Source organism: Coregonus lavaretus (assembly GCF_964263955.1).
Source record: "Coregonus lavaretus genome assembly, chromosome: 6".
Lineage (NCBI taxonomy): Eukaryota > Metazoa > Chordata > Actinopteri > Salmoniformes > Salmonidae > Coregonus > Coregonus lavaretus.
The window spans coordinates 1,819,568-1,875,632 of NC_139993.1; the positions used below are offsets into that span (position 1 = coordinate 1,819,568).

Here is a 56,065-nt window from a genome sequence, read left to right on the forward strand (position 1 = left end):
AAAACGCAGGCGACCAAATAACCACCTCATCGGACGGGGGATTGCGCGATAAACCTCCGGGTAGACGCTGTAACTCCCAGGAGTCATGTATATCCCCTGTCGCAGGCTGAAACGGAGGCGATGGAGACATACGTCTCAGTGTCCCTGAGCCAGGGGTTCATACGTCCCTCCACTTCGCCCGCCTCCTCTAGTTTATTTTTTGTGAAGAAGAAAGACGGAGGTCTGCGCCCTTGCATTGATTACCGAGCATTGAACAAGAGGACAATACGTTATAGTTATCCTCTACCCCTCATTCCATCTGTAATCGAGTCAATGCAGGGGGAGCACTTCTTCACAAAATTTGATCTCCGGAGTGCGTACAACCTGGTGCGTGTCCGAGAGGGGGACGAGTGGAAGACAGCATTCAGCACAACCACGGGGCATTACGAATACCTGGTGATGCCGTACGGTTTGATGAATGCTCCATCCGTCTTCCAGTCCTTCCAGTTGAGCTGCTTGTATTTTGTATCGCCGGGATATTTCCCTGTGTGCCTAGTTGTTTCCCAGTGCACCTGATTTACGCACTGGAGTGTTTGACGCATTGCTGCGTACCACTGTGTTTTCAGACTAAACCCTTTTATTCTATGATTTACCCTCCTGCGCCTGACTCCTTCAAATCACTCCCCACAGATACAGACGATGGAAGATCATTGCATGGGGGATGAGCCTGATGGGGAGAGGGGACACTGGGTATAGAACCCAACTAGAAGTGCAGACAGGACTGGAGCCCTAATGATGGAGAGAGAAGACAGAGCGGAATAGAACATTTGAGGGAGGGGGTAGGGGGAGGGGGAGCGAGAGAGAGAGAGGGAGCGAGAGAGAGAAACAAAGGAGTGAAAGAGAAACAAACATAGACTGGGAGATAAAACACACAACAACACCATCAATCTCATCCTGGCGACATCCCCAACCTATCCTTGAACATTGTCCACTCGCTCGTTGTCTGTCCATGCTTCAAGTGTTTCTCGGGTTGAAAAGCTGAAACTGTGATGCAACAGGGCTTTATTTTGGCTCTATGGTAGGGCCCCTGAGGGCCCGGCCTACATGATGGAGCAGGTGAAGCCACAGCACTCCTTCAGCAGGGACAGGCCGGTCTTGGTGAAGGGGGACGAGGTCTGCTGGGCCCTGGACGTTAGCCGTCTGGCTGGAACCTGACCTGGGGAAGAGGAGGTGGAGTCAGTCAGAGGATATGGGGATATACCAGGTGGAGCACTGGTGATGCTGTAGTAGATCAGAAATAATGACACACACATTCAGACTCCCCCAGACACAAGGGTACGCACACACATGCATGCACACACACGCCTTCAGATGATCTGATATGAGCAGAATACAAGCTGATGAAAATAAATTTTGCTCAGTGGGGAGCCAGTGCAAAGTTGCATACATTTTTGGGGGTGAAATCCATAATTTCAAATATAAATGCTTCAGTAGGGAAGAAAGAATTTAACAAGAAAGAGGCGCCAAACTATCCAAAGAAATCGTCATCAAATCAAGGTCACTGACTATTATCAAAGCGAATACTTAAACGTTGAGACATACGATTGAGCATTTGAATGGAAAATAATAACACTCACTATGACGCACTATGACTACACGCACCTTTCTTCTTCTTCAAGTTTTTGGGGAACTTGGACTGGAGGAAATCAGCCATTTCTTTGTCTTCCTCCCTTTCCCTGTAGAGGAGGAGAGAAAGTGGGATGAGTGGAACTTTAAACGCTACATTTCTGTCTGTTCCTGCAAGCGATGACTCAGACTCCATATCCTCAGGCCCTGTCTTCTCCCTGGGTGTCTTCACATGCCTCAAAAACAATCAATTATTCCCTCGTCACTTCCTGCTTCTCAACACCCAGAATGCCTTTAGGCACTTGTATGGCACCCCCCCCCCCCCCCCCCAAACATGTCTACCCTAACAAAACAAACTCGTTTACCCTAACAAACTTGTTCAGTGGGATGCAGGGTTTCGCAGCACATTGTCCCCTACACTAAAAATACACAGAAAACAGATGTTTTATTCCAACAGTAAGAACATCTGAGAATGTAGATGTTCCCTGTGGTTTGTATTTAACTGAGTCGAAGGCTTGTATTTCTGACAGGATGTCATTGGTGACCAAACCAATAAGGGGGGGGTCAAGACAGATGGAACAGAGTTGTGTAACAGAGGTGGTTCAGAACCACGTTGCCATGATGAGTAACCTGGTCTGAGACCTGATGACTTACTGTACGTTGGCACCCCAAGGTAATGCCTAGACTTTAGCTCAGAGGGCTAACAGTGTTCTGGTGAGCATGAGACCTGGTTTCGAACCTCAGTCGATCACACTTGCCTTAGCCTCTCAAACTCCACGTCGTCAACAAGGAAATCTCTGGTCTCTACCAGCTTGTGGATCTGCTGGAGAAGCTCTTCCTCTTTCTGTCTGTCCTCGTTGGACTTGTCATTGTCTGTAACAGAAAATATGTTATGACGATCAGGGGTTAAAGTGAGATTTTGTCGGTGGTGGATTTCAAACTGCTGCCACATTCAGGGTCTTTTTCATGATGATTTGACCAACAAAATCGGGCATTTATTAGATCTCTAGACCCCTAACTTTAACCCCTAACCCATCTTATGGTGATAGGAGTTTGTTCTCCCACCAATTTAACCAACCACTGTTGACAATGGATATATACATATATACACAGATATATATAGAGTTGAAGTCGGAAGTTTACATAAACTTAGGTTGGAGTCATTAAAACTTCTTTTTCAAACACTCCACAAATGTCTTGTTAACAAATGATAGTTTTGGCAAGTCGGTTAGGACATCTACTTTGTGCATGACACAAGTAATTTCTCCAACAACTGTTTACAGACAGATTCATTCAATTATAATTCACTGTATCACAATTCCAGTGGGTCAGAAGTTTACATACACTAAGTTGACTGTGCCTTTAAACAGCTTGGAAAATTCCAGAAAATGATGTCATGGCTTTAGAAGATTCTGATAGGCTAATTGACATGATTTGAGTCAATTGGAGGTGTACCTGTGGATGTATTTCAAGGCCTACCTTCAAACTCAGTGCCTCTTTGCTTGACATCATGCGAAAATCAAAAGAAATCAGCCAAGACCTCAGAAAAAATGTGTAGACCTCCACAAGTCTGGTTCATTCTTGGGAGCAATTTCCAAACGCCTGAAGGTACCACGTTCATCTGTACAAACAATAGTACGCAAGTATAAACACCATGGGATCATGCAGCCGGCATACCGCTCAGGAAGGAGACGCATTCTGACTCCTAGAGATGAATGTACTTTGGTGCGAAAAGTGCAAATCAATCCCAGAACAACAGCAAAGGACCTTGTGAAGATGCTGGAGGAACCCGGTACAAAAGTATCTATATCCACAGTAAAACGAGTCCTATATTGACATAACCTGAAAGGCGGCTCAGCAAGGAAGAAGCTACTGCTCCAAAACTGCCATAAAAAAGCCAGACTACGGTTTGCAACTGTACATGGGGAAAAATATTGTACTTTTTGGAGAAATGTCCTCTGGTCTGATAAAACAAAAATAGAACTGTTTGGCCATAATGACCATCGTTATGTTTGGAGGAAAAAGGGTAGGCTTGCAAGCCAAATAACACCATCCCAACCGTGAAGCACGGGGGTGGCAGCATCATGCTTTAGGGGTGCTTTGCTGCAGGAGGGACTGGTGCACTTCACAAAATAGATGGCATCATGAGGAAGGATAATTATGTGGATATATTGATGTAACATCTCAAGACATCAGTCAGGAAGTTAAAGCTTGGTCGCAAATGGGTCCTCCAAATAAACAATGACCCCAAGCATACTTCCAAAGTTGTGGCAAAATGGCTTAAGGACAACAAAGTCAAGGTATTGGAGTGGCCATCACAAAGCCCTGACCTCAATCCTATAGTTAAATAATTTAAAGGCAATGCTACCAAATACTAATTGAGTGTATGTAAACATCTGACCCACTGGGAATGTGATGAAAGAAATAAAAGCTGAAATAAATCATTCTTTCTACTATTATTCTGACATGTCACATTCTTAAAATAAAGTGGTGATCCTAACTGACCTAAGACAGGGAATTTTTACTAGGATTAAATGTCAGGAATTGTGAAAACTGAGTTTAAATGTATTTGGCTAAGGTGTATGTAAACTTCCGACTTCAACTGTATATATAGAGTGAGGGAAAAAAGTATTTGATCCCCTGCTGATTTTGTACGTTTGCCCACTGACAAATAAATTATCAGAGCTCGATTTTGGTCTCATCTGACCACAACACTTTCACCCAGTTCTCCTCTGAATCATTCAGATGATCATTGGCAAACTTCAGACGGCCCTGTATATGTGATTTCTTGAGCAGGGGGACCTTGCGGGCGCTGCAGGATTTCAGTCCTTCACGGCGTAGTGTGTTACCAATTGTTTTCTTGGTGACTATGGTCCCAGCTGCCTTGAGATCATTGACAAGATCCTCCCGTGTAGTTCTGGGCTGATTCCTCACCGTTCTCATGATCATTGCAACTCCATGAGGTGAGATCTTGCATGGAGCCCCAGGCCGAGGGAGATTGACAGTTTTTTTGTGTTTCTTCCATTTGTGAATAATCGCACCAACTGTTGTCACCTTCTCACCAAGCTGCTTGGCGATGGTCTTGTAGCCCATTCCAGCCTTGTGTAGGTCTACAATCTTGTCCCTGACATCCTTGGAGAGCTCTTTGGTCTTGGCCATGGTGGTGAGTTTGGAATCTGATTGATTGATTGCTTCTGTGGACAGGTGTCTTTTATACAGGTAACAAACTGAGATTAGGAGCACTCCCTTTAAGAGTGTGCTCCTAATCTCAGCTCGTTACCTGTATAAAAGACACCTGGGAGCCAGAAATCTTTCTGATTGAGAGGGGGTCAAATAATACTTATTTCCCTCATTAAAATGCAAATCAATTTATTACATTTTTGACATGCGTTTTTCTGGATTTTGTTGTTGTTATTCTGTCTCTCACTGTTCAAATAAACCTACCATTAAAATGATAGACTGATAATTTCTTTGTCAGTGGGCAAACGTACAAAATGAGCAGGGGATCAAATACTTTTTTCCTTCACTGTATATGCCATATCTTTCTAACTGTGCGCTTTCACAAAAGCTCTCAACCTATAACCTATATACTTATTATGGACACAGTATGCTTTACATTAGTTATCTTGTTGTTATTAGTTGTTGTTAGTTGTTATTAGTCCCATCCTTCAGCTCCATTCAACACCTCCCATCTATCTCTTAACACCATCCATATTGGATTTCTATTTGCCATATATTTTTCAACTGTCCTGTGATGTTTCACAAAAGTTCTGAACCCTTCTATTCTCATTGTTTCTACAGATTGTAAATTGAAAATACTTTTTTTTGCTAAAAGTATTATTATATTATTGATCGATTGACTATGACTTTTCAGATCACCCAGTAGTGCTATCTGCAGGGTTAGCTCCAGGTAAATATTGCAATCCTTCAGCCATTCCTGGATCTGTGACCAAAAACAAGCTACAACTGGACAGTACCAAAATAAATGATCTAATGATTCTGTCTCTTCGCAGCAAAATCTGCATAGCTGGGAAGACTTTAGCCCCCATATAAATAACATTCTATTGGTAGCAAGAATTTTGTATAATAATTTAAATAAAACATTTAAAGTTTTGAATCCGGCGTCGTTTTGCGCATCAGTTCATAAGCACTATGACATGGAATCGGTACGTCAAAAATCTCTTCCCAACTATTTTTTCAATCTATATGGGACGGCTGTCAATCCTTTGGTCCTTAAATGAAACTGGTATACTTTTTTATTTATCACAATTTTCTTTAACCAATTATCTAGTTAGCTAACGCGTAACAACATTAGCCAACATAGCTAACGACGTTAAGGTTAGCCAAGTTCTTCTTTGCAAATTGACGAGCTAACACTAGTTATTTAACACTTCTAGAATATTGTAATGTATTGTTAATTACTAGCTAGCTAGATAGTTTTCTTGCAGTATTTAAATGTCCATCTGACTAGCTAGCTAACTAGATACCCATTAAAAATATATATACAGTGCATTTGGAAAGTATTCAGACCACTTGACTTTTTTCACATTTTGTTACGTTACAGCCTTATTCTAAAATTGATTAGTTTCCCCCCCTCATCAATCTACACACAATACCCCATAATGACAAAAACAAAAACAGGTTTTTAGATATTTTTGCAAATTAATTATTTTTTTAACCCAGGAAATATCACATCACATTAGTTTTCAGATCCTTTACTCAGTACTTTGTTAAAGCACCTTTCGCAGCAATTACAGTCTCGAGTCTTCTTGTGTATTACACTACAAGCTTGGCACACCTGTATTTGGGGAGACTCTCCCATTCTTCTCTGCAGATCCTCTCAAGCTCTGTCAGGTTGGATGGGGAACGTCTCTGCACAGCAATTTTCAGGTCTCTCTAGAGATGTTCGGTTGGGTTCAAGTCTGGGCTCTGGCTGGGCCACTCAAGGACATTCAGAGACTTGTCCTGAAGCCACTCCTGCGTTGTCTTGGCTGTGTGCTTAGGGTTGTTGTCCTGTTGGAAGGTAAACTTTCACCCCAGTCTGAGGGCCTGAGAGCTCTGGAGCAGGTTTTCAGCAAGGATCTCTCTGTACTTTGCTCCGTTCATCTTTCCCTCAATCCTGACTAGTCTCCCAGTCCCTGCCGCTGAAAAACATCCCCACAGCATGATGCTGCCACCACCATGCTTCACCGTAGGGATGGTGCCAGCTTTCCTCCAGACGTGACAGTTGGCATTCAGGCCAAAGAGTTCAATCTTGGTTTCATCAGACCAGAGAATCTTGTTTCTCATGGTCTGAGAGTCCTTTAGGTGCCTTTTGGCAAACTCCAAGCCGGCTGTCATGTTCCTTTTACTGAGGAGTTGCTTCCATCTGGCCACTCTACCATAAAAGCCTGATTGGTGAAGTGCTGCAGAGATGTTTGTCCTTCTGGAAGGTTATCCCATCTCCACAGAGGAACTCAGCAGCTCTGTCAGAGTGACCATCGGGTTCTTGGTCACCTCCCTGACCAAGGTCCTTCTCCCCCGATTGCTCAGTTTGGCCGGGCGGCCAGCTCTAGGAAGAGTCTTGGGTGGTTCCAAACTTCTTCCATTTAAGAATGATGGAGGCCACTGTGTTCTTGGGGACCGTCAATGCTGCAGAAATGTTTTGGTACCCTTCCCCAGATCTGTGCCTCAACACAATCCTGTCTCGGAGCTCTACAGACAATTCCTTCGACCTCATGGCTTGGTTTTTGCTCTGACATGCACTGTCAACTGTGGGACCTTATATAGACAGACCTTACCAAATCATGTCCAATCAATTGAATTTACCACAGGTGGACTCCAATCAAGTTGTAGAAACATCTCAAGGGTGATCAATGGAAAGGATGTACCTGAGCTCAATTTCGAGTCTCATAGCAAAGGTTTTGAATACTTATGTAAATAAGTATTGGGGATTTATTATTCTCCTAAATTGATGGGATGACTAACTTAGAAAGAATGCATTCTTGACTGGGCTAATGTAGGTTGTGACACCTGGCAAGCTGTGATTGATGTGAAGAGCTGTTTTAGGGGGTAAAGTGAGATAGGGATTTGTGTCTCCAAATGCTAGACTATACTGGTTCTTTGTGATCTGTGAACCTTCCTTGGACGTAGGAATGGTGTCTAAGGGAGCTGGCTCTTCTCACTATGACAGGTTGTTATGATATGGACATATGGCTGGCAACAGGGGTGCATCAACGGATAGGCTGAGTAAGTCTAAACCACGCTCAAGTCTTTACTCTAATTGGCCAGCAGAGAGGTGGGAAACTCTCTCTGTCAGAGTATTTGAGCAAGAACCCAGAACAATGGATTAGTTCTCTGGGGTGCCCTGCAAAGTATTTCAGAGAGCCCGTATATACGAAACATCATATTTACCATTGAAGGTTTTTGCATTAATTAAAATAACTAGTATATCTTAGAAGTCGTGTTGACCTCTTTTGTTCCTAATACCAGATTTGAATTGACGCAACTTTGACAATTGGTGACCCCGACGTGATCTGGTAGAAGGGACTTCGCTGCGCTGGGTAATGTCTGGCCCATTTGGTCACCTCTTTCATTGGACAGTGTGTTTCACAAAAAGTCCGGACCACTTAAAGAAGGTAAGCAGATACCTATTGTTAAATAACTAAAGATCTGCACATTGGCTTTATTCAAATTAATTTTGTGAAACAACTGCTTGATGTAAGTGAACTAAATTATGAAACTATTATGAGTAGATAAACACAATATTGTGATATGCAAACCTGTGATAAATGTGATGTTAAACCATGGTACCACAGAGAGTATTGGTTCTACCGGCAAGGTCCGTAACTATGGATACGGCTAGGTTCAGGAGACAATACTGACATCTACCGGCAAGGTCCGTAACTACGAGGATACGGCTAAGGTTCGGAGATACAGGGAATTATTGGCTAAGGGCGTTGGCTACTGACACATATCCATCGAGATATGGCTAGGATCAGAGGAGCGCCAAAATTTTATTTGAGTATTGTTTCTCTGACACATATCCAGAGAGATATGGCTAGGTTCTGAGAAAATACTGAAGTCTCCATGCTAGGATCACCAGGGGTGAGAACTGGAGACACAGGGAATTATTGGCTAAGGGCGTTGGCTACTGACACATATCCATCGAGATATGGCTAGGATCAGAGGAGCGCCAAAATTTTAGTTGAGTATTGTTCCTTTGACACATATTCAGAGAGATATGGCTAGGATCAAGGGACATACTGAAGTCTCTGGACCACAAATGGTGGAACTGTGAGATACAGGGATTAATTGATCAAAGTGTAACGTTGTGGCACATATCCACTGAGATATGGCTAGGATCATAACGGGCACTTAGATTTTAGATAGTGTTACGCTACTGACACGTATCAGAGGGCTAGATACGGCTAGAATCAGGGGGACACTGGGTGTTGTTGTATGCATGAGTGCGCGAATGATCACAGACGAAATAAAATAGTGAATAGGGGTTATTAAAAATAATAAACCTGTATATTAAGACGTCTGTGGCTGGCCAAACTGTATAATTTGTGAATAACTGTTGGGTTTGTGGTTGCTTAAACCGTATAACCCGTTAATAACAATTGGGAATATGAAGGTAAAATAATAAATAACTAGTATGACTAAACTGAAACGTTTGAACTGATATAATTGAACTGTGCCGTTTGGTGTTAGACATAGCATAATTCTGGTTATAGGTGCTTGGGTTGAGGCTTTTTTGTTGATTATTTGATGTAATGTTTGACGTTTGACCCTGCAAAATACTGGTTAAACAATTAGATTGAAATAATTCGGTTTATCGTTTAAACATAAACGTGCACCAACTTTAACTAATTAGGTGGGAATTATTTTATTTAAATAAATAGACTAAAGTACTTTGAATAACGGAAGAATATTGGAAACGCGCTAAAACGAGAAACAGCTCCTCACAGCTCCTCAAAAAGCCTGTTCCCCCTGAACGGGAAAGAAGTAGAGTTGCGAGGGGAGGGGCTGGAGAGAGCGAAAGTGTGGCTTTTGGAGCCATGAAAGACTGGAAGTTGGCTGGGAACACCACGGGGTGATTATTTGAGAGGTGCAAGTGGGTTTCTGACGAGAGATGTTCTAAACTTGCTCACCCGAACGCAGACGTGCGTCATAGGTGAGAAAGTAGAGAATGTTTACATTTGCATTTTTGGTAATTTGGCAGACGCTCTTGTCTAGAGCGATTTATGGGAGCAATTGGGGTTGAGTGCCTTGCTCGAGGGCACATCGGCAGATTTTTCGCCTGGTCGGCTCGGGGATTGGAACCGGCGACCTCTCGGTTGTTGGCGCGGCGCTATTGATCACTAAGCTGCCTGCCGCCCCATATGAGTTTAAGATTGTGGCGTTGTTGGATCATGTGATGGTGGAATAAACTGACCATAAGTAATGTTGTTTTAGACGTAATGTATAATATAGTACAAAGCAAATAGAGGGTTAAATTGAACTAATTATCATGGTAGAGCTAACGTAGTACAGTGAGGGAACTTCATTTTGTGTCAGAGGGTAAAATGAGAAATCATTGTAATATACTATTAGTGGAAATATATTTATCATTTCAAGGCATGGAGTAACAATCTGCATTTATGAGTGTAAATTCCACTGCTGATGTGTTGATTGAATGGGTACGATAGAGTATTTGGTTTGGTAATGTTGAATGGACTATTTGTAGCGTGTTTTGGGGTTAAATAGAAAAAACTCACTTATTCAATAGGGAATGGGTGGAGAGAGAGAGAGTTTTTACGTGTATTAAAAGTTGCATAAGATAGCTTTAGTAGTATTCTAGATAGATCTATGAAAATATGTTACAAGTACGAATGACATTATTTCCTAAGAAGGAAGATTGTAGGGAAGTTTCCCGCGCCTCCCCCATAATGCAGGAAGGAGCAGGAGAGGGGGAGGAGAGGTAAGAGACAGGACATAGTTCAGATGGTAGGAATGTCATTAAGCGTATGCTGATAAACGATAGCAAGTATTTGTTTTATTAATTAGGGCCTAATCAGAGAGAACAGTTAAAGAAATTGAATAGCGAACTGAAATGGGTTAGCGGGAAAATACAAAATAGTTGGACAATTTTAGAACGATAATTTATTTTGGTTAGGATGCAAGTATGCATTGGCTGTTGTGCTGGGGAAATAGCGCCAGCCTGTGGTGGGTTCTGGATTGGTGAAACAGTGGGGACAGGAACAATAGAATAGGAGACAGATTTTCCTAGGGGGTTGAACAAATAATTGATAATGGATCATTTGAGATGAGATCACATGTAGCAGAGATAGGGTATACTCGAGGAATTTTGAGTGGTTTTATGGATTAGTTATGAGGAATTAGATTGATACAAACAATTATTGATGGGTTAAGACTGGGGATATCTGTATCATGTTTTGTGTGTACTACCATCTTTAGATTATAACCAGGAGAAAGAGATTAGCTCATCTCTGTTAGGCAGTATTTAGGTCATAAGAGGGAGCTACCAAATTAAGTTGAGCCTAACTATCTCTGATTGTTATTTTTCAATTGGGTTTTTCAAATAAAATAAAACACACCCAGCATGATGTTTATAAAGGGTTGTTATGTTGAATTTAGGGGATTTTCAACAGATCATGGGTGGTGTTTACTATGCTGTAGGATGGAACGGTTTGTTGGGGGATATTTGAACCTAAATTAATGGAATAAGCTGCAGTAATCAGAGGAAAGGTTATCACTAGGTAAATGGATAAAACAGGGGAAAAACATTACTGACTGGCAGAATACACCAAATGGGGATCAGTATGGCCACTCCACTGGGAGATATAGAAGAAAGTTAAATTGGAGAGCAAAAACCCTGCCCGGGGTCCACTTGGAGATAAGTTTTAACGGATGACAGGAAGAGATTTTCTTAACTCAGGAACAGGAGGCTGAGTTAGCAGCAATTCCGTTCAAATTATGGTTACAAGGACCAGCCGATGTAGGACTAATTAAGGGGGTAGCTCCAGTACAAGTGATTCCTCGATCCGATAATAGACCATAACAAAAGCAATATCCTATGAAACCAGAAGCAATAAAAGGGATAACACCTACATTTCAGCATTTACTTAAGGGAGGGGTGATAATTCCTGGAGATGAGGCACAATGCAACTCTCCAGTATTTCCTGTTAAAAAGGCGGCACCTAGCGCCGACTGGAGGATGGTCATGGACTTGCAGGGGGTTAATAGAAATATAATTCCCAGAGCTCCATGTGTACCAGATCCACATACATTGCTGAACCAATTGAAACCAGATAACTCCTATTTTACAGTGATAGATTTAGCTAATGCTTTCTTTAGTATCCCAGTTCATCCGGATAGTCAGGGGTGGTTTGGCTTTACTTTTCAGGGAAGGAAATGGACTTACGCTAGGATGCCTCAAGGCTACTCGGAAAGTCTTACAATTTTTGTCCAGGCTATAACTAAGAATTTGGGAAAGTTTGAACCTAGGGAAGGAAGCCAAATGTTAGTTTATGTAGATGATATTCTATTGGCTAATCCCACTCAGGAGGGATGTAAGAGGGATACAATCCAATTGTTAACCTTCCTGGCAGAACAGGGACACAAAGTGAGTAAAAATAAACTTCAACATTGGCAGAGCGAGGTCATTTACCTAGGACACACTATAACTCATGAGGGGCGAATGTTAAACTCATCCAGGAAAACTGCTATACTTGAAGCGCCAAAACCGTTAAAACAAAAAACAAATGATGAGCTTTTTGGTAATGATAGACTGCTGTAAAGCTTGGGTACTCCAGTATGTACTGCATACGGGTAAATTAAGTGATCTTATCTATGGGAAGGCAATGGTAGCCCATGGTAAAGTAATTTGGAACTCTAAGGAGGCATATATACATCAGGGATGTTATCCAAATGGTAGAGAGTAAAGAGGGATATGACATTGGTCGTGATTTAAAGATGATGAGGTTTTTTGGTGGGCTATTAGATATAACTGGGTTAATCATGAACATAGAGGTTTTTATTCTTTGTTGCTAGACAGAAGACTTAGGTGACCTAAATATAGACTTGTCATGTCCAACAATTAGTCTTCAGGTCAAGCCCGGGAGAGCCTGGGTAGAACAGAGTTTGAACTAAACATAAGTGTTTTTACAAGATAAGAGATTGAAGATTGGATTACTAATTGATTCTGAACTGGATGAAAGTCGAATTTAGCTGCCATAAAAGACAAAGGAAGTGGGAGGAGCAATAAAGAAGCAAAAGACAATCTCAAAAATGAAAGGCATGGCAATTGGATGATAAATTACCTAAGGGATGGTTTAGAAAGGTGGTAATATTGACACATGGGCAAATCATGTGTCGAAAAGGGGGAGTGATAGGATTAAATAATAAATATATACGAAGGAGAGGACAAAATATATTAAAAAAAAAAACAAGATTAGAAATAGAGAGCTGAACATGTATGTGTGAAGATAGTTTATTAACCACACCCGTATGTCAGAGGTTTTGTGCCCCACAGGTGAACTAAAGGAGAAGGTGACCCACTCTATCTAACCAGGAGACTGGGTGTGGATCCAGTCCCTAAAAGAAGAAAAACTGGAAGCAGGCCTGTTGGGAAGGGCCCTATCAAGTCCTATTAGATCCACATGGGTGCATGTCACACACTGTAAAAAGGTAAACCCAGTTACACCTGATGAACAAACACAGATTTAGGAGAAAGAACCGATCACCATTAGGGCTCGGGGGTTGGCTCCTTAACGAAGATTCCCTTACCCTGTCTGATCATCCCTGTGTGAGTTCGGTAGAAGGTGAAGCAATGGGTTGGCGTCTGACATGTTCTCAGGGCGAGGGTGGGGATTCACAGGTCTCCTGATGGTAGGTAGCTGTCTGATTGTGGGGGCCATATTCCTAGCACACTCAGACCCTCCTGATCACCCAGAAGTAGTAGTTAACCTAAAACAAGTTGATAAAATAATACCTGAGCACAGTCTACGAAGGCATAGGAGACAGCTAGACGTAGGGAAAGGGGAAGTACTAGGGACTTTAGGGGAGGACATCACCATATGTATGTCACCATGTACATCCTGGGATTATGTAGTTGCTCATACCGAGCGGGGGGGATATGTAGATCTCCATACACAGTTTAGGGACAGGTGTAGTATTGTGAAAGTAGGGAATTACCAGAAATGGCAGTGCGACCCATAGAAGGGTAGGTACTGTCTGAAAGTCTGGAGTACGCAAAAACAGGTTTATCCTCCATGCAAGCCACCTGGGAATGTGGTGAAAGAGTCTTGTAGTAACCTGAACTATCTGTATCCCCCGATAACAAAGTCATTCCGACCTAGGATGCCTACGTTTGAAGTCTCAGGGGATTATAATTGTTTTTCTAGGACTAGTAAGATAGGATACAGAGTAGGGCATCTTAGCTCCTGCTCCTACACAGAGAATATCACAACTAAAAGAGACCATGACTAATCTCTCCTCTTTGTTGCAGCCAGAGGTTTTTAGGAACCAAAACCAGGCCCGTGCTGACATCTGATGGATGTGTGGTGATAACTGATTGTGAACTCACCTACATACGCAAATAATCAAACGTGTCAGAGACTGGTGAGTTGTCACATAGAAAGTAGGACCTCCTCCCGGGATCCTTTGATGAAAGGATCCTTTGATGGGATAGGAGTACCTCGAGGGGTTCCAGAAGAATTCAAAGCTAGGAATCAGATCGCAGCTGAGTTTGAATCAAGTCTTTTCTGGTGGTCAACAATTAATAAAAACGTAGATTGGATTAATTATATTTACTATAACCAGCAAAGATTTATAAACCACACTCGTGATGCATTAAAGGGATTAGCTGAGCAGACAGCGGCAACTAGCTTAATGACATGGCAGAATAGAATAGCTTTAGATATGCTTTTGGCTGAGCGGGGCGGAGTTTGTGTTCTGTTTGGATATATGTGCTGTATTTTCATCCTCAAACAATATAGCACCGAACGGGTCTGTGACAAAAGAGCTTCAGGGGAGTAACTACGCTGACGAACGAACTGGCTGAGAACTCTGGTATTGATAGCTCCATAAACGGTTGGTTTGATAACATATTTGGTAAATGGAAAACTATTGTTGTAACTATTCTGGGTGAAGTTATAGCTTCTATGGGTATACTTGTTCTTTGTGGATGTTGTCTTATTTCCTGTGTCTGAGGTTTGGTGAGAAAAGGAGATGGGGAAGGTGGTTTCCCAACAGATGGTGAGATAAGGCCCAATCCTGGACTCCGACCTAAGGAATTAAGGATATGACCTACCAGGCTTGGTGGAGTGACACTAGAGGGTGTCTAAAGGGGGCCAAAATATACTTCTCTGTTTGTGTTTTATGTTTTAATAGTCTTATGTTTTGTGTTCTATTAATCCTGTGTTTTATGGTTTGAAGTTCTTTGATGACTGGTAACAATTTGCAAGTTGGGTGTAGATGGACTGAGGGTTTTAATTTTTTAGTATCATTATGGCCTATTAATAAAAGTGTGATTATTTTTGTTGGTATTGTATTATAATGAATGACACCCTGTGTTTTCTTATTTTTTGAATCACACCTTAGTAGGTGTGAAAAGGGGGATTATTGGGGATTTATTATTCTCCTAAATTGATGGGATGACTAACTTAGAAAGAATGCATTCTTGACTGGGCTAATGTAGGTTGTGACACCTGGCAAGCTGTGATTGATGTGAAGAGCTGTTTTAGGGAGTAAAGTGAGATAGGGATTTGTGTCTCCAAATGCTAGACTATACTGGTTCTTTGTGATCTGTGAACCTTCCTTGGACGTAGGAATGGTGTCTAAGGGAGCTGGCTCTTCTCACTATGACAGGTTGTTATGATATGGACATATGGCTGGCAACAGGGGTGCATCAACGGATAGGCTGAGTAAGTCTAAACCACGCTCAAGTCTTTACTCTAATTGGCCAGCAGAGAGGTGGGAAACTCTCTCTGTCAGAGTATTTGAGCAAGAACCCAGAACAATGGATTAGTTCTCTGGGGTGCCCTGCGAGGTATTTCAGAGAGCCCGTATATACGAAACATCATATTTACCATTGAAGGTTTTTGCATTAATTAAAATAACTAGTATATCTTAGAAGTCGTGTTGACCTCTTTTGTTCCTAATACCAGATTTGAATTGACGCAACTTTGACATAAGGTATTTCTAAAAACCTGTTTTCGCTTTGTCGTTATGGGGTATTGTGTGTAGATTGATGAGGAAAAAATGTAGTTTAATCCATTTTAGAATAAGGCTGTAACGTAACAAAATGTGGAAAAGGGGAAGGGGTCTGAATACTTTCTGAATGCACTATATATAGCTGCTGTCTGTGTTACTGTAGCCTGCACATCTTACTTTTTTCACATCTGTCCCAAATCCTGTTGTGCCTGTGTGGCTCAGTTGGTAGAGCATGGTGCTTGCAATGGCAGGGTTGTGGGTTCAATTCCCATGGGGGACCAGGGCCCAGATTCACAAAACACTTCTTACTCCAAAACTTAAGAAGCCTCTTAAGAAAAAAAATAAGAAGCTCATCCAATAGTTCGTAAGTGCAATTCTTCAACAATATCTTAAGATTGAATGATTTTCTTAAGAACTTCTCAAATATCTTCTTACTAATTTCATAACTATCTTCTTAAGATGTTTGTTGCTAGTCAACCGATTTAGCTAGCTATCTAGCTAACAATGGTAATCACCTTAGCATATTTCATCTGAGATTACTGTTCTAAAACATATTCTTGGTTTTAAAATAATAAATTCTGAAACTTTCAGATTAAGTTTGTGAGTGAATTAAACATGTTCAATTGCTTTCATGAGCGTATTCTCTCACTGCCCTGAGTTTAAGACAAGGGTTTAGCTACCTTGGTGTTGTCACGAATTCCGGCGAGACTGCTCCTCCTCCTTGTTCGGGCAGGCTTCGGCGTTCGTCGTCTCCGGAGTACTAGCTGCTACCGTTTGATGTTCTCTATGTTTGTTTGGTTTTGTCTGATTAGTGCACCTGTTCCATATCACGTATTGATTATGTCACCTATACGTTTCCTTTGGTTTTGTTTGTAGTTGTGTGTTGTTGTCCGCCTGTCCGTTGGTGATTTGTATTTGCTCTCGTGCATTTAGTGTATTGACGCACAGTATGCGTAATCGCTCGCCTCTGTTGTGTTGAGGCCCGTTATTTTGTATTGTCGTGTTTTGACTAGTAAAGTCTGTTGGACTAAGCCTCTGTGTCCTGCGCCTGACTCCAACACCACATCCACATCAGCTCGTGACAGAACAACACACCATACAATGGAGTCAGCAGGAGCAGCGGCGGCGACCGAGTCGCTGGAGGATCGGGTCAGCTGCCAGGACGCCATGATCCAGCAACTCGGCTCCGCCATGCAGGAGGTAATGAACACCCTGCGCCGATGGGAAAGGGGAGGCGTGCCCACACCTCCTCCTACATTACCACCACCATCGGCCAGCCCCACCAGACCAGCTCCGGAATCCAGTGGGATTCGGCTCTTGCTCCCGAGGGCGTATGATGGCACCGCAGCCGGGTGTCAGGGGTTCCTCCTTCAGGTGGAACTCTACCTGGCCACCATACACCTGGCGCCCTCGGGATACGAGAGCGTTTCCGCCCTCATCTCCTGTCTCTCCGGCAAGGCGTTGGAGTGGGCCAACGCCGAATGGAGGGGAATAGACGCCGCCACCATCAGCTACGCGGAGTTCTCCCGCCGCTTCAGGGCAGTTTTTGATCACCCTCCTGAGGGTAAAGCGGCGGGGGAGCGTCTGTTCCACGTCCGACAGGGGAAGAGGAGCGCACAGGAGTTCGCCCTGGATTTCCGGACACTAGCGGCGGATGCGGGGTGGAATGAGAGGGCCCTCATCGACCACTATAGGTGTAGCCTGCGTGAGGACGTTCGTCGTGAGCTGGCCTGCAGGGACACTAATCTGTCCTTCGACCAGCTAGTGGACATGTCCATTCGTCTGGATACCCTGCTGGCCACCCGCGGACGTCCCGAGATGGGGCCGTCCATTCCATCCCCCAGCACCTCCGAGCCGAGCCCAATGGAGCTCGGGGGTGCTGGTGCTAGAGAGAGAAGGAGAGAGAACCCGAGGGGGGCCGTCCCCTGCACCAGCTGTGGCCGTGGAGGACACACTGCGGCTAGGTGCTGGGGAGGGTCTCCAAGGAATCGAGGCAACAGGTTGCGCACTGGGGAGTCATTTCAGGTGGGTAGGCACCCCACTCACCCAGAGCTCTCTGTTGTTCACTTGTGTATACCTGTGGTATTTCCTCAGGTAGCATCTCATTCCCAGCATAAGGCGCTAGTCGATTCAGGCGCAGCTGGGAATTTTATTGATCGGAAATTTTGTTCTAAGTTAGGGATTCCCCTCCTGCCCGTTGATGCACCCTTTCCTGTCCATGCCCTAGATAGCTGCCCGTTGGGATCTGGGTTGATTAGGGAGGTCACAGCGCCACTAAAGATGAAGACGCAGGGGGGTCATGAGGAGATTATTCAGTTGTACCTAATTGACTCTCCTGCGTATCCCGTGGTGCTGGGGCTTCCTTGGTTAATCACCCATGACCCCACCATTTCGTGGCAACAGAGGGCTCTCAAGGAATGGTCTGGCCAGTGTGTTGGGCGATGTTTAGGTGTTTCCGTTGGGGCGACCACGGTGGAGAGTCCGAACCAAGTGCCCGCAATGCACATTCCCCCTGAGTATGAGGATTTGGCACTCGTGTTCAGCAAGACGAGGGCGACGCGATTGCCACCTCATAGACAGGGAGATTGTGCGATAAACCTCCAGACAGGTGCGGCACTTCCGCGGAGCCATGTGTATCCTCTGTCTCAAGAGGAGACGGCGGCTATGGAAACATACATAGCTGAGTCCCTGAGACAGGGATACATACGGCCCTCCACTCCCCCTGCGTCCTCGAGTTTCTTTTTTGTGAAGAAAAAGGATGGAGGTTTGCGCCCGTGTATTGATTATCGTAGTCTCAATCAGATCACTGTGAAATACAGTTACCCTCTACCTCTGATTGCGAGTATGACTGAATCGTTACGCGGAGCGCGTTTCTTCACAAAACTGGATCTCAGGAGCGCTTATAACTTGGTGCGCATTAGGGAGGGAGATGAATGGAAGACGGCATTTAGTACCACCTCAGGTCATTATGAGTATCTTGTCATGCCATACGGGTTAATGAATGCTCCTTCAGTCTTCCAATCATTTGTGGACGAGATCTTCCGGGACCTGCATGGGCAGGGAGTGGTAGTGTACATTGACGACATCCTAGTGTACTCTGCTACCCGAGCCGAGCATGTAGCCCTGGTGCGCCGAGTGTTGGGTAGGCTGTTGGAGCATGACCTGTATGTCAAGGCAGAGAAATGTCTGTTTTTCCAGGAGTCCATCTCCTTCTTGGGTCATCGGTTGTCCGCGTCAGGGTTGAAGATGGAGGTTGACCGGGTGTCAGCCGTGCGTAACTGGCAAACCCCAACCACTGTTAAAGAGGTGCAGCAGTTTTTGGGTTTTGCCAATTACTACCGGAGGTTTATCCGGGGTTTTGGACAAGTAGCAGCTCCCATTACTTCCCTGCTGAAGGGGGGCCCGGTGCGTTTGCAGTGGTCGGCTGAAGCGGACAGGGCGTTTTGTAAACTGAAGGACCTGTTCACTTCGGCTCCGGTGCTGGCGCACCCGGACCCCACTTTAGCATTCCAGGTAGAGGTGGACGCGTCAGAGGCCGGGATTGGGGCAGTACTGTCGCAACGCTCCGGCACGCCTCCTAAGCTCCGTCCCTGCGCTTTTTATTCTAAAAAGCTCAGCCTGGCGGAGCGTAATTATGACGTAGGGGACAGGGAGCTGTTAGCCGTGGTTCAAGTCCTAAAGGTGTGGAGGCATTGGCTTGAGGGGGCTCAACACCCTTTTCTCATTCTGACTGACCATCGGAACCTGGAGTACATCGGGGCAGCTAGGAGATTGAACCCTCGTCAGGCTAGGTGGAACATGTTCCTGACCCGGTTCGTTTTTATGATCACTTACATCCCAGGGTCCCAGAATGGTAAGGCAGACGCCCTGTCCCGGCGGTATGACACAGAGGAGAGGTCCATTGAGCCCACTCCCATACTGCCGGAGTCTTGTCTGGTGGCACCGGTGGTATGGGAGGTCGATGCGGAAATTGAGCGGGCGTTACGCACCGACCCTACTCCCCCAGAGTGTCCAGTGGGTCGGACGTACGTGCCGCTCGAGGTCCGTGATCGTCTCATCTATTGGGCTCATACGTCACCCTCCTCTGGACATCCAGGTATTGGCCGGACAGTGCACTGCCTTAGTGTTAAGTACTGGTGGCCAACATTGACTAGGGACGTGAGGGTTTATGTCTCCTCCTGCTCGGTGTGCGCTCAGTGTAAGGCGCCTAGATACCTGCCCAGGGGGAAGTTAAAACCCCTGCCCGTTCCACAACGGCCGTGGTCTCACCTCTCGGTGGACTTTGTTACGGACCTTCCCCCCTCTCAGGGGAATACCACTATTCTGGTCGTTGTGGATCGGTTCTCTAAGGCCTGTCGTCTCATTCCTATGCCGGGTCTCCCTACTGCCCTACAGACCGCTGAGGCTTTATTCACCCACGTCTTCCGGCACTACGGGGTTCCCGAGGATATAGTGTCTGATCGGGGTCCCCAATTCACCTCTAGAGTCTGGAGGGCATTCATGGAACGCTTGGGGGTCTCGGTTAGCCTTACCTCGGGTTACCACCCTGAGAGTAATGGGCAGGTGGAGAGAGTAAACCAGGATGTGGGTAGGTTTCTGAGATCCTATTGACAGGGCCGGCCGGAGGAGTGGTCGGGGTATATCCCCTAGGCAGAGATGGCTCAGAACTCTCTTCGCCACTCCTCTACTAACCTGACCCCTTTTCAGTGTGTGTTAGGTTATCAGCCGGTTCTGGCACCATGGCATCAGAGCCAGATCGAGGCTCCTGCGGTGGATGAGTGGTTTCGGCGCTCGGAAGAAACGTGGAACGCTGCACACGTACATCTGCAGCGGGCCATCCGCAGGCAGAAGGCGAGCGCCGATCTCCACCGCAGTGAGGGTCCAGTCTACGCCCCTGGAGATCGAGTCTGGCTCTCGACTCGAAACCTGCCCCTTCGCCTGCCCTGCCGGAAGCTTGGCCGGCGGTTTGTGGGGCCATTTAAAGTCCTGAGGAGATTGAACGAGGTGTGTTACAAGTTGCAACTGCCTAATGACTATCACATTAACCCCTCGTTCCATGTGTCTCTCCTCAGGCCGGTGGTAGCTGGTCCACTCCAGGAGAGTGAGATAAGAGAGACCCCTCCGCCCCCACTGGACATCGAGGGGGCTCCGGCGTACTCAGTCCGGTCCATCGTGGATTCGAGACGTCGGATGGGGGGTCTACAATATCTCGTGGAGTGGGAGGGGTACGGTCCGGAGGAACGGTGCTGGGTGCCTAGGAGGGACATTTTAGATCCATCCCTCCTGACTGAGTTCCACCGTAGTCATCCTACGCGCCCTGCTCCACGTCCTCCTGGCCGTCCCAGAGGCAAGAGTCGGGGGGGTACTGTCACGAATTCCGCCGAGACTGCTCCTACTCCTTGTTCGGGCAGGCTTCAGCGTTCATTGTCTCCGGAGTACTAGCTGCTACCGTTTGATGTTCTCTATGTTTGTTTGGTTTTGTCTGATTAGTGCACCTGTTCCATATCACGTATTGATTATGTCACCTATAAGTTTCCTTTGGTTTTGTTTGTAGTTGTGTGTTGTTGTCCGCCTGTCCGTTGGTGATTTGTATTTGCTCTCGTGTATTTAGTGTATTGACGCACTGTTTGCATAATCACTTGTACTTTGGGTTTTGACGCACAGTATGCGTAATCGCTCGCCTCCGTTGTGTTGAGGCCCGTTATTTTGTATTGTCGTGTTTTGACTAGTAAAGTCTGTTGGACTAAGCTTCTGTGTCCTGCGCCTGACTCCAACACCACATCCACATCAGCTCGTGACAGGTATTAAGAACATTTCCAAGAACAAATCCAATAACTTTATTTTCAATAATCAAATTTCTTCTTAACCTTTTGCTTAAGGAGAAACATAAGAAATAATGCAATAACATTTCCAATAACTTTTTTCAGGAATAGCAACTTTGCTTAACTCTCTTCATAAGTCTATAGATAAAGAAGAAATGGCAGTTAAGAAGACATTTCTTCTTATGAAAGTTTTGTGAATCTGGGCCCAGTATGGAGAACAAAATGTATGAAATGAATGCACTTCCTACTGTAAGAGCGCCTGCTAAATTACATAAATGTAGAAATGTACCCCAGCAACATTCATTTTGTTGTAAAATTCTATTTGCTTCCATTTCGTTTCAACATGTGTTTTCTTGGCAAGTTATTTACATTATGTGTCATTTATTTATTTTAAAAAATCCTAAGTACATCTGTGCTCCCATTTGCCCATGTTTCTTGGAGATCCTTTGAATGGTAACGTTTTGTGATACGCTAAACTCATCATGTGGTATAAGCACATTCATAACATTCATAACTTTTATAACACCTCAAATGAATGTCACTTTACTAAGGTGTCTGTGCACACTCTATATTCAGGCATATGGTTATGACAACCATCATTCTATTCAATGTAATAATGTTACACAGAGATTAGTAAATGACATTACACCCTGTTATAACATCTGGTATGTATTCTCTTATGTAGCATGTAATAACATATGACATACGTTGTCATGCAGACTGTATAATAATAGTTGTTTTTAACCGTTGACAGAGCATATGACAACAGTCATAACCAGTTTTATAACATCTCATGCCGTGACTCATAACTAATTACAATTACTTTTGACAGCTTATGACAAATGTTATAAAGGCTTTGTGAATGCATGTGTAAGGACACCTACAGTAAAAAACTTTTTTTATTTTTTTATTATTTTTTCGGGGGGAATGGATCAGCTTAATATTGCAGATAGATTGTATCTTCTATCAATGTAATTGTCTGCATCACTTCCAATCCCCCATGTAATACAGTACCTACAGTAAAGTGTTACCAAATAATTATTAAGTGAGGTCAGTAGTCCCTTCACCATGCACAAAATGTAATAGCTGTATAATTTGTACACAATTATACATATTATGCTTCAGCAGAGCAGAGTCCTGTGAAGAGATACTGTATACATTATCATAACAGAAGAGATCAAACCACCCTTTAAACAATTGTTCCCTATTAAAATGGAATACTCTACTGAAATATATCCACTATCAACAGGGCTTAAATCGGTGGTAGAACAAACTCAATATATGACAACAGGATGATCAGTCATTTTTAAAACCAATTAATGCTGATAATGGACCTCTGTACGCCTATGTAGATATTCCATAAAAAATCAGCCGTTTCCAGCTACAATAGCCATTTACAACATTAACAATGTCTACACTGTATTTCTGATCAATTTGATGTTATTTTAATGGACAAAAAAATTGCCTTTCTTTTGAAAACAAGGATATTTCTAAGTGACCCCAAACTTTTGAACGGTAGTGTACACCTGTTCTGAAAGGCCCGAGAGTCTGCAACACCATTAAGCAAGGGGCACCACCAAGCAAGCGGCACCATGAAGACCAAGGAGGTCTCCAAACAGGTCAGGGACAAAGTTGTGGAGAAGTACAGATCAGGGTTGGGTTATTTAAAAAAATCAGAAACTTTGAACATCCCACGGAGCACCATTAAATCCATTATAAAAAAAATTGAAAGAATATGGCACCACAACAAACCTGCCAAGAGAGGGCCGCCCACCAAATCTCACGGCCCAGGCAAGGAGGGCATTAATCAGAGGCAACAAAGAGACAAAAGATAAATCTGAAGGAGCTGCAAAGCTCCACAGCGGAGATTGGAGTATCTGTCCATAGGACTCTACAAAGTATTGACTTTGGGGGGGTGAATAGTTATGCTCGCTCAAGTTCTCTGTTTTTTTGGTCTTATTTCTTGTTTGTTTCACAATAAAAAATATTTTGCATCTTCAAAGTGGTAGGCATGTTGTGTAAATCAAATGATACAAACACCCAAAAATCAATTTTAATTCCAGGTTGTAAGGCAACAAAATAGGAAAAATGCCAAGGGGGGTGAATACTTTTGCAAGCCACTGTATACCACACCCCCTCTGGCCTTAATACAGCTGTTATAAGGCTTTATAAATGCATGGATAAGGACATCTTCAGTAAAATGTTACCAATTATTTTACAGCACTTACAACCCATGAAAAATCTGAAATCAGAAAATCCACAACAATTTACACATATCACAGGATACAAAGACAATGTCTGTTTTATTAAGCACAAATTAATTTACCCTGCATGAGAAAGGCCCCACATGGCCCCAGCAGCAGAGTATGAAAGATAGGTATCGTTTCTCGAAAAGTGTTTATGCTTATGACATAACGCCACTTCCTGGTTCTGTGTGTACTCTGAACCTGTAGAGGGTGTAGTGTTGGACAGAGGTCAGGAAGAGATTGTCTGTCCAATCAGAGGCAATGTTTATTGCCATTGATGGCAAGTTTTACAGTATGTCTGGAATGTAACCCTCTACAATCCATTGTACCTTAGTCTGCAGTTCAAGACCTCTCAGTAGTTGACCTCTCCATCCAAAACACTATTCTCATACTCATTAACCTAACTAAAGCGAAGAAAACAATATAAAAAAATATAAAAATAATAATATATAAATAATAGTTGGGCACACAACATAAACATGGATTATACCTGGTACGGACACCAGTTTCTGGAGCTCCTTCTTGAGTCGAGTGATTTCCTTACACAGCTGAATGTCATCCATCCTAAAGACATAAACATTTAATTATTTAAAAACCCTGCATTATTCAGAATGATTCAGCAAATGGTCCAATCTAAGTTTACATGTAATTTGTAAAAATGTTTAGTCATTTAGCAGACACTCTAATCCAGAGCGATTTACAGTAGTGAGTGTATACATTTTTGATACCGGTAACCCAGTATCACAGCATCACAGTTGGGTAGCTGAGCCTACAGACATCCATCACTGTCAGCTAACTGAGAGCCTTACCTCTCTACCTCCTCTACCTCTCTACCTGTCATTGTACTCTACCAATAGCATTACTGCCTCAGAGCAGCCAGCCTCACATCTCTCACACACCCTATCTGATGTTAATGGTAGAAAGTCCCTAGTTATTAGCTACAGATGTAGAATAACATGATGATGTTTTAGAAAGGCTCTCTGTGTCCAACCCGGTCTCCTGTCCCCCTCCCCATCTGACCAACATGCACATCGATCCTCTCTCAATTAAATTCAACTAATCTCTCTCTCTCTCTCTCTCTCTCTCTCTCTCTCTCTCTCTCTCTCTCTCTCTCTCTCTCTCTCTCTCTCTCTCTCTCTCTCTCTCTCTCTCTCTCTCTCTCTCTCTCTCTCTCTCTCTCTCTCTCTCTCTCTCTCTCTCTCTCTCTCTCTCTCTCTCTCTCTCTCTCTCTCTCTCTCTCTCTCTCTCTCTCTCTCTCTCTCTCTCTCTCTCTCTCTCTCTCTCAGATTATACCTTTTACATTTACATTTTAGTCATTTAACAAACGCTCTTATCCAGAGTGACTTACAGTTAGTGAGTGCATACATTTTCATACTGGCCCCCCTTCTATTCTATTATAATGAAATTGTTGAAGCAGCTTTGCTTATTATCTTTGTTATCATTGTTATGAGTGGTGTGTTGAATGGGTTTTCAATAAACTTGATTTGATCATGGATATATGCTACTCATATTCCTGAATTGGCAACATACAGGGATCATTATACTAACTACTTGCATTTTATATGCTCAGTCATACTCATTAAGGCCTAGTCTGATTAGATTACTGTATATCAAAGTCTTGGCTCTAAATGAATCACAGCTCATTCCCTGTCTTTGTGTCACAAGGGAGGGAGGCGATTCCATTGGGTTATGATGATGGTGTAGCACTAGCAAAAATGCAGTATAATCATGCCTGAGTATAGACATTCCTGGATTACTTTCCTTCCATTCCTCTCTATTGGATCACTCTGTCTCTTCTAACAGTGTACGTAACTGTGAGCACACAGTTAGGATGAGAGAGTTAAGCCTATGGGTTCGTAGCTTCAACCCCGCAGCACACACACACTTACTCACACACCAACTGATTAATGGACTGCTGAATGTTTTTTTTGTTGTTCTCTTGCTTGGTTTGTTCTTTTACATATTATGTCTATCTCTGAAAAGCTACCCAGGAAAGGGCTGAAAATAGCCCATATTAATATAGGTAGCTGTCACGGTTTCGGCCGAGGCTGCCTCTCTCCCTTGTTCGGGCAGGTTTCGGCGTTCGTCGTCTCCGGAATTCTAGCTGCCACCGCTATATGTTTCATGTTCGTTTGCTTTTGTCTGTTTGTTTCCACACCTGTTTCTGTTTTGGCGTAATTAGTGTCCTATAAGTTTCTCGTTGTGTTTGTCTAGTGTTGTGTGTAATTATTTCCGTCAGTATTGTGTTTTGCTCGGTTGAGCTTATTCTCCACTGTGCTGGAGCATTTTCGCACCTGTGTGTGCACAGTTACATTTTGTCGCACCTGTTTGTGCGCAATTACCGTTCGCCTTCGTGCGTGTATTTTCGCTTTCGGGCTTAGTTGTCCTGTTGCCTTAGTTTGGCCAGTAATACAGCCTTTGGAACATTCAGTCTGAGTCCTGCGTTTGATTCCTACATTACACCTACAACACGCCCTGACAGAATTACACACCATCAATGGAATCAGCAGGAACCGAAGCAGCCCAGACGAGACTGGAGGCCCAGGTTCGGGACCAACAAGAGCAGCTCCTGCAGATGGGGACCGCCCTGCAGGAGGTGATTTCCACCCTCCGAGGCTGGGGTACGCCTCCACCGCCTCCCGCCCTGCCAGCACCATCGGCCAGCCCGCCCATTCCAGCGCCGGAACCTCGAGGAGTCCGACTATCTCTCCCGAGGGCCTACGACGGAACCGCGGCTGGGTGTCAGGGATTCCTACTCCAGGTGGAGCTATACCTGGCCACAGTGCACCCGGCACCTTCCGGGCATGAGAGCGTGTCCGCCCTGATCTCCTGCCTGGCCGGAAAAGCGTTGGAGTGGGCCAACGCGGAGTGGAGGAAGATCGACGCCACGACGATTACTTACAACGAGTTCTCCCGCCGCTTCAGGGCGGTGTTTGACCATCCCCCGGAGGGGAAAGCGGCGGGGGAGCGTCTGGTCTTCCTCCGGCAGGGGAGGAGAAGTGCCCAGGAATTCGCGCTCGAATTCTGTACTCTAGCGGCAGATGCAGGGTGGAATGATCGGGCCCTCATCGATCTATACAGATGTAGCCTACGAGAGGACGTCCGTCGGGAGCTGGCTTGTAGGGACACCAGCCTCTCTTTCGACCAGCTGGTTGACATGTCCATCAGGCTGGATAACCTACTGGCTACCCGCGGACGTCCTGCGGAGGGTCCGTCCATTTCACCCTCCAGCGCCTCCGAGCCGTGTCCTATGGAGCTCGGGGGCGCTGGCGCTAGAGAGAGGAGGAGTCGGCAGGCTAGGGGGTCCATCCACTGCACCAACTGTGGTCGGGGAGGACACACCGCGGCTAGGTGCTGGGGATGGCCTCCTAGGGGAGATGACGACAGGTTCCGCACTGGGGATTCCCTCCAGGTGAGTAGGCGCCCCACTCACCCAGAGCTCACTGTTGCCCATTTTTGTATGCCTGTACGTTTTCCACAGGTAGCACCTCATTCCCAGCATAAGGCGCTGGTAGATTCAGGCGCGGCTGGGAATTTTATTGATAAAAAGTTTTGTTTAGCGTTAGGGATTCCCCTCATTCCTGTTGATGTTCCTTTTCCCGTTCACGCCCTAGATAGTCGTCCGTTGGGTACGGGCTTAATCAGGGAGGTCACGGCGCCACTTAGGATGTGTGCGCAGGGGGATCATCAGGAGATGATTCAGCTGTTCCTGATTGACTCTCCTGCGTATCCGGTGGTGCTGGGCATGCCCTGGTTGAGTACCCATAACCCAGCGATTTCGTGGCAGGAGAGGGCTCTGATGGAGTGGTCTGCTCAGTGTGTGGGTAGATGTTTGGGCGTTTCCGTAGGGGCTACCTCGGTGGAGAGTCCAAACCAGGTGCCCGCATTGCACGTTCCACCTGAGTATGGGGATTTGGCTATTGCGTTTAGTAAGGCGAGGGCGACGCGGTTGCCACCCCATAGGCAGGGGGATTGTGCGATAGACCTCCAGGCAGGAGCTGCGCTCCCACGGAGCCATGTGTATCCTCTGTCTCAGGAGGAGAAGAAAGCTATGGAGATTTACATAGACGAATCGCTGAGACAAGGATACATACGGCCTTCCACTTCCCCCGCGTCCTCGAGTTTCTTTTTCGTGAAGAAAAAGGATGGTGGTTTGCGCCCGTGCATCGATTACCGTGGTCTCAATCAGATTACGGTGAAGTATAGTTATCCACTCCCGCTGATTGCGACCATGACTGAGTCGTTGCATGGGGCGCGTTTCTTCACGAAATTAGATCTCAGGAGCGCGTACAACTTGGTGCGCATCAGGGAGGGTGATGAATGGAAAACAGCCTTTAGTACCACCTCGGGCCATTACGAGTATCTGGTCATGCCATACGGGTTGATGAACGCTCCGTCAGTTTTCCAATCATTTGTGGATGAGATCTTCAGGGACATGCAGGGGCAGGGGGTGGTGGTGTACATTGATGACATTCTCGTGTACTCACCTACCCGTGTCGAGCATGTGGCCCTGGTGCGCAGAGTGTTGCGGAGGCTGGTGGAGCACGACCTGTATGTGAAGGCAGAGAAGTGTCTGTTTTTCCAGGAGTCGGTCTCCTTTTTGGGTTATCAGTTGTCTGCGTCAGGGGTGAAGATGGAGGTAGACCGGGTGTCGGCCGTGCGTAATTGGCAAACACCAACCACTGTGAAGGAGGTGCAGCAGTTTTTGGGGTTTGCAAATTACTACAGGAGGTTTATCCGGGGTTTTGGACAGGTGGCAGCTCCCATCACGTCTCTGTTGAAGGGGGGTCCGGTGCGTCTGCAGTGGTCGGCCGAGGCGGACAGGGCGTTTGGGAGGCTGAAGGACCTGTTTACCTCGGCCCCGGTGCTGGCGCATCCGGATCCCTCTTTGCCGTTCCAGGTAGAGGTGGACGCGTCGGAGGCCGGTTTAGGAGCCGTGCTTTCACAACGGTCTGGCGCGCCACCTAAACTCCGCCCCTGTGCTTTTTATTCTAAGAAGCTCAGTCCGGCGGAGCGGAACTATGACGTAGGGGACAGGGAGCTGTTAGCCGTGGTACAGGCTCTAAAGGTGTGGAGGCACTGGCTTGAGGGGGCTCAACACCCTTTCCTCATTTTGACGGACCACCGTAACCTGGAGTACATCCGGGCGGCGAGGAGGCTGAACCCTCGCCAGGCAAGATGGAGTATGTTCTTGACCAGGTTTACCTTTAAGATCACGTACATCCCTGGGTCACAGAATGGCAAGGCAGATGCGCTGTCTCGGCGGTATGACACGGAGGAGAGGTCCGTGGAGCCCACTCCCATACTGCCTGAGTCGTGTCTGGTGGCACCGGTAGTGTGGGAGGTCGATGCTGAACTCGAGCGGGCGTTACGCACCGACCCTAGTCCACCACAGTGCCCGGAGGGTCGGAAGTACGTTCCGCTCGAGGTTCGGGATCGATTGATCTATTGGGCTCACACGTCACCCTCCTCTGGACATCCGGGTATCGGCCGGACAGTGCACTGTCTTAGTGCCAAGTACTGGTGGCCCACGTTGGCAAGGGATGTGAGGGTTTATGTTTCCTCCTGCTCGGTGTGCGCCCAGTGTAAGGCGCCTAGACATCTACCTAGGGGTAAGTTGCTACCCCTGCCCGTTCCACAACGACCATGGTCCCACCTCTCAGTGGACTTTATAACAGACCTTCCCCTCTCCCAAGGGAATACTACCATCCTGGTCGTTGTGGACCGGTTCTCTAAGGCCTGTCGTTTGCTCCCCATGCCGGGTCTTCCTACTGCCCTGCAAACTGCCGAGGCACTGTTTACCCATGTGTTCCGGCACTACGGGGTACCCGAGGACATTGTGGCTGATCGGGGTCCCCAATTCACCTCCAGAGTCTGGAGAGCGTTTATGGAGCGGTTGGGGGTCTCGGTGAGCCTCACCTCGGGTTACCACCCGGAGAGTAATGGGCAGGTGGAACGCGTAAACCAGGATGTGGGTAGGTTTCTCAGAACATACTGCCAGGACCGGCCGGAGGAGTGGTCAAGGTACGTTCCCTGGGCCGAGATGGCCCAGAATTCCCTACGCCATTCCTCCACTAACCTAACTCCATTTCAATGTGTGTTAGGTTACCAGCCGGTTCTGGCACCCTGGCAGCAGAGCCAGATCGAGGCTCCTGCGGTGGATGAGTGGGCGCGGCGCTCGGAGGAGACTTGGAACGCTGCACACGTCCACCTGCAGCGGGCCCTCCGACGTCAGAAGGCGAGCGCTGATCTCCACCGCAGTGAGGCACCGGTGTACGCACCTGGTGATCGAGTCTGGCTCTCTACCAGAAACCTGCCCCTCCGCCTGCCCTGTCGGAAACTGTGTCGGCGGTTTGTAGGGCCATTTAAAGTCCTGAGAAGGTTGAACGAGGTATGTTATAGATTACAGCTACCTGTGGAGTATAAGTGTATTAACCCCTCGTTCCATGTGTCCCTTCTCAGGCCGGTGGTAGCGGGCCCACTCCAAGAAAATGAGATCTTGGAGACTCCTCCGCCCCCGTTGGACATCGAGGGGGCACCGGCGTACTCCGTGAGATCCATCTTGGATTCGAGACGTCGGATGGGGGGTCTCCAGTATCTAGTGGAGTGGGAGGGGTACGGTCCGGAGGAGCGGTGCTGGGTGCCGAGGAGAGACGTTTTGGACCCGTCGCTCCTGACGGAATTCCATCGGGGGCATCCGACGCGCCCTGCTCCGCGTCCTCCTGGTCGTCCCCGAGGCCGGAGTCGGCGCACGTCTGGAGCCGCGCGTCAAGGGGGGGGTACTGTCACGGTTTCGGCCGAGGCTGCCTCTCTCCCTTGTTCGGGCAGGTTTCGGCGTTCGTCGTCTCCGGAATTCTAGCTGCCACCGCTATATGTTTCATGTTCGTTTGCTTTTGTCTGTTTGTTTCCACACCTGTTTCTGTTTTGGCGTAATTAGTGTCCTATAAGTTTCTCGTTGTGTTTGTCTAGTGTTGTGTGTAATTATTTCCGTCAGTATTGTGTTTTGCTCGGTTGAGCTTATTCTCCACTGTGCTGGAGCATTTTCGCACCTGTGTGTGCACAGTTACATTTTGTCGCACCTGTTTGTGCGCAATTACCGTTCGCCTTCGTGCGTGTATTTTCGCTTTCGGGCTTAGTTGTCCTGTTGCCTTAGTTTGGCCAGTAATACAGCCTTTGGAACATTCAGTCTGAGTCCTGCGTTTGATTCCTACATTACACCTACAACACGCCCTGACAGTAGCTTTAGAAATAAGGTTAATGAAATCAATAACATTCATATATTAGCCATTTCTGAGACTCACTTAAATAATTCCTTTGATCATAAAGCAGTAGCAATACTTGTTTTATTTTATTTCACCTTTATTTAACCAGGTAAGCCAGTTGAGAACAAGTTCTCATTTACAACTGCGACCTGGCCAAGATAAAGCAAAGCAGTGCGATAAAAACAATAACAACACAGAGTTACATATGGAATAAACAAAACGTACAGTCATTAACACAATAGAAAATCTATATACAGTGTGTGCAAATGTAGTAAGCTATGGAGGTAAGGCAATAAATAGGCCATAGTGCAAAATAATTACAATTTAGTATTAACACTGGAGTGATAGATGTGCAGAAGACGATGTGCAAATAGAGATACTGGGGTGCAATGAGCAAAATAAATAACAATGTAAATAACAATATGGGGATGAGATAGTTGGGTGGGCTAATTACAGATGGGCTGTGTACAGGTGCCGTGATCGGTAAGCTGCTCTGACAACTGATGCTTAAAGATAGTGAGGGAGATAAGTGTCTCCAGCTTCAGAGGTTTTTGCAGTTCGTTCCAGTCATTTGCAGCAGAGAAGTGGTAGGAATGGCGGCCAAAGGAGGTGTTGGCTTTGGGGATGACCAGAGAGATATACCTGATGGAACGCATACTACGGGTGGGTGTTGCTATGGTGACCAATGAGCTAAGATAAGGCGGGGATTTGCCTAGAAGAGATTTATAGATGACCTGGAGCAAGTGGGTTTGGCAACGAATATGTAGTGAGGGCCAGCCAACGAGAGCGTACAGGTAACAATGGTGGGTAGTATATGGGGCTTTGGTGACAAAACGGATGGCACTGTGATAGACTACATCCAATTTGCTGAGTAGAGTGTTGGAAGCTATTTTGTAAATGACATTGCCGAAGTCAACGATCAGTAGGATAGTCAGTTTTACGAGGGCATGTTTAGCAGCATGAGTGAAGGAGGCTTTGTGGCGAAATAGGAAGCCGATTCTAGATTTAAATTTGGATTGGAGATGCTTAATGTGAGTCTGGAAGGAGAGTTTACGGTCTAACCAGACACCTAGGTATTTGTAGTTGTCCACATATTCTAAGTCAGACCCGCCGAGAGTAGTGATTCTAGTCGGGCGGGCGGGTGCAAGCAGCGTTCGATTGAAGAGCATGCATTTAGTTTTACTAGCATTTAAGAGCAGTTGGAGGCCACGGAAGGAGTGTTGTATGGCATTGAAGCTCGTTTGGAGGTTTGTTAACACAGTGTCCAATGAAGGGCCAGATGTATACAAAATGGTGTCGTCTGCGTAGAGGTGGATCTGAGAGTCACCAGCAGCAAGAGCGACATCATTGATATACACAGAGAATAGAGTCGGCCCGAGAATTGAACCCTGTGGCACCCCCATAGACACTGCCAGAGGTCCAGACAACAGGCCCTCCGATTTGACACATTGAACTCTATCTGAGAAGTAGTTGGTGAACCAGACGAGGCAGTCATTTGAGAAACCAAGGCTATTTAGTCTGCCAATTAGAATGCGGTTATTGAAAGAGTCAAAAGCCTTGGCCAGGTCGATAAAGACGGCTGCACAGTACTTTCGTTTATCGATCGCGGTTATTATATCCTTTAGGACCTTGAGCGTGGCTGAGGTGCACCCATGACCAGCTCAGAAATCAGATTGCATAGCGGAGAAGGTACGGTGGGATTTGAAATGGTCGGTGATCTGTTTGTTAACTTGGCTTTCAAATACTTTCGAAAGGCAGGGCAGGATGGATATAGGTCTGAAACAGTTTGGATCTAGAGTGTCACCCCCTTTGAAGAGGGGGATGACTGCGGCAGCTTCCCAATCTCTGGGGATCTCAGACGATACGAAAGAGAATACAAGAATATAACATCTATAGAAGAGACAGGAATGCTTATGGGGAGGTGTTGTTAAATATATATATACAGTTGAAGTCGGAAGTTTACATACACTTAGGTTGGAGTCATTAAAACTCGTTTTTTAACCACTCCACTAATTTCTTGTTAACAAACTATAGTTTTGGCAAGTTGGTTAGGACATCTACTTTGTTTATGACACAAGTAATTTTTCCAACAATTGTTTACAGACAGATTATTTCACTTACAATTCACTGTATCACAATTCCAGTGGGTCAGAAGTTTACATACACTAAGTTGACTGTGCCTTTAAACAGCTTGGAAAATTCCAGAAAATGATGTCATGGCTTTAGAAGCTTCTGATAGGCTAATTGACATCATTTGAGTCAGTTGGAGGTGTACCTGTGGATGTATTTCAAGGCCTACCTTCACACTCAGTGCCTCTTTGCTTTACATCAAGGGAAAATCAAAAGAAATCAGCCAAGACCTCAGAAAAGAAATTGTAGACCTCCACAAGTCTGGTTCATCCTTGGGAGCAATTTCCAAACACCTGAAGGTACCACGTTAATCTGTACAAACAATAATACGCAAGTATAAACACCATGGGACCACGCAGCCGTCATACCGCTCAGGAAGGAGACGCGTTCTGTCTCCTAGAGATGAACGTACTTTGGTGTGAAAAGTGCAAATCAATCCCAGAACAACAGCAAAGGACCTTGTGAAGATGCTGGAGGAAACAGGTACAAAAGTATCTATATCCACAGTAAAACAAGTCCTATATCGACATAACCTGAAAGGCCGCTCAGCAAGGAAGAAGCCACTGCTCCAAAACCGCCATAAAAAAGCCAGACTACAGTTTGCAACTGCACATTGGGACTTTTTGGAGAAATGTCCTCTGGTCTGATGAAACAAAAATAGAACTGTTTGGCCATAATGACCATCGTTATGTTTGGAAGAAACAGGGTAAGGCTTGCAAGCCGAAGAACACCATCCCAACCGTGAAGCACGGGGGTGTCAGCATCATGCTGTGGGGGTGCTTTGCTACAGGAGGGACTGGTGCACTTCACAAAATAGATGGCATCATGAGGAAGGAAAATTATGTGGATATATTGAAAAAACATCTCAAGACATCAGGCAGGAAGTTAAAGCTTGGTCGCAAATGGGTCTCCCAAATGGACAATGACCCCAAGTATACTTCCAAAGTTGTGGCAAAATGGCTTAAGGACAACAAAGTCTAGGTATTGGAGTGGCCAACACAAAGCCCTGACCTTAATCCTATAGAACATTTGTGGGGAGAACTGAAAAAGCGTGTGCAAGCAAGGAGGCCTACAAACCTGACTCAGTTACACCAGCTCTGTCAGGAGGAATGGGCCAAAATTCACCCAACTTATTGTGGGAAGCATGTGGAAGGCTACCCGAAACATTTGACCCAAGTTAAACAATTCAAAGGCAATGCTACCAAATACTAATTGAGTGTATGTAAACTTCTGACCCATTGGGAATGTGATTAAATAAATAAAAGCTGAAATAAATCACTCTCTACTATTATTCTGACATTTCACATTCTTAAAATAAAGTGGTGATCCTAACTGACCTAAGACAGGGACTTTTTACTAGGATTAAATGTCAGGAATTGTGAAAAACTGAGTTTAAATGTATTTGGCTAAGGTGTATGTAAACTTCCGATTTCAATCAGTGAAAAGTTTGGACACACCTACTCATTCAAGGGTTTTTCTTAATTTTTACTATTTTACATTGTAGAATAATAGTGAAGACATCAAAACTATGAAATAACACATATGGAATCATGTAGTAGCCAAAAAAGTGTTAAACAAATCAAAATATATTTTATATTTGAGATTCTTCAAATAGCCACCCTTTGCCTTGATGACAGCTTTGCACATTCTCAACTAGCTTCAGAAGAAGAGACCTGCTTGGGCCAAGAAACACGAGCAATGGACATTAGACCGGCAGAAATGTGTCCTTTGGTCCATCCACCGTGGCTTTGTGAGACGCGGTGTGGGTGAACGGATGATCTCCGCATGTGTATTTCCCACCGTAAAGCATGGAGGAGGAGGTGTTATGGTGTGGGGGTGCTTTGCTGGTGACACTGTCTGTGATTTATTTAGAATTCAAGGCACACTTAACAAGCATGGCTACTACAGCATTCTGCAGCGATACGCCATCCCATCTGGATTGGGTTTAGTGGGATTATCATTTGTTTTTCAACAGGACAATGACCCAACACACCTCCAGGCCGTGTAAGGGCTATTTGACCAAGAAGGAGAGTGATGGAGTGCTGCATCAGATGACCTGGCCTCCATAATCCCCCGACCTCAACCCAATTGAGATGGTTTGGGATGAGTCGGATGGCAGAGTGAAGGAAAAGCAGCCAAGAAGTGCTAAGCATATGTGGGAACTCCTTCAAGAATGTTGGAAAAACATCCCAGGTGAAGCTGGTTGAGAGAATGGCAAGAGTGTGCAAAGCTGTCATCAAGGCAAAGGGTGTCTATTTGAAGAATATAACATATAAAAAATATTTGGATTTATTTAACACTTTTTGGGTTACTACATGATTCCATATGTGTTATTTCATAGTTTTGATGTCTTCACTATTATTCTACAATGTAGAAAATAGTAGAAATAAAGAAAAACCCTTGAATGAGTAGGTGTGCTGTATATATATACACATACAGTGTGCAGTGCATTCAGAAAGTATTCAGACCCCTTGACTTTTTCCTAATTTTGTTACGTTACAGCCTTATTCTAAAATGTATTACATCTTTTTTTCCCCTCATCAGTCTAGACACAATACCCCATAATGACAAAGCAAAAAAAGGGTTTTAGTATTGTTTGCAAATGTATAAAAAAACAAAAAACTGAAATATCACATTAACATTAGTTTTCTGACCCTTTACTCAATACTTTGTTAAAGCACATTTGGCAGCGATTACAGCCTTGAGTCTTCTTGGTTATGATGCTACAAGCTTGGCACACCTGTATTTGGGGAGTTTCTCCCATTCTTCTCTGCAGATCCTCTCAAGCTCTGTCAGGTTGGATGGGGAGCGTCGCTGCACAGCTATTTTCAGGTCTCTCCAGAGATGTTCGATCGGGTTCAAGTCCGGGCTGGGCCACTCAAGGACATTCAGAGACTTGTCCCGCTGTGTGCTTAGGGTCGCTGTCCTGTTGGAAGGTGAAACTTCGGTCCTGAGCGCTCTGGAGCAGGTTTTCATCAAGGATCTCTCTGTACTTTGCTCTGTTCATCTTTCCTTCATCCCTGCTGCTGAAAAATGGCGTAGTAGTGCAGTTGTGTTTTTATCGTATGTCTGTAAATAGCCTGTAAATACCCTATTTTTCTGTATTTTTCGTACATATTTCCCTATCAGACTTTTCATCCTTCTACAAAATATACTTTCCTGCAACCCGCCTCACTCAATGTGGAACGGATTCTATTATTGACTTACCTTTATCTATTATCTAGAATCTCCAGTTGAAACTAGCTAGCCAGCTAGCCAGCTAACTAGCTACTTGCTATTAGCCACAGCTAGCGGTATTTCACCCAGAACATTGGATTTTTTCTGCGGGATTAATTTTAATCACTGGACATTAATCACCGGATATTCGGCCAGTCTGCACAGCGCGTTATCGACCCAGAACATATCAGTTTTTCCGCCGGAATCACTGAATCACTGGACCTTTAACTCCGGATTCATCGCTACCAGCTAGCTACAACAAAACGGACGCTGTGGTCTGGCTAATCATCCTGAGCTAGGCCCATCTCCCGGCTATCTACCTCTCTGTCAACCGGACGGGACCACCTAGTGTTGACACGGAGCCCCGCCGATCCTACACGACTGGTCTGCCGACGAATTCGTCTGATGTGGTTACGACGTTAACCACGAAGATTCCATCCATCTGCTAGCCCCGGCCCGCTAGCACACGCTAGCCGTGGCCTCTTACTCACTAGTGCTTTACCACCGGACCTTATGATAACTCAGCTATACAGCTGATGTCTGCTGGACTGTTCCTTTTTACGGTACTACATCCTGTTTATGTTTAGCCTCAGCCCAAACATGGTTAGTTTATTGTTGTTTCGGTTATTTCTAATTGTACTATATCACTGTAGACCCCCCAGCCTAGCTAAACCTGCCTTAGATAGCTCCTTTGCCCCTCCCCCTATACACGCGGAGACCGACTCAATTGATGCCTCCAGCGATGCTATCTCTTTCATTGTTACCCAACGCTTAGGTTTACCTCCACTTTACTCATATCCTTCCATATCCTTGTCTGTACATAATGCCCTGAATCTTTTCTATAACACCCGGAGATCTGCCCCCTTTATTCTATGTACCCAACGCACTAGAAGACCAGTTCTTAAAGCCTTTAGCCGTATCCTTATTCTAGTCCTCCTCTGTTCCTCTGGTGATGTAGAGGCTAACCCAGGCCCTGCAGCCCTCAGTATCACTCCTACTCCCCAGGCGCTATCATTTGATGACTTCTGTAATCGCAAAAGTCTTGGTTTCTTGCACATAAATATCAGAAGTCTACTTCCTAAGTTTGAGTTATTCACTGCGTTAGCACACTCTGCCAACCCTGATGTTCTAGCAGTGTCTGAATCCTGGCTCAGGAAGGCCACCAAAAATTCTGAAATTTCCATCCCCAACTATAACATTTTCCGTCTAGATAGAACTGCCAAAGGGGGTGGAGTTGCAATCTACTGTAGAGATAGCCTGCAGAGCTCTATCATACTATCCAGGTCTGTGCCCAAACAGTTTGAGCTTCTACTTCTAAAAATCCACCTTTCCAGAAATAAGTCTCTCACTGTTGCCGCTTGCTACAGACCCCCCTCAGCCCCCAGCTGTGCCCTGGACACCATATGTGAATTGATTGCCCCCCATTTATCCTCAGAGTTTGTACTGCTTGGTGACCTAAATTGGGATATGCTTAATACCCCAGCCATCCTACAATCCAAGCTAGATGCCCTCAACCTCACGCAAATTATCAACGAACCTACCAGGTACAACCCTAAATCCGTAAACATGGGTACCCTCATAGATATCATCCTGACTAACATACCCTCTAAATACACCTCAGCTGTCTTCAACCAGGATCTCAGCGATCACTGCCTTATTGCCTGCGTCCGTAACGGGTCCGCGGTCAAACGACCACCCCTCATCACTGTCAAACGCTCCCTAAAACACTTTAGCGAGCAGGCCTTCCTAATTGACCTGGCCCAGGTATCCTGGATGGATATAGATCTCATTCCGTCAGTAGAGGATGCCTGGTTGTTCCTTAAAAGTAATTTCCTCTCAATCTTAAATAAACATGCCCCATTCAAAAAATACAGAACTAAGAACCGATATAGCCCCTGGTTCTCCTCAGACTTGACTGCCCTTGACCAGCACAAAAACATCCTGTGGCGTACAGCATTAGCATCAAATAGCCCCCGCGATATGCAACTTTTCAGGGAAGTTAGGAACCAATATACACAAGCAGTCAGGAAAGCAAAGGCTAACTTTTTCAAACAGAAATTTGCATCCTGTAGCACTAACTCCAAAAAGTTTTGGGACACTGTAAAGTCCATGGAGAATAAGAGCACTTCCTCCCAGCTGCCCACTGCACTGAGGCTAGGAAACACTATCACCACCGATAAATCTACAATAATCGAGAATTTCAACAAGCATTTTGCTACAGCTGGCCATGCTTTCCATCTGGCTACCACTAACCCGGCCACCAACTCTGCACCCTCTGCTGCAACTTGCCCATGCCCCCCCCCGCCACTCCTTCACACAAATTCAGACAGCTGATGTTTTGAAAGCGCTGCAAAATCTGGACCCCTACAAATCAGCTGGGCTAGACAATCTGGACCCTTTCTTTCTAAAACTAGCCGCCGAAATTGTCGCAACCCCTATTACTAGTCTGTTCAACCTCTCTTTCATAACGTCTGAGATCCCCAGAGATTGGAAAGCTGCCGCGGTCATCCCCCTCTTCAAAGGGGGTGACACTCTAGATCCAAACTGCTACAGACCTATATCCATCCTGCCCTGCCTTTCGAAAGTATTTGAAAGCCAAGTTAACAAACAGATCACCGACCATTTCGAATACCACCGTACCTTCTCCGCTATGCAATCCGGTTTCCGAGCTGGTCACGGGTGCACTTCAGCCACGCTCAAGGTCCTAAACGATATTATAACCGCGATTGATAATAGACAGTACTGTGCAGCCGTCTTCATCGACCTGGCCAAGGCTTTCGACTCTGTTAACCACCGCATTCTTATTGGCAGACTAAATAGCCTTGGTTTCTCAAATGACTGCCTCGCCTGGTTCACCAACTACTTCTCAGATAGAGTTCAGTGTGTCAAATCGGAGGGCCTGTTGTCTGGACCTATGGCAGTCTCTATGGGGGTGCCACAGGGTTCAATTCTTGGGCCGACACTTTTCTCCGTGTATATCAATGATGTCGCTCTTGCTGCTGGTGACTCTCAGATCCACCTCTACGCAGACGACACCATTTTGTATACATCTGGCCCTTCATTGGACACTGTGTTAACAAACCTCCAAACGAGCTTCAATGCCATACAACAATCCTTCAGTAGCCTCCAACTGCTCTTAAACACTAGTAAAACTAAATGCATGCTTTTCAATCGAACGCTGCTGGCACCCGCCCACCCGACTAGAATCACCACTCTCGACGGGTCTGACCTAGAGTATGTGGACAACTACAAATACCTAGGTGTCTGGTTAGACTGTAAACTCAACTTCCAGACTCACATAAAGAATCTCCAATCCAAAGTTAAATCTAGAATCGGCTTCCTATTTCGCAACAAAGCCTCCTTCACTCATGCTGCCAAACATGCCCTCGTAAAACTGACTATCAAATCAAATCAAATCAAATTTTATTGGTCACATGCGCCGAATACAACAGGTGCAGACATTACAGTGAAATGCTTACTTACAGCCCTTAACCAACAGTGCATTTATTTTAAACAAAAAAAGTAAGAATAAAACAACAACAAAAAAAGTGTTGAGAAAAAAAGAGCAGAAGTAAAATAAAGTGACAGTAGGGAGGCTATATATACAGTAAAATAAAGTGACAGTAGGGAGGCTATATATACAGGGGGGTACCGTTGCAGAGTCAATGTGCGGGGGCACCGGCTAGTTGAGGTAGTTGAGGTAATATGTACATGTGGGTAGAGTTAAAGTGACTATGCATAAATACTTAACAGAGTAGCAGCAGCGTAAAAAGGATGGGGTGGGGGGGCAGTGCAAATAGTCCGGGTAGCCATGATTAGCTGTTCAGGAGTCTTATGACTTGGGGGTAGAAGCTGTTGAGAAGTCTTTTGGACCTAGACTTGGCACTCCGGTACCGCTTGCCGTGCGGTAGCAGAGAGAACAGTCTATGACTAGGGTGGCTGGAGTCTTTGACAATTTTGAGGGCCTTCCTCTGACACCGCCTGGTATAGAGGTCCTGGATGGCAGGGAGCTTTGCCCCAGTGATGTACTGGGCCGTACGCACTACCCTCTGTAGTGCCTTGCGGTCAGAGGCCAAGCAGTTGCCATACCAGGCGGTGATGCAACCAGTCAGGATGCTCTCGATGGTGCAGCTGTAGAATTTTTTGAGGATCTGAGGACCCATGCCAAATCTTTTTAGTCTCCTGAGGGGGAATAGGCTTTGTCGTGCCCTCTTCACGACTGTCTTGGTGTGTTTGGACCATGATAGTTCGTTGGTGATGTGGACACCAAGGAACTTGAAGCTCTCAACCTGTTCCACTACAGCCCCGTCGATGAGAATGGGGGCGTGCTCAGTCCTCTTTTTTTTCCTGTAGTCCACAATCATCTCCTTTGTCTTGGTCACGTTGAGGGAGAGGTTGTTGTCCTGGCACCACACGGCCAGATCTCTGACCTCCTCCCTATAGGCTGTCTCATCGTTGTCGGTGATCAGGCCTACCACTGTTGTGTCGTCGGCAAACTTAATGATGGTGTTGGAGTCGTGCCTGGCCATGCAGTCATGGGTGAACAGAGAGTACAGGAGGGGACTGAGCACGCACCCCTGAGGGGCCCCCGTGTTGAGGATCAGTGTGGCAGATGTGTTGTTACCTACCCTTACCACCTGGGGGCGGCCCGTCAGGAAGTCCAGGATCCAGTTGCAGAGGGAGGTGTTTAGTCCCAGGATCCTTAGCTTAGTGATGAGCTTAGAGGGCACTATGGTGTTGAATGCTGAGCTGTAGTCAATGAATAGCATTCTCACGTAGGTGTTCCTCTTGTCCAGGTGGGAAAGGGCAGTGTGGAGTGAAATAGAGATTGCATCATCTGTGGATCTGTTGGGGCGGTATGCAAATTGGAGTGGGTCTAGGGTTTCTGGGATTATGCTGTTGATGTGAGCCATGACCAGTCTTTCAAAGCACTTCATGGCTACAGACGTCAGTGCTACGGGTCGGTAGTCATTTAGGCAGGTTATCTTAGAGTTCTTGGGCACGGGGACTATGGTGGTCTGCTTGAAACATGTTGGTATTACAGACTCAGTCAGGGACATGTTGAAAATGTCAGTGAAGACACTTGCCAGTTGGTCAGCACATGCTCGGAGTACACGTCCTGACTATCCTACCGATCCTTGACTTCGGCGATGTCATTTACAAAATAGCCTCCAACACTCTACTCAGCAAATTGGATGTAGTCTATCACAGTGCCATCCGTTTTGTCTCCAAAGCCCCATACACTACCCACCACTGTGACCTGTACGCTCTTGTTGGCTGGTCCTCACTACATGTTCGTCGTCAAACCCACTGGCTCCAGGCCATCTATAAATCACTGCTAGGCAAATCCCCGCCTTATCTTAGCTCATTGGTCACCATAGCAGCACCCACCCGTAGTCTGCGCTCCAGCAGGTATATCTCACTGGTCATTCCCAAAGCCAACACCTCCTTTGGCCGCCATTCCTTCCAGTTCTCTGCTGCCAATGACTGGAACGAATTGCAAAAATCTCTGAAGCTGGAGACTCTTATCTCCCTCAATAACTTTAAGCATCAGTTGTCAGAGCACCTTACCGATCACTGCACCTGTACACAGCCCATCTGAAATTAGCCCACCCAACTACCTCATCCCTATATTGTTATTTATTTTGCTCTTTTGCACCCCAGTATCTCTATTTGCACATAATCTCTTGCACATCTAGCATTCCAGTGTTAATATTATTGTAATTATTCTGCACTATAGCCTATTTATTGCCTTACCTCCATAACTTGCTACATTTGCACACACTGTATATATATTTTCTGTTGTATTTTTGACTTTATGTTTTTTACCCCATATGTAACTCTGTGTTGTTTTTATTGCACTGCTTTGCTTTATCTTGGCCAGGTCGCAGTTGTAAATGAGAACCTGTTCTCAACTGGCTTACCTGGTTAAATAAAGGTGAAAAAAAATAAAAAAATAAAAATAAAAAAAACATCCCCACAGCATGATGCTGCCACCACCATGCTTCACCGTAGGGATGGTGCCAGGTTTCCTCCAGACGTGACGCTTGGCATTCAGGCCAAAGAGTTCAATCTTGGTTTCATCAGACCAGAGAATCTTGTTTCTCATGGTCTGAGAGTCTTTATGTGCCTTTTGGCAAACTCCAAGCGGGCTGTCATGTGCCTTTTACTGAAGAACTCTGGAGGTCTTTCAGAGTGACAAATTAAACTTTCATCGAATCAGATGGCTTATTCATCACAAAACCATTTCATGTTGGCAATTATTTTAATGATTACTTCATTGGCAAAGTGGGCAAACTTAGGCAGGAAATGCCAACAACGAACAGTGAGCCATTGAATTCATGCATTAAAAAACAAATAATGAAAGAAAAGCATTGTTAGAATTTTGTAAAGTTAGTGTGGGAGAGGTGCAAAAATGATTGTTATCGATCAATAATGACAAACCTCCTGGCATTGACAACTTAGATGGAAAGCTACTGAGGATGGTAGCTGACTCTATAGCCACTCCTATCTGTCATATCTTTAATCTGAGTCTAGAGGAAGGTGTTTGTCCTCAGGCCTGGAGGGAAGCCAAAGTCATTCCGCTACCCAAAAGTGTTAAAGTGGCCTTTACTGGTTCTAACAGTAGACCTATCAGCTTATTGCCAGCTCTTAGAAAACAGTTGGAAAAAATGGCGTTTGACCAAATACAATGCTATTTCTCTGTAAACAAATTGACAACAAACTTTCAGCATGCTTATAGAGAAGGACACTCAACATTTACTGCACTGACACAAATAACTGATGATTGGTTGAAGGAAATTGATAAAAATAAGATTGTGGGAGCTGTGCTGTTAGACTTCAGTATAACCATAACCTGTTGTTGAGAAAACATATGTTTTATGGCTTTTCAACCTCTGCCATATTGTGGATTCAGAGCTATCTATCTAATAGAACTCAGAGGGTTTCCTTTAATGGAAGCCTCTCTAATATCAAACATATAGGGTGTGGTGTACCACAGGGCAGCTCTCTAGGCCCTCTACTCTGTTCTATTTATACAAATGATCTGCCACTGGCATTAAACAAAGCCTGTGTGTCCATGTATGCTGATGATTCAACCATATACGTGTCAGCAACCACAGCTAATGAAGTCACTGAAACCATTAACAAGGGGTTTCAGTCAGTTTTGGAATGGGTGGCCAGTAATAAACTGGTCCTGAACATCTCTAAAACTAAGAGCATTGTATTTGGTACAAATCATTCCCTAAGATCTAGACCTCAGCTGAATCTGGTAATGAATGGCGTGGCTGTTGAACAAGTTGAGGAGACTAAATTACTTGGTGTTACCTTAGATTGTAAACTGTCATGGTCAAAACATATAGATTCAATGGTTGTAAAGATGGGAAGAGGTCTGTCCATAATAAAGAGATGCTCTGCTTTTTTGACACCACACTCCAAAAAGCAAGTCCTACAGGCTCTAGTTTTGTCTTCTCTTGATTATTGTCCAGTCGTTAAGCTGCAGCTGGTCCAGAACAGAGCGGTACATCTTGCTCTTCATTGTAATCAGAGGGCTAATATAAATACTATGCATGCCAGTCTCTCTTGGCTAAGAGTTGAGGAGAGACTGACTGCATCACTTATTTTTATAAGAAACATTAATGTGTTGAAAATTCCAAATTGTTTGCATAGTAAACTTACACACAGCTCTGACACACACACTTACCTCCACCAGATATGCCACCAGGGGTCTTTTCACAGTCCCCAAATCCAGAACAAACTCATGAAAGCGTACAGTATTATATAGAGCCATTATTGCATGGAACTCCCTTCCATCTCATATTGCTCAAATGAACAGAAAACCTGGTTTCAGAAAACAGATAAAGCAACACCTCACGGCACACCTCTCCCCTATTTGACCTAGATATTTTGTTTGTGTGTATTGATATGTAGGCTATGTGTGCCATTTTCATTTGATGTAGTTCTGTCCTTGAGCTGTTCTTGTCTATTAATGGTCTGTATTATGTTGTTTCATGTTTCGTGTGGACCCCAGGAAGAGTAGCTGCTGCTTTCGCAACAGCTAATGGGTATCCTAATAAATACAAAAAAATTGCACACACATGCACAAGCACACGCACACCACCCTGCTATTCAGAATAATAAATGACAATACAGTAGAGATATCCAGATTAGAGATATCCAGATTAGAGATATCAGACATACAAGACACTCACATGTATCTGAGTTCTGACTCTCTTCTGACCAGCACATCTCGAATTCTGTCGATCTTGAATAGCTCTCCCTCAATGTCATCTATGGTGATGGTGGAGTCTGCCATGGAGACGATGTCCTCTTCTGCTCAGAGAGATGGACAGACATTAATTTCGTTCCACTTCTTTCCAGTTCTGCATTTCGGAATTATATGGATATGGTAGAATAGGAAGGCAAACGTGTCCTCACGAGCAAACATGCACACACACAGTTGGGTCAGCACAGCTAAGTAACACTGTGACAAGATAAAGCCGGCATCAGTATAAACATGGCTGTATAACACAGCATGTCCTACTGTAGCATCATGGATTAGGTAGCTTGGGACCAGATCATTTTCTTTGTATACTGCCAAGCAAAGCATTGCTTTTGTCTGGTTCAACGTAGGCTAAGGAATTAAATTAGGGTTTGTTCCAGGCTTAAACAAATAGCTGTGTCTCTATAGGAAGAACTATGTTCCTTGTAATTAATGTTGATTGTCTGAACCCACGGAGACTCTGGGGAACCATTTGAGAAAAGAGTTGACTATCTGAGTGCTCTGGTGCAGACCTGCTCACATAGTGAGGGAGTTAGTGAGTAAATGAGAGAGAGAGAGAGAGAGAGAGAGAGAGAGAGAGAGAGAGAGAGAGAGAGAGAGAGAGAGAGAGAGAGAGAGAGAGAGAAAGAGAGAGAGAGAAAGTGTGTGTGTGCGCGCGCGAGTGAGTCTGCCTCTGTGTGTCCTACCTCCCTCACCACCAGTGGGCTTTGAGCGGAAGATAAATCACAAAGAAAAATACAATTAAGTATGAACAGCTACTTATGGGGTTTTACAGCGGCGGCCAGACATCGGCACAAGGAAATACCTAGCAGAATTACATTATAATAAATGTCAATGTGCATTTCTTGAATTTATGCAGGACACATCTTGCCAGGCCATTTCTTTAAGTTGCTTTATAACATTTACTTGGCTTTTTACTCCTTTGGTAACCAGAGTGTAATTACATTGCAACTGTAGACTACTGTAGTTAGGTATAACAACAATTAACTTGTTCTGAAGGGAAACCACTACAAGTGAGAAATCAATTATTATCTACAGTTATTATACAGTTGCTGTGGTCTTACAAATTTGGACAAAGTTGTTACAACATTTCAGTAACGTAAAAGTGTGTCCATCCAAGGTTAAAACAATTACTACTGGTAGTATACCATCCTTTACCACTATTCCATGATTCCATCTAACCTGCTGTTACACAATGTGATCATAGATAATGCATTATAAGCTTCGCCATATCTCAGCCGCTAAATCAAGCTGTTAACATCAAGCTTTGTTTTCCCTCAGAGTTCCAATAACTAGTGTGGGACGGAGCCAGTTCAAAGCATTTCAGCTTCAGACCCACCGCAGAATTTCAATCGAGCCAAACATTCTACCATGAAATCAAACATTCAACTGCATCCACCTCCCCAACTCCCTATTGCTTTCACAGATTTACACCTACCAGTCGCACAAAAGAGGATTATACATTTATTTACCTTCTGATCCTAGATCAGTATTGATTGATCAAACGTTCAACTGCATCCACCTCCCCAACTCCCTATTGCTTTCGCAGATTTACAGCTACCAGTCGCACAAAAGAGGATTATACATTTATTTACCATCTGATCCTAGATCAGTATTGATTGATCAAACGTTCAACTGCATCCACCTCCCCAACTCCCTATTGCTTTCGCAGATTTACACCTACCAGTTGCACAAAAGAGGATTATACATTTATTTACCATCTGATCCTAGATCAGTATTGATTGATCAAACGTTCAACTGCATCCACCTCCCCAACTACCTATTTCTTTCGCAGATTTACACCTACAAGTCACAGAAAAAACAGATTATCCAGTGCCTTGCAAAAGTATTCATCCTCCTTGGCATTTTTCCTATTTTGTTGCATTACAACCTGTAATTTAAATTGATTTTTATTTGGATTTCATGTAATGGACATACACAAAATAGTCCAAATTGGTGAAGTGAAATGAAAAAAATAACTTGTTTCAAAAAATTCTACAAAATAATTAACTGAAAAGTGGTGTGTGCATATGTATTCACCCCCTTTGCTATGAAGCCCCTAAATAAGATCTGGTGCAACCAATTACCTTCAGAAGTCACATAATTTGTTAAATACAGTCCACCTGTGTGCAATCTAAGTGTCACATTATCTGTCACATAATCTCAGTACATATACACCTGTTCTGAAAGGCCCCAGAGTCTGCAACACCATTAAGCAAGGGGCACCACCAAGCAAGCGGCACCATGAAGACCAAGGAGCTCTCCAAACAAGTCAGGGACAAAGTTGTGGAAAAGTACAGATCAGGGTTGGATTATGAAAAAATATCAGAAACTTTGAACATCCCACGGAGCACCATTAAATCCATTATTAAGAATATGGCACCACAACAAACCTGCCAAGAGAGGGCCGCCCACCAAATCTCACGGCCCAGGCAAGGAGGGCATTAATCAGAGAGGCAACAAAGAGACAAAAGATAACCCTGAAGGAGCTGCAAAGCTCCACAGCGAGATTGGAGTATCTGTCCATAGGACCACTTTAAGCCGTACACTCCACAGAGCTGGGCTTTACGGAAGAGTGGCCAGAAAAGAAAAAAAAAATAAGCAAACATGTTTGGTGTTCGCCAAAATACATGTGGGAGACTCCCCAAACATATGGAAGAAGGTACTCTGGTCAGATGAGACTAAAATTGCTTTGGCCATCAAGGAAAACGCTATGTCTGGCGCAAACCTAACACCTCTCATCACCCAGAGAACACCATCCCCATAGTGAAGCATGGTGGTGGCAGCATCATGCTGTGGGGATGTTTTTCAGCAGCAGGGATGAAGGAATGATGGATGGCGCTAAATACAGGGACATTCTTGAGGGAAACCTGTTTCAGTCTTCCAGAGATTTGAGACTGGGACGGAGGTTCACCTTCCAGCAGGACAATGACCCTAAGCATACTGCTAAAGCAACACTCGAGTGGTTTAAGGGGAAACATTTAAATTTCTTGGAATGGCCTAGTCAAAGCCCAGACCTCAATCCAATTGAGAATCTGTGGTATGACTTAAAGATTGCTGTACACCAGCGGAACCCATCCAACTTGAAGGAGCTGGAGCAGTTTTGCCTTGATAATGGGCAAAAATCCCAGTAGCTAGATGTGCCAAGCTTATAGAGACATACCCCAAGAGACTTGCAGCTGTAATTGCTGCAAAAGGTGGCTATACAAAATATTGACTTTGGGGGGGGGGGGAGTGAATAGTTATGCACGCTCAAGTTTTCTGTTTTCTTGTTTGTTTCACAAGAAAAAATATGTTGCATCTTCAAAGTGGTAGGCATGTTGTGTAAATCAAATGATACAAACCCCCCAAAAATCCATTTTAATTCCAGGTTGTAAGGCAACAAAATAGGAAAAATGCCAAGGGGGGTGAATACTTTCGCAAGCCACTGTGCATGGATTTAACTTTATTTACTGATCCTAGAACTGTCAGTAAGATCAGTAATTCCTTGATGAAGGCATCTTGAGGTATGCTGCGGATGTGTCCTGCGTGCCACAAGACTGTGTTAGCATGCTGAGCTAAAGGAAGTCAGAGGTTCAACAGTTCAGTCAGTCTGCCTTGTATTCCTCCGAGTCTCTTCTGAGTCTCGTCTGCTGGTTCTTGGTTCCCTAGCGGCTCTGCTATCTAACTCTCCCCCGCTGTTGAGCTGCTTTGTGTGGAGCCCGACTAACTGAGACACCACCTGGGCTGGGGATTCAGAAACCTCACACCACCACCACTGACTGAACAGAGAATCTGATAGTCTCCCCTCTGCCTCCTGAGGGATGAGACTGTCTGCTTTGATACCTTTTACAATGGCAAATACATACAAGATGTGTGTTTTGTCTGGAAGTCAATTGAAAATAAAGCAGAGAGAGAAGGGTGAGGGAGAGAGAGAGAGCACTAAAGAAAGAGTAAGAGATATATCCTTTTCTCCTCCTCACACATAGGCTAGCCCCAGGGATGGCAGACTGGACTGGGCTTGATGTGCAGAATCAGATATAACATCCTTTGGAGGGAGCTGAAAGGAAGAGAAGAGGTGTATTCTAACTAATGCCATCCTCCTCTCTTTGATCTTGACGAAACGGTCTATCACTCTGTCATACAGTACACGCTTTTGTCCTAGGCTACCTGGCTAAAAGGCTTGCTCACTAACCTCTTCCATTCATGGGCAACGTTAGCTAGTTAACATTAACCTTCTACATCTAGCTACATATTGAACTTCCATCCTCTCAGGTCAGGGGCACAATAATGTATGAATTAAGGGTTGGATCAGAATTGCCATTATAATCATTGGCCAGTACGGAGAATTAAGTAAAACCATTTAGTCAAAAATCACAAATCCAAATCCCTATCTCTATCCATGGCTAATTTAGGAAAGGGCCAATTTTAGCTAGCTGGCTAGCTAGCCAAAGGAGGACAACAACACAGCGAGATGCAGCAATTCAAGTTATTCTGTCAATGATGTATGCTCTCAATGGGATTTGATAGGAGTGACGCCAAATCCAAACTGGCTTCCCTTGAAAAAAAATGTTGGTGCGCCAGGACCATTCACAGTTGAGCTCGCTCCGTTTAGCTCAACGCTGATTGGCACATTTTATATACTTTTTTAATTTGCTCTGTGACCTTAGGCTTGTACTGAGAGAGTTAAAGGGCTGAAGAAAAGAGACTTGATGACTATCAGCAGAGTATATTCACTCATATCCCTTTGGCATCTGTCAGCATTGTATTGTGTACAAGCCTGAGACTCCCAAAGAGCCAAAGCACTCAGCTTTCTCAGCCAGGCACAAAGGATGCATACTTATCTATATGAATCTTCACAGAGCCGCTCAGCTGTGTTACTATGACAAACTTCCTGATGTGACCTGCTACGACAGCGCTTACGTCAAGACAACCATGGCACTTTTACTCCGGAGGGAGGGCTAGTTTCATCATTAAGACTGATTAGTGGACTCTGGATCTTAAAAACTTGCCAATGTTTCAAACTCCATTCAAGTAAACCTGACAACACTCCCAACATCTCCTAAAGTCCAAACCTCTCTCTCTATAACTCTACTGTCTTTAGAGTCCATTCCCATCCCTCCTCTCTCCTACACTTCCCCCCTGTTAAGAACATCACCCGTGGCACGTTGGGATTTCCAAATGCCACAACAGGTTTCCCAAAAGCCATCAGTGAGAGGTTCACTGTGTACCCAGCCTCCGGCACCCATTACCTTGACAGCCATCATCACGTCTGGGGTTGAGAGGTTGGTCGGGTCTGGCAGTACTGGGCGGCATGTTCACACCCCTGCACTAAGGGAAAGAGATCGGAGTAGGGCTAGAGGGGGTAATTCCCGGAGCTAGAGCCAGGGTCAATGTGAGAGTGCACAGCGGAAGTGTGTGTGTAATAGCGTGTGTGTGTGTGTGTGTGTGAGTAGAGAGGGAGAAATGGATCATAGAGATACTGGAAGAACAGTCATCCAATTCCTCTGGAGAGCTTCTCATGTTGAGACAATTGTTGTGTTTCAAACTCAATTCAGAAGTACACTCCTACCTGGCTTTCAACCTCGCTCTGCGGAACTAACTTTAAAAGTTTGACTGTAGCTCGCTCTAAGTCCATGTCTCTCACCCTCCCTAAGAGAATGTCTAGCACACTGTCACTGCCAATTGGAGGACACTGCTGGATCTGTTAGCCGACCGCTGCATGTTAGCATTCAGAATGCACATAGCATATGTATCATAGCATAGCACCATGTACGTGACTCCTCCTGAAGTCTAATTATTTTACGCCTCGAATAGAGCTGCCACTCACGACACACCAAGGCCTCAATTTGCTGTCTTTTTTCTCCTCCCTCTATCCCTTCTTTCTTTCCCCTCCATCAGCCTGGGTGGTTTTCTTCTTAATGAGGTAAATATCACGCAGAGTGACTGACTAACGGACAGGTCAGACTAAATGCAGGGAGGGAGGGAGGGAGAGAAGAGGGTGGGAAGGAAGGAGGAAGGGAGAGAGGGAGGGAGGAGGAAGAGAGGATGGAGTGAGGATGGGAAGACCGGAGGGAGAGAGAAAGATAGAAATAGAGAGAGAGAGGTAAAGGGAAAAAGAGAGAGAGAGAGACAGAGAGAGAGATAGAGAGAAATAAATAAAATATATATAGAGAGAGATATAGAAATAGAAAGAGAGAGAGTGAGATATGTATATATATATATATATATAGATATACAGTGAGGGAAAAAAGTATTTGATCCCCTGCTGATTTTGTACATTTGCCCACTGACAAAGAAATGATCAGTCTATAATTTTAATGGTAGGTTTATTTGAACAGTGAGAGACAGAATAACAACAAAAAAATCCAGAAAAACGCATGTAAAAAATGTTATAAATTGATTTGCATTTTAATGAGGGAAATAAGTATTTGACCCCCTCTCAATCAGAAAGATTTCTGGCTCCCAGGTGTCTTTTATACAGGTAACGAGCTGAGATTAGGAGCACACTCTTAAAGGGAGTGCTCCTAATCTCACCTTGTTACCTGTATAAAAGACACCTGTCCACAGAAGCAATCAATCAATAAGATTCCAAACTCTCCACCATGGCCAAGACCAAAGAGCTCTCCAAGGATGTCAGGGACAAGATTGTAGACCTAAACATGGCTGGAATGGGCTACAAGACCATCGCCAAGCAGCTTGGTGAGAAGGTGACAACAGTGTGTGTGATTATTCGCAAATGGAAGAAACACAAAAGTACTGTCAATCTCCCTCGGCCTGGGGCTCCATGCAAGATCTCACCTTGTGGAGTTGCAATGATCATGAGAACGGTGAGAAATCAGCCCAGAATTACACGGGAGGATCTTGTCAATGATCTCAAGGCAGCTGGGACCATAGTCACCAAGAAAACAATTGGTAACACACTACGCCGTGAAGGACTGAAATCCTGCAGCGCACACAAGGTCCCCCTGCTCAAGAAAGCACATATACAGGCCCGTCTGAAGTTTGCCAGTGAACATCTGAATGATTCAGAGGAGAACTGGGTGAAAGTGTTGTGGTCAGATGAGACCAAAATCGAGCTCTTTGGCATCAACTCAACTCGCCGTGTTTGGAGGAGGAGGAATGCTGCCTATGACCCCAAGAACACCATCCCCACCGTCAAACATGGAGGTGGAAACATTATGCTTTGGGGGTGTTTTTCTGCTAAGGGGACAGGACAACTCCACCGCATCAAAGGGACAATGGACGGGGCCATGTACCATCAAATCTTGGGTGAGAACCTCCTTCCCTCAGCCAGGGCATTGAAAATGGGTCGTGGATGGGTATTCCAGCATGACAATGACCCAAAACACACGGCCAAGGCAACAAAGGAGTGGCTCAAGAAGAAGCACATTAAGGTCCTGGAGAGGCCTAGTCAGTCTCCAGACCTTAATCCCATAGAAAATCAGTGGAGGGAGCAGAAGGTTCGAGTTGCCAAACGTCAGCCTCGAAACCTTAATGACTTGGAGAAGATCTGCAAAGAGGAGTGGGACAAAATCCCTCCTGAGATGTGTGCAAACCTGGTGGCCAACTACAAGAAACGTCTGACCTCTGTGATTGCCAACAAGGGTTTTGCCACCAAATACTAAGTCATGTTTTGCAGAGGGGTCAAATACTTATTTCCCTCATTAAAATGCAAATCAATTTATAACATTTTTGACATGCGTCTTTCTGGATGTTGTTGTTGTTATTCTGTCTCTCACTGTTCAAATAAACCTACCATTAAAATTATAGACTGATCATGTCTTTGTCAGTGGGCAAACTTACAAAATCAGCATGGGATCAAATACTTTTTCCCCTCACTGTAGATATATAGATATATATATATATATATATATATACAGTGGGGAGAACAAGTATTTGATACACTGCCGATTTTGCAGGTTTTCCTACTTACAAAGCATGTAGAGGTCTGTCATTTTTATCATAGGTACACTTCAACTGTGCGAGACGGAATCTAAAACAAAAATCCAGAAAATCACATTGTATGATTTTTAAGTAATTAATTTGCATTTTATTGCATGACATAAGTATTTGATCACCTACAAACCAGTAAGAATTCCGGCTCTCACAGACCTGTTAGTTTTTCTTTAAGAAGCCCTCCTGTTCTCCACTCATTACCTGTATTAACTGCACCTGTTTGAACTCGTTACCTGTATAAAAGACACCTGTCCACACACTCAATCAAACAGACTCCAACCTCTCCACAATGGCCAAGACCAGAGAGCTGTGTAAGGACATCAGGGATAAAATTGTAGACCTGCACAAGGCTGGAATGGGCTACAGGACAATAGGCAAGCAGCTTTGTGAGAAGACAACAGCTGTTGGCACAATTATTAGAAAATTGAAGAAGTTCAAGATGACGGTCAATCACCCTCGGTCTGGGGCTCCATGCAAGATCTCACCTCGTGGGGCATCAATGATCATGAGGAAGGTGAGGGATCAGCCCAGAACTACACGGCAGGACCTGGTCAATGACCTGAAGAGAGCTGGGACCACAGTCTCAAAGAAAACCATTAGTAACACACTACGCCGTCATGGATTAAAATCCTGCAGCGCACGCAAGGTCCCCCTGCTCAAGCCAGCGCATGTCCAGGCCCGTCTGAAGTTTACCAATGACCATCTGGATGATCCAGAGGAGGAATGGGAGAAGGTCATGTGGTCTGATGAGACAAAAATAGAGCTTTTTGGTCTAAACTCCACTCGCCGTGTTTGGAGGAAGAAGAAGGATGAGTACAACCCCAAGAACACCATCCCAACCGTGAAGCATGGAGGTGGAAACATCATTCCTTGGGGATGCTTTTCTGCAAAGGGGACAGGACGACTGCATCGTATTGAGGGGAGGATGGATGGGGCCATGTATCGCGAGATCTTGGCCAACAACCTCCTTCCCTCAGTAAGAGCATTGAAGATGGGTCGTGGCTGGGTCTTCCAGCATGACAACGACCCGAAACACACAGCCAGAGCAACTAAGGAGTGGCTCCGTAAGAAGCATCTCAAGTTCCTGGAGTGGCCTAATCAGTCTCCAGACCTGAACCCAATAGAAAATCTTTGGAGGGAACTGAAAGTCCGTATTGCCCAGCGACAGCCCCGAAACCTGAAGGATCTGGAGAAGGTCTGTATGGAGGAGTGGGCCAAAATCCCTGCTGCAGTGTGTGCAAACCTGGTCAAGACCTACAGGAAACGTATGATCTCTGTAATTGCAAACAAAGGTTTCTGTACCAAATATTAAGTTCAGCTTTTCTGATGTATCAAATACTTATGTCATGCAATAAAATGCAAATTAATTACTTAAAAATCATACAATGTAATTTTCTGGATTTTTGTTTTAGATTCCGTCTCTCACAGTTGAAGTGTACCTATGATAAAAATTACAGACCTCTACATGCTTTGTAAGTAGGAAAACCTGCAAAATCGGCAGTGTATCAAATACTTGTTCTCCCCACTGTATATATATATATATATATATATATATATATATATATATATATATATATATATATATATAGATAGATAGATAGATAGATAGATAGATAGATAGATAGATAGATAGATAGATAGATAGATAGATAGATAGATAGATAGATAGATAGATAGATAGATAGATAGATAGATAGATAGATAGATAGATAGATAGATAGATAGAGAGAGAGAGAGAGAGAGAGAGAGACCTAATGTTGAGGAAGTGCAGTAATAGCCTTCAGGTGCTTTGATTGAAGAGAAAGAAGATAATGACTAAAACAAAATATATACATTATTCTCAACAAACAAACACTACATTATCTTCAACAAACAAACACTTTCCTATTCCTCTTGTTGTTGAAACATGAAAGCAAAAGGAGAATGACCGAGAGAATTGTTGATGTAATGATATGAAAAGTGTGGGAACAATGTTATTTTCCATTCTCAATGTCCTGTTAAGTCTCATCAGCGGGCCGTCATCTATAATTTGGGGTGCAATTTACTGACTATAATGGCGTACAGCCTGTGACTGTACACATTATTCTAAAACGGACACACACACACACGTTATTGAAAAAGCTCACTTGTTATGGCTTTACATCACCTACCATCACATGGTTGGAGAGTTACTTATCCAATAGAACCCAGAGAGTGTTCTTCAATGGAAGCTTCTCTAACATCAGATATGTACAGTGCGGTGTCCCTCAGGGCAGTTGCCTTGGGCCGTTACTCTTCTCTATTTTTACAAATGATTTGCCACTTGTCTTACAAGAAGCTAACATGACTATGTATGCTGATGATTGCACACTCTACACATCAGCAACTACAGCCAGTGAGCTCACTGAGACTCTTAGCAAGGAGTTACAGTCAGTGTCAGAATGGGTCATTAACAATAAACTGGTCTTAAATACATCTAAAACCAAAAGCATTATATTTGGTTCAAAGCATTCTCCTCGACCTAAACCTCAAATGTAGTTGTGCATAAAGGGTGTGACCATTGAACAAGTGGAAGAAGCTGAACTCCTAGGAGTAACATTGGATGGTCAGTTATCATGGTCAAGTCATATTGACAAAGTTGTTGTAAAGATGGGGAGAGGTATGTCTGTTATAAAAAGATGTTCTGCGTTTTTTACACAAAGATCAACTGTACTAGTTGTTCAGGCGCAGATCTTGATTACTGCCCGGTAATATGGTCAGGTGCAGCAAAGAAAGACCTAGCAAAGCTGCAGCTGGCTCAAAACAAAGCAGCACGCCTTGTCCTCAACTGCACACAAAGAACTGACATCAACAACATGCATGATAGTATTTCATGGTAGAGGGTGGAGGAGAAATTGACTACTTCTCTTGTAGTCTTTTTAAGAAACATTTGTGCGTTGAAAATGCCTAACCATTTGAATAATCTATTTGCATAAACTTCAAACAGCCATACAATATACCTAACCCACCAGACACACCACTATGTGTTTCTTCACTGTACCCAAACCAAAAACAGATTTAATGCGTCACTCAGTTATGTATAGAGCCATGTCATCATGTAATGCTCTGCCACCAGAGGTTAGTCAGGCAAAAAGCAAGTTTAGCTTAAAAAAAAACAGATTAAAAAAACATATTGTATCACAGCACCTCTCCTCTTTCTAAAGATCTAATTTAACTGTACTGTATATAACAATATGAATAGTGTGTAAATTTAAAAAAAGGTTGTTTCTTGGTGTCATTCCAATATAGAACTCTTATATTATTATGTTCTTTTGAATTTCATGTCCTTGTCTATAGCTGTTCTGTACTTTGTCATGTATGTGTACGTTTTATGTGGACCCCAGGAAG

At 44.7% G+C, this 56,065-nt stretch overlaps 1 protein-coding gene across 1 annotated transcript; it reads right to left on the reverse strand.

The window, feature by feature from the left end:
• Positions 1-1,079: 1,079 nt before the first annotated feature.
• Positions 1,080-50,056, reverse strand: LOC311130329 (bMERB domain-containing protein 1-like; the record flags this gene model as incomplete). The annotated part of the gene is made up of 6 exons (XM_084163058.1): positions 1,080-1,183; positions 1,636-1,709; positions 2,358-2,478; positions 24,363-24,436; positions 44,691-44,811; positions 49,993-50,056. 6 exons carry the CDS (start codon positions 50,054-50,056, stop codon positions 1,080-1,082), a joined length of 558 nt encoding a protein of 185 aa, XP_084019184.1.
• Positions 50,057-56,065: the final 6,009 nt, after the last annotated feature.